Source organism: Spinacia oleracea, chromosome 1 (genome assembly GCF_020520425.1).
Source record: "Spinacia oleracea cultivar Varoflay chromosome 1, BTI_SOV_V1, whole genome shotgun sequence".
NCBI lineage: Eukaryota > Viridiplantae > Streptophyta > Magnoliopsida > Caryophyllales > Amaranthaceae > Spinacia > Spinacia oleracea.
In genome coordinates this window covers 15,886,279-15,958,367 of record NC_079487.1, presented here as the reverse complement: position 1 = coordinate 15,958,367, position 72,089 = coordinate 15,886,279, and the positions used below count along the sequence as shown (strand labels likewise).

The window sequence follows — 72,089 nt, the reverse complement described above, 5'->3', positions numbered from 1 at the left end:
CCTTCTGTTGACAAGGTTGCAATCCGTTATGAAGATGGAACATCTGTTCTTCAAACGAAGAGTATAGGACGGAAAGTAATGAAAAAGCACCATGAAACTTATAGTTCTGAGATGGGTGATAAGGAATATGCATATGATGGTGAGAACTGAGAAGGCATTGTTTACTGTTGGACCCCTCCCAAATCAGGATCTGTTGGATTACGCTGTTGTGCTCGATAAGATCTCGTCTGATGGTAAGAGCCTCAAATTCAATAGTGGCGATGGAAGTCCTAATGAATTAGATACAAAGAGAAGAAAGCGTGTATATCAAAGCAAGATGTTTAAGGTGGATATCACCTATGCTGCTAAAATTCCAATCAAGGCAATTACTGATGCAATTCGCGGTAAAGAGTCTCAGGAAATCCTTGATGCTATTCGGGTGCTAGACATAGTACTCAGGCAACACGCTGCAAATCAGTAAGTTTTTTTAGATTTATTCTTGTGTTATTTCTTCTCTTGAATAATACTCCCTCTGTTTCTTTTTGTTCTTGTTCTTTACGTTTGGACTTTTGCACGTTTATTAACGACTAATTAATGTGCATTGAGATTCCTCTATTTTTTTTTAGGAAATTTTGTGCAACACTACCTTTAAGTTTGGACGTTTTGTGAATTACTACCTTATAAAAAAGTTTTTTAATTTTGCTACCTTATAAGTTTGTTTAGTTTGAGTAACACTACCTTGTAACAGTTTCTGTCAAATTCCTCCGTTTGTGGGCCCCACCTCCAACGGCTATATTCAACTGCTTAACTCCCTTTCCCCCTTATTTAAACTTCCTGTAAAGTTTTATCAACCACATTCAACCAATTTTTCGGAAAAAAATCAAGAAATCTGGGTAATTTTTTTCTCAAAGCAAGATTCGCAATTTGGTTGAGGAATCGAGTAACCTAAAGGTGAGTGCATTAAATTCGTTCTTGTTCTTCAATTTCTGGGTTTATTTTTTCAATTTAGGGTTTTTGTTCTTGTTCAATTTTATTAAATTCGAATCCTTTTGATAAATTTAGCGTTTGAAACCTTTGAATTGTCATGTGAAAACAACTACATTGCAAAATTGGGTTCTTGAATTGACTAAAAATGTGGGTATTCGTGGTTTAAAATATCAATTTTGATCGTTATTTGCAATTTGGGGGTTTTTGATTGAGAAATCAAATACTAATAATTAGTTGTTTTAACTGTTGCAGGATGTCGAGTGGGTCTCCTTGTGCTTCAAAAAAATGTTATTGTGGCATTCCATCCAAGATGTTGACATCGTGGACAACTGATAACCCGGGGAGAAAATTCCTGACTTGTAAGTTCTCTGATGTACACACTGGTAGGAAAGGATGTGGTTGGTTTTATTGGGTTGATCCTGATGTTGTGGAGTGGCAAAGAGTCGTGACGAATGAACTGGTGGTGGAGAAGAGATTGCTGAAAACAGAGTTGAGGGTCATGATGACAGAATTGCAGAAGTTGGAGGATGACAAAGCCCTTCTTGTTGCTGCCAATGAGAGGCTTGAAAGGATATGCAATGGTGGAGTGGCTCGAATGAAGGGGACAAAGGATAAGGGCCAAGAAATTGCCCATTCTGTATTTTGGTTTGTTGTAGGATTAGTTGTTTGTTGTGTGTTGAAGTTTGTAATGAAGTTTCTCTAGTGTAAACGCGACAATGGAACGGGAAATTGGATTTCATGTAATGTAATGTAATGTTGTTGACATTAGTTGACTCTAATCATTTAATAATGGTAATTCTAGCTTATGACAATATCTTTTTGCATTAACTTGTGTTCGATTATTAGCTCCGTTTAATTGTGTACCGATTAAAACTTGGTTAGTATACGTGCTCGTTTCACCTGTCATTCACCACAGAGGATAAATCTATAAATTAGGTAAAGTCCTTGAAGTCAACGGGAGTCAACTTTGGTCCATTGACTTAGTTTAAATGGAGGACAAATTTTTCTCAAATGAACCACACCTGAACATCATATATTCATAACAACAATTCAACAAGTGAACAACAAGAACAACAACTTGTTAAACCTGCACTTAACTGAAACGAGCCACGCGTGAGCCGAGCTCGAACGTCAAATATAATTAAGGGGCAAATGAATCTTTACACAGTGTTCCAATGTAAACCTTGCACCTAATTAGAATTGTCATTGCCAAAATGTAACCTTGTTGCTAATTAGAAACCTTAACTACTTGTTCAAAGGAATTACAACCAACAATACTTAAATATGCCACACTGGTTTCTTTGTTGTCTGCAATTTGGGTCTGAGTTTTGGAGGGAGTGATGTTTGAGGCTGATGAGTTGATGTTTGGCTGGATGGACCTGGATGCTGACTTGCTGTCTGACCTGGTTGCTGACTTGAGGTCTGACTGAGTGGAGGAGGTTGATAACTCCCTGTCTGACTGGATTGAGGTGGAGCATTAAATGTCTGTTGCATGGTAGCTGCACTTGAGTTTTGTTGCTGTGGTTGAGTGACTGATTCAGCATTATACCTCTGCATACACAACAGAAACACATATTGTTAATGACAATAGAAACACAGAAACATATTCAGCTCTAAACAACAGAAACAATGTAAATACATGACAAAAACTCACCCTTAAAACTCTTGCAGCCCTCTTGTTTCTGTCAGCAACAACCCATGGGTTCTTGGAGGGATCCCTCCCTGGTTCCTTGGGCTGAATAACACCAGGTGGATTATTGCACTTTCTCTTGTTGTGGCCTGGTTGTTTACAGTTTGAGCAGTTATTCGGCTTTTTCCCTCGCTTCACAAACCTCTCCTCAGCATCCTCACCTGCTTCTTTCTTTCTCTTATGTGACTTAGGCCTTCCTGGCATTTTCCTTAACAGTGGAGGCAAAGGTCGAGGCAAATCTGTTTTCTTCCACTGCTTCATCCCGGGCATTGGCTTGATATGAGGCGAGTAAGTTGCTAAGTATTTGGCCTTTGAGTAACACTCATGAACAAAATCTTCAGGCCTCCACCTCTTCTTCACAATACATGCATAAGCATGTGGACATGGTATTCCCGTTAACTCCCACCTAAAGCATGTGCATGTCAACTCCTTCAAATCTACCACATGCCTATCAAAAGCAGTTTCCACCTCCCACTCATCTAATCTAGAAGGACAGACTATACAATTCAAAGATGCTTCATAAACCCAAGCTAAAACCTTCTCAACAAATGGCATAAACCTCCCCTCATACTTTTGAATACCCTCCCACTTCTCAGCATTCCTTCTCATTACGTACCTCCTAATCCAATCTAGGCAGGTTATTATTGGTTTATCCCTAGCTTCCCTTATCACAGCATTAAATGTCTCACAAAGGTTGTTGAGCAACATGTTAGACCTAGAATTCGATCCAAATGCATGTCTACACCAATGAACAGGAGGTATGTCACTCAAGTAGTTATATGCATCCTCGTTTAGCTCTTTGATTTCAGCCATGTAAGAATCATGCCAATGCTATACATGTAACAAACAAAAACAAGGATGACATCAACAAACAATAACAAATGCTATACATTTATACATTTAGTGCGATTAAGTCCCGACTCGGGTACGTGTCCAAGTCACGATTCGGGAACGTGTCCAAGAAGCATGCTTTACTTTTCTACCCTAAACACACATGCTTTTAAAATAAAATCACAAGTGCAACCAAATTTAAGAATACGAGTCGATTTCTAAAATAAAATCACAAGTGCCGCCAAATCTAAGAATACGAGTAGATTTCTAACATGAAAGCCTAAATGCAAATAAATCTAAGAATACGAGTCGATTTCTAACATGAAAGCCTAAATGCAACTAAATCTAAGAATACGAGTCCATTTCTAACATGAAAGCCTAAATGCAACCAAGTTGAAGAATAGCAAACCTTAGTTGTTGATCTTGCTGCTGCCCAAAACAGGTCCTTATAGGCTGTGCCACTGAATTTATTCTTGAAGTTAGCCCATATGTGTCTAGCACAAAATCTGACCTCGGCTTTTGAACTCACAACAGATATAGCATCCAATAGTCCCTGAATTGAAACAATAAACAGAAACACAAGGTTAGTAAACCATCCAGAAACTGTACCTCATTGAACAAAAGAATAAAACTATATTACCTTTTGCCTATCAGACATAAGAGTCAATCCTTCTCCGTCATGGTGTCCTATGTCCTTCATCAGCAAATCAAGAAACCATGTCCAACTGTCAGCATTCTCAACTTCCACCACTGCCCAAGCTACGGGAAAAATATTGTTATTTCCATCTTTGCTCACAGCCACTAAGATCATTCCTGGATGAGCCCCTTTAAGGTGACAACCATCTACTCCAATCAGGGGCCTACATCCATTCTTAAAACCCACTTTGAGAGCCTCAAAACAGACGTACAATCTTTGAAAGAACGGAGTGGGGTTGTCTCTAATCTGGCATTGTACATAGGCTGAAGAACCAGGATTGTATTGAAGAATTGCATACCCATAGTCATACACAGCAGCATACTCATCTGCAGCATCCCCATACAGAATCAATTTGGCTCTAGCCCTAGCAAACCATGACTTGTAGTATCCAATATGTAGCCCCGTTTCCTTGTAAACCCTTTCCCTAAACTTAACAAGCCTCCAATATGGTTCTGACCTCCACTCCTCCAAATACTTCTCAGCTAACCACTCCGATGTGATTTTAGAACTTGAATGAACCACACCACAAGTATGCTTTAACCTTAAAGACTTGATCTGAAACGTTTCTTCCATCCTTAGTTTCTTCACATGAATCTTAAACCTACACTTATGTGGATCATCACACACACACTTTACAAGCTTTGCATGCTTTTTATCCCATGGACAACTACATCTATACCTACAATACACACTCACCCTCTTCCTTCCATTATGAAGAAGGTAGTAATCGTAGTGGTTCTCGATCGAATGATACCTTATCGCTTTCCTAACAGCATGAACACTCGGGAACTTTAAACCCAAACTGAGCACAATCTTTTTCTTGAAGTCTGACTCTGGATTAAAGGTAGGGTATGGATCTACTTCATCATCTGAACCACAAAGAATTCTAAGCTCCTCTGAATCATAATCCACCTCATGTTCTAGATCCACTTGTTCTTCCACCTCAGGTGCTAGATCCACTTGTTCTTCCACCTCAGGTGCTGCAACCTTATCTACCCTCTTATTTCCCCTCAACACAGTAGACAATGGCTCACAGAACAACTCATCCTCCTCTAGTTGTTTTATGTCCTCTTCCCCTGGTTCAAACTCCACATCTAAATCTGAAAAGTCTGAATCACTTTCAGACCAATCACCAAACTCATCATTTTCAAATAAACAGTCCCCAGGATCCTTTTTCTTTCCTTTCCCCTTTTTCTTCCCTACTTTTCCTGCTTTTCCTTTGACCTTTTTCCCCTTCTGTGCTACACTCTTTCTCCTAGGGGTAGAGGTCTTCAAATCTGGACTAAGAAGAGGTGGGTTTGCAGGCAGAGGTGTTTTTGAAGGTTTTGTGGGAGTGGTGGTGGTATGAGGAGGGATTTCTGTTGGTTCTGTACTTGGAGTGTGAGGATCAACTGAAGATATATTTGAGGGAATAGGTTTAGGAACACTTGCTTTGACAGTGGCTGAAGCAATTGGCTTTTTTAATTGGGTTTTGTTGGGTTCTTTTACAGTGGATGGATTCTCACTTGGCCCTGTACCCTTTCCCATGTAAATCACATCAGGATCAAAACCAAGCCTTGGGCTTCTCCTAACTAGGGAAAACTTTGACTGAAGTGGTTCCATTTTCACTTGTTTTAGGGTCACTGTTGATGGGCCAGCAGGTTTGGTTGTAATGGGCTGGGTCAGTGTTCTTTGTGGCCCAGAAGGATTGCTTTGTGTAGCTTGTTTCAGTGGTCTTGGTGGTTTAAAGTTGGCAGTTTGGTAGGTAACAGATGGGCCAATAAAAGCTGGTTTGGATTCCTCAATAATGTACAAAATCACCCTGTTAGACCCATCTTTTGTCTCCAATAACCTCCCTATATCATCATGAGTGTGTATAATCTTCCTACCCTTAGTCAAATTCATCCCATGTAGCCTAAACCATACACTGAAATTCTCAATAATCCTCCCTATAGTTCCACTCATCCCTTTCATTACAAGCTCCCTCAAACTAAAAACAGTTAACTCATGCAACCACACTGTCAATCTAGTATACAACTTCCCACCAACATAATCAGTTTCCCCCTTATTGAAAACAAACTTTCCCCCCATCCATATTGCAAGATCAATGTAACCCAACTGCTCATTCCTACAATTTTAATTACCAAAAAAAATTAACTGCAAATCAACAGTGATTACAAAAAATTTAAAAAATCCCAAATCGAGTACATGTCCAAGTCCCGACTCGGGTACGTGTCCAAGTGTTCGACTTGGTTACACAACACGAACAAAAAAGTAACCACATGTAATCACTGTAAACTAATAAACTAATCAGTTATACTAATCTAATTTTTCCAATAATAAACAATTATTTCACAACACTAATCCAGAAACCCAATCCAGAAACCCTAGACATTAAAAAATTAGGGGTTTTTCAATTAAACAATCAATTAATCATTATTCACATTAAACAATCATTTAAACAATCATATTAAGGTTTCCAACAACATTAAACAATGAATTCGTGGATTTCAATGACAATAAAAAATTAGGGTTCTTGATTCAAAATTTCACAGTGCAATTAAAAAATTAGGGATTCCTAATTAAACAACTAATTAACCAATAATATCACATTAAACTACTAAAATCGCATTGTTTTAACTGTTTAATACCTGATTTGGGATCCACCTTGTCGGTTCGTTGGCATTATCCCCTTTCCCTTATCCTTTGGACCACTTCCTGTCGTTTTCATCTTTCCAAGATCTCCTTTTGGACCACTGCGCGTAATAAAGAGAAGAATCTCTTGACTTGAAGAAGATTCAGAAGTGTAGCATCATCAATTATGGCTTTAGGGTTTGTGGTTGAGATTGAAGGAGAGAAGAATAAATGTGAAGCAGAGGAAAAGAAAAATGACAGAGGAAAGAGAAAGGAGAAGATAGAAGTTGGTGGGAAAGCAAATGGGGGGACATAGGAGTAATTTCAATTATGAAAATGGAGGGAAACGTTGGAGGTGGGGCCCACAAACGGAGGAATTTGACAGAAACTGTTACAAGGTAGTGTTACTCAAACTAAACAAACTTATAAGGTAGCAAAATTAAAAAACTTTTTTATAAGGTAATAATTCACAAAACGTCCAAACTTAAAGGTAGTGTTGCACAAAATTTCCTTTTTTTTATTTCAACAACGATAATTACTTTTATTTATAATGTTTTCACTTTTATCAAAATTCTAATATTCTGAAAATGAGAAAAATTAACACCTCAATAGAAAAATGTGAGATATTAAATGACCTAATGAATTTAATTGGTTAAAATAATATTTTGATACAATATTAAAATATTTATGTGATAATATAAAAGGAAATGTAAAGAACGTTTTGAGACACTCAAAAAGGAAAACGTAAAGAACAAAAATAAACGGAGGGAGTACTAAATAAGAAGTGTCAAACGGATCGGTCGGGTCGGGTTGTAAAAATTATTTTCGGGTTCGGGTTAATTTGGGTTTACAAATGCTTGATCAAGACCCAGAACTTTCCGGTTAAAATCATATTACACCCAACAATAGTAACAACTACCTGTTTACTATGCTTAAAATTCCTCATAATCTCATTTATTACTATAAATACAATGAATTCCAATCAGTCTGGTCAAAATGGGTTCGATTCGGATAAAATTGAGTTACGGGTCACAAAATCTTGTTTAAGACCCAATATTTCCGGGTTGATTTTTGTCAGGTCTAATACTATTCTCTTATGTTGGTATAGGGAGTGCCTTTTGGTGAGGCAATCTTTTTTCGTTGATGATCGTAGGAACTTCACAGAGCTTCCAGAAGGTGTCCTTGGTTGCAGGGGTTTCCATTCAAGTTTTCGAGCCACTCAAAATGGATTGTCTTTAAACACGGGGAACTAACTTCTCCAACTCTTGTTTTGTTGAGAATGGTAGTGTGTCAGCATGCTTAATTAAGATCTTAGCCCATTTCATTACTTAGTGTCCAGCCCATTTAGTTGTAAAGTCACATGTTCAACTTATGGGATCATGTGACTTGTTTTGTCTCTTTGTATGAGTCATGTTTAGGGTATTATCCTAGGACAATGATTGGCCAGCCCTTACTTCTAGGTTGATGCTGCGCCGTCCTATTTAAGGACTTGTAATGAGCAATCAGCTCACAACTTCGAATGAATGAAAACAGAAATGAAATGAGGGCTAAATGAGAATGTTGATTGCTTGCTGTTTGTATGAACTCAAGGCTGAAATGTCTTCATGGTATCAGAGCAAAGGTTAGTAAAGCTCGATCTTTTCTCATCTTTCCTGGTTAGCAAACCTGTGTAGAAGCAATCAATCAATGTTTCATGAAGTAGCCTAAAAATAGAAGCTTTTTCTTTTAAAACAGTTAGCTTTACTTGCACTGTGACTGTCTTGTGCATATGGTCTGAAAACTTTGATAAAAATGACTACTATAGAAACTACTAGCCCCTTATACCTGCACCCCTCTGATGGAAGTAACTCCATAAATATTGAAAAGCTCCAGGGATCCTCAAACTATAGATCCTGGAGAAGATCCATGGAAATATCTCTGGGAGCCAAGAGAAAACTTGGGTTTGTGACAGGTGCTGTAACTAGAGATGCTAGTGATAAAGTAAAACAGGAATGCTGGGATACCTGTAATGATATGGTGATATCTTGGATCCTAGGGTCTGTGTGTGAATCTGTTAAGAAATCTATAATGTTTGTAGCCAACTGTGCTCAAATGTGGAAACAACTTGAGAGCAGATACTCTGTGTCAAATGGATCTAGAAAGTACAGACTTTGCAAAGAGATTTGTGAAACAAAGCAACAAGGGAGGATTGTGTCTGAATACTTCACTGAAATGAGAGCTCTGTGGGAAGAGCTTGAATCCCTAAGTGTGTATCCTGCCATTACCACCATGACAACAGAGATAAATGCATTTGTGCAAGCCCATGAACAACAACAAGAAGAAATGAAACTGTTTCAGTTTCTGAATGGATTAGATGAAGCATATGGTGCTCAAAGAAGCCACTTGTTAATGATGTCCCCTCTTCCTAGTGTTGATACAGCATGCAGCTGTGTGCAGCAAGAAGAGTCTCAAAGGGAGATACTCAAACCAGTAAAAGAAGAAAATGAGGCAGCTGCTATGTACAGCAAAGTGCAGGAGCTGAACTGCACTGCTTGTGGCAAGAATGGTCACACACAAGACAAGTGTTGGACTGTAGTTGGCTATCCTGAGTGGCATGCCAGGAGTCAACAACAGAACAAATTCAAACCCAGAGATTACAGTGGAAAGAAACCACAAGTGAGAGGAACTGGATTGAAAGGGAATCAGAAATGGAATAAGGGCAAGAATGGCAACAAATGAAGAATGGCTGCTAATGCTCATAGTCACAGTGAAAGTGGCTCATCAAGCTCAACAACCTTCACTGCTCAACAACTTGAACAATTGTTGAGAAATCTGCCTGCACTCTCAAAGAATGGAGGATCTGACACTGAAGAAGAAATGGATGTGAGCTACTCCAATATGGTGAGCTGTTATTTTGCTGACAAAAGCAACAATGAGTGGATCATTGACACAGGAGCATCTCACCACATGACTGGAGATGTAAACCTGCTGTCAAAGATAGGAACTTGCAACAACAAACCAAGAATCAACTTGCCTACAGGAGAAACTTCTCTCATTAGTCATTGTGGTGAAGCTCTCCTTGAAAACAAGATAGAACTTAAAAATGTATTGTGTGTTCCAGCCTTCAAATACAACCTTCTGTCAGTCAAAAAACTCACTCAAGATGGGAAGTGTAAGGTGACCTTTCACCCAAAATTCTGTATCATTGAAGATGGGAGAACTTCAGAGGTGAAGGGAGTTGGGAGAGTATCAAATGGTCTGTATTATCTTGTGAACAAAGCTCTGGGTTATATTATTGAAGAATTCAAAGATCAGAATATCCAGTGCATGAATGCATCCACCACTCTGAGTGTGCCTGCAGTGATACAAGGAGTAAAACCTCTCAACAAGACCACCCTGTGGCATCACAGATAGGTAGGGATGGCAATGGGTCAGATCTGGACCGGGTCCGACAGGATCCAGACCCAGACCCGCTTTTTAAGAGGTGGATCCAGATCCGACCCAGATCCGCTGGGTCCAAAAAAATCAGATCCAGACCCAGATCCACTGGGTCTAATGGGTCTAGGGTCGGATCTGGATCCTAAATGGGTCTAAGCGTATTTCTTTTCCAAAAAAATTTGTCCCTCATTTTTCTCATATTACGTAATTTTTTCTCCCATTTTTTGTATGTAAACGTAACGTTGCTTTAATAAAACCACTAAATATGGAATATTCGTTAATTTTGTTTAGGAAAAAAATCATATTAGCCCTGTAATACAATAAGTATTTAAAGTTTCTAATATTATTATGTATATGTCACGTCAAACAATTTTTAAATAGTTTAGTATCATAAGAATTGAATAAAGTTTAGCACGTAAAGATTGAATTATATTTAAATTTTAATATTTTTTTTAAAAAAATTTATATAGGGTATGTGGGTCGGATCTGGACCGGATCTGGATCTTTAATTCTTGGATCCAGACCCAGACCCGCCCCATTGAACAAAGACCCAGATCCGCCCCAAATCCACAGGGTCTAATTTTTTTGGACCCAGACCCTTAAAAATGGACCGGGTCGGATCTGGACAGATTGGGTCATGCTCCTCTCAACAAAATCAGCAAGATACATGAGCTTAAAGGGTTCAAAAACACCACAGAAGACATCTGTTTGACCTGTCCCCTATCAAAATTCACAAAGCTGCCATTCAAGCCAAACAACTCAAGAGCAAGCAAGCCATTTGAACTGGTTCATATTGATACCTGGGGTCCATACAAAGTTGAAACAAGGGGTCACTACAAATACTTTCGAATTGTTGTAGATGACCACTCCAGAATGACTTGGGTTCACCTGTTGAGACAGAAGTCTGATGCATTTGAAGCAATCAGAATCTTTGTTCACATGGCAAAGAATCAGTTTGGGTATAGTGTGAAGATCATAAGGTCAGATAATGCTCTTGAGTTTGATGACAAGAAATGCACCTCTTTCTTCACTGAATTGGGAATATCTCACCAAACCTCTTGCAATGACAGACCTCAACAAAATGGGAGAGTAGAAAGGAAGCACATGAATGTTCTAGAAATGGGAAGAGCATTGAGATTCCAGGCTGGCCTTCCACTCCAATTTTGGGGAGACTGTGTTCTTACTGCAGTTCATCTGACAAACAGACTGCCAAGCACAATTCTTGATCACAAAACACCATATGAGGTACTTTACAAAACTGTACCTAATTATAATCATCTGAAAGTCTTTGGTTTCTTAGCTATGTGTCACAATCCCAGTAGAACTGCAGATAAATTTGGCCCTAGAGGTGTGCCTTGTGTATTCATTGGTTATCCCATGACCCAGAAAGGATACAAACTGCTTAACCTGACCACAAACACCACCTTTGTATCTAGAGATGTGAGATTTTATGAGGAAATATACCCATACCAGCTATTTCATAAACACACAAATGAGTCCAACCCTCTCAACCTGAACCAAAACACTGCATGGATTGAAACTCACAATGAGACCAGTGATGACCAAAACACTCAACCAGTGACAGAACCAACTCCTAATCATGATGAACCAGATAGCCCTGAACCTACCATAGACCCTCCACCAAGAAAATCAACCAGAACTCATAAACCACCCACCTGGCTGAGTCAGTATCACACAAACATGGCAAACACCACCACAGACCAAAAGAAAGTGAAAAATGTGACTGAATTCTCAAACACTCTTAGATTCTCCTGTTTCATGTCTCACATCACCAAAAAAACCCAATACAGTTCACTTCAAAGAAGCCATCTCAAACCCAAATTGGGTGGAAGCTATGAATGAGGAACTTGAGGCCCTAGAACTGAATCATACTTGGGAGATTACAACCCTACCACCAGGGAAGACAGCTATAGGATGTAAGTGGTTGTACAAACACAAACATGACAGAGATGGATTCCTTGAAAGACACAAATCAACGCTTGTTGTCTTGGGGAACAGACAAAGATATGGGATAGATTATGAGGAGACATTTGCTCCTGTTGCAAAATTGACCACTGTTACATCCCTATTAGATGTTGCATCCATAGAAGAATGGTTTGTACATCAAATGGATGTTAAGAATGCTTTTCTTCATGGTAACTTGCAGGAAACTGTGTACATGAAAATGCCACCTGGATACACTGAGATGGGAAGCAGGATAACAGTTCAAGCCAAGGGGGAGTCTGTTCCTAAGTCTGATCCCACAAAAGTGTGCAAACTCAACAAATCTTTGTATGGACTCAAACAAGCCCCTAGACAGTGGTTTGCTACATTGAGCTCAGCCCTGAAAAGCAACAACTTCACTCAGTCCAAGTCTGACTACTCTCTCTTCACCAAAAGAACTGGAAAATCTTTCACAAGCATCCTAGTCTATGTGGATGACCTAATCATTGCAGGAAATGACATGTCATCTATCTGTGAAGCTAAGGAGTTCCTCTCATCTCAATTCCTAATGAAAGACATGGGAGAATTAAGCTACTTCTTAGGAATTGAAGTTGACAGAAACAATCAAGGAATATTCCTTTCACAGAGGAAATATGTACTAGATCTCCTTGCTGAGTATGGTCTTACTAACTGTAAACCACTCAAGCTCCCCATGGATGCTCATTTGAAACTATCTGCTGATATTGGTGATGTGTTGGGAGATCCTGAACCCTACCAAAAACTTGTGGGAAAGCTCATTTACCTCACTATCACAAGACCTGACATTGCCTTCACTGTCCATGTACTGAGTAAATTCATGCACAAGCCAACAAATGTTCATATGCAAGCTACTATGAGGGTGCTAAGGTACCTATCTGGTTCACCCAATCAAGGAATTCTTCTTGCCTCACACTCTTCTACTCAACTCCAAGCCTACTGTGACAGTGATTGGGCAGGCTGCCCTACCACCAGAAGGTCAACATCTGGTTTTTGCATCCTTCTAGGTGCCTCTCCCATCTCTTGGAAAGCAAAAAGACAATCTGTGGTAGCCAGGTCCACTGCTGAAGCTGAATACAGATCAATGGCACTGACTGTGTGTGAAATACTGTGGCTGAAACAACTCTTGAAGGATTTGGGGTTACCAAACTTGGGCACCACTCTTGTTCACTGTGACAATGAAGCAGCATTGGCAATTGCAGCCAACCCTGTGCACCATGAGAAAACAAAACATGTTGAGATAGACTATCACTTCATCAGAGAAAAAGCAGCAACTGGTGTGATCAAACCAACCAAGATTGCTAGTGTGGATCAACTGGCAGATGTCTTCACCAAGCTTCTCTCCACTCAACAACAACACTACCTTCTCTCCAAGCTGGGAGTTTGTTCTAAACCTGCACTCTCAGCTTGAGGGGGAGTGTTGAGAATGGTAGTGTGTCAGCATGCTTAATTAAGATCTTAGCCCATTTCATTACTTATTGTCCAGCCCATTTAGTTGTAAAGTCACATGTTCAACTTATGGGATCATGTGACTTGTTTTGTCTCTTTGTATGAGTCATGTTTAGGGTATTATCCTAGGACAATGATTGGCCAGCCCTTACTTCTAGGTTGATGCTGCGCCGTCCTATTTAAGGACTTGTAATGAGCAATCAGCTCACAACTTCGAATGAATGAAAACAGAAATGAAATGAGGGCTAAATGAGAATGTTGATTGCTTGCTGTTTGTATGAACTCAAGGCTGAAATGTCTTCATGTTTCTTACATTTGTTTGTATAAGTTGGATTTAGTACCTTTCATCACATATATACTTGGTGCCTTCTTTTCTCTAACAAGCAGATATGTCTTTTACAACAATTATTCAACCTGGACCCTTACTTAAGTTCCTCTGTGACAACCAGAGGGCAAAGGATGGATACAGTATTGATTGGGTTAAGGTAATTATGAAAACATATTCTAGCTAGGACTAGTTGGTAACTTGGTATATGCACAGACCATAGTGCTGATGTTGTACTACTATCTATCTTGTTTAGGCAAAGCGCACTCTGAAAAATCTGAGGATAAAAGTAGTCCCGGCTAATACAGAATGGAAAATCTGTGGGTTGAGTGAAGAAATATGTGGAAGACAGAAGTGAGAATCTTATTTACCTGTTCTAGTCGTTGTTGTATATGATGATCTTCAATTGTTTTTCATCACTATTATGTATTATGTATGTGCAACTTTGAACTGTGTCGTTTAAGGTTCTTGCTAAAGAGGAGGGCAGATGGAGGCGAATATGAAGAGATTGAAATGACAGTGTATGAATATTTTGTCAAAATTCGAAACATACAGCTTCGGAACTCAGGAGACTTTCCTTGTATTAATGTGGGTAAACCAAAGAGGCCGACTTACATACCCATTGAGGTGATTGATAAACTTATAAAAGATTTGGCATTGTGTTCTTATCCATTTTCAACTCTTGAGTATTATCTCAGTTGAATGAACCCCCTTTTTTTTGTACAGCTGTGTTCATTACTTTCTCTGCAAAGGTACACAAAAGCATTAACTGTTAATCAACGATCTGCATTGGTAAACATTGCAAGGAAGAAACCACAAGAAAATATGAGGATTCTCTCAGATGTATGCGCTTGCAAATCTTCTCTTTGAACTACAATATTTGTTTCATTCTGCCACATTTTGCTTAAGTTCAGAATCTTGGGTTGTTTTCAGGCTATGCAGAGATCCAACTACGCTGCTGATCCAATCCTACGTACGTGTGGCATTTCAATAAACAGTGATTTTATGCAGGTTCAAGGTCGTGTTTTGGCAGCTCCTAAGGTATTAATTAAACTCACTTCTAAGGTTAGTTTGGTTGACATTCTAATGCATGGGAAGTTCTATTTCCTAAGAAGTAAAGAGCAAAGAGGTTGTTTGGTTGACATGATCATAGGAGGTGAAACTTCCTAGGAGTTCTACTTCCCCCAAAACAGGGGAAGTTGCTTACTTAGTCCCCCTAGGTAAGTAGAACTTCCTATGGGAATTCAAAGTTTCTATGCTCAACCAAACAAGAGTACTAAATTCCTAGGAAGTTGAAACACATGGGAATTGCAAATACAAGGGAAATATAACTTCCCAAGTGCAACCAAACATCACCTAAGAACAGTAAAAGGAGATCGATTGTGTCTTATTCTATGAACCTCTCTGCAACAAATCCTTGTGTTAATTCTTACAGTTAAAATTTGGAAATGGAGAAGAAGTTCCTAGAAAAGGTCGCTGGAATGTTAACCATAAGGTAAATTCCACATTCTCTTTGTCAATCCCTTAGTTCAGGCTTTATGTTTTCTTTATGGATCCTTTTTAAGTTTTGTTGTTGCTTGTTATCAGAAATTTGCAGAGCCCTTACCTTTTCCAACCTGGGTGGTTGTAAACTTCTCCCCACGTCGTGACATACACAACCTTTGCAGAGATCTGGCTAATGTTGGTGAACGAAAGGGATCTGTATGTGTCAAAAACCAAACAATAAGTCTTGTCTTGTGATTTTTGTATACAAAAATAATAGACTAGTAGTATTTCAGCTAATTCAAGTATGGATCTTGCTTTCTTCTTGTCCTTCAATTTTGAAGAAAATAGGACCCCCGAAGTATATATTTGATGAGAATCCAGAGTATAGACGAGCTCCACCTGTTGTTCGTGTGGACTTAATGATTGAGCAAATAAAGAGAAAGCTACCACAACAACCACCAACCTTTATACTTTGCATTCTTGCTGAAAGGAACTCTGAAATATATGGTTAGACTCATCACCATTACACTAATTACATCTTCACTGTACATCAGACCATCAGTCGAATGCTTTAGTTTTGACCTATTCTGATTTCTGTACAGGTCCTTGGAAAATGAAGGCACTAACTGAACATGGATTTATTACTCAATGCATGGCACCTGTACGAGTTAACGAGCAATATCTCACCAATCTTCTGCTTAAGATCAACGCCAAAGTAATACCATATGATGTTTTCTTTGCAAATTTACTACTTGATTAGATTTCTTTCTGCAATTACTCTGTATTATTCTAAATTATCTCTGGCTTCTTTACAGCTAGGTGGATTGAATCATCTTCTTGCAGTCGAACGCAACATTCCTGTGTTCACTAACAAGCCTACCATAATCTTTGGAATGGATGTCTCTCATGGCTCCCCTGGCCAGTCAGGAGTTCCATCAATTGCTGCTGTAACATTCCCCTCGCTCTTTGCCGCTCTCCCTTTACTGTTCTATTGTGTTTTTCTCTACTGTTGTTATGTGATTTAGTTCTAAAAATATAATAGGTTGTGAGTTCTAGAACATGGCCATCAATATACCGTTACAGGGCATCTGTACGGTCTCAGTCCCCTAAAGTTGAAATGATAGGCTCTCTCTACAAGCCCTTGCCTGGACAACAAGATAAGGGGATTATCAGGTATCTTTCCAGGATTTTTGTTCATTAATTAAACATCCCTTTTTTAACTAAATTTGAGGAATTTTTATATCTTACTCTTCTAATAGGGAGCTTCTGGAAGACTTCAAAAAAAACTCCGGCCATAAACCTCTGCAAGTCATAATATTCAGGTATGATATAAAGTTATAAACCTCTTTGTGTGCTTTGCTAATCTATGGTTAACTCAAATAGTTATGTCAGGGTCTAACGCTAATGTTTTTACTTGGTACATGAATCACATGATCAGGGATGGAGTGAGTGAATCACAGTTCAAGCAAGTCCTCAACATAGAATTTGAGCAGATTCTTCAGGTTTAATTTGCTGCCTGAACAAACAAAGAATTATATGTTTTGAATGTTTTCAGAGATTTAATGTGCATTATAACGAATATTCAGGCGTGCAAGGAATATGATGAGAATTGGTGTCCTAAATTCACCATTGTTGTTGCTCAAAAGAATCATCATACCAAGTTTTTCCAACAAGGAAGTCCTGACAATGTACCACCTGGTTAGCAATCAATCAATCTATCACACTTGAAAAGAGTTGAAGAAAGTCGTATTTTTCTGTAAAACTCTTTTGCTGCTGTTATTTCTTGCAGGAACTGTGATTGATAGCAAAGTGTGTCATCCATTATACTATGACTTTTACATGTGTGCACACGCAGGGATGATTGTGAGTACAAATTTCTTCGAATCTTCTTCATATGAAGTACTTTGTTTTATGGCTCATTTTATAGGGTTAATAAAATTTGCAGGGCACAAGCAAACCAACTCACTACCATGTGTTACTAGACGAGATAGGCTTTTCACCAGATGATCTGCAAGAGTTGGTTCACTCTTTATCCTATGTGTAAGAAGCCCTTAACTCAAACCGTGTCTTAAATGTCGAACATGCTTAAAAACAGACCTAAAATTCATACAATTTCAGGTACCAGAGAAGCACAACTGCTGTATCAATAGGTAAATCTAATTCGTACTCTTAAAATACTTCAGTCAGTAAGTAAGCTCACTTCCACCACGCTAATTAAGTGTTTTAATTCTCACTTGTTTTTTCTTTTTCTCCCGTACGTGCAGTCGCACCAATTCGATATGCTCACCTAGCAGCCAGCCAAGTGTCACAGTTCCTCAAGTATGAGGACCAATCAGAAACATCATCCGGTCATGAAAGCGTGACATCTGCTGGAAGTCTTCCTGTGCCCGAGCTCCCCAAGCTGCATTACAGAGTATGCACCTCAATGTTCTTCTGTTAACCATATGAGTAAAAGACCATTCTAGCCCCTCAATAAAACCATCAAGTATGTAGGATATTTTAAGTTATCACTGCATTATGCATACGGTTTTTGGAGAGGTCTACTGATCATTGTTGATCATTCATACACTACATTAATTACTTCTGAATTTTTGGACCAAATTATGTGTTTATGCAGCTTTTAAATCTTTTGAGCTACACTTTTTACTATGTTTTTACACACTTAACGTATTTAAAACTCCCTTGAACATGAATATAGGGATTATATTACTCGTTCATATAAGTTTATGAACCATTCATATTAATTTTGAACGAATTTTAAAATAAGTTCGCGAATAGCCTCAGTATTATCAAGCAAGCTACATAAGAATACTTCTGTTTTCGCTTATTTGTAATTTTATACTCCGTATATCAGAAAAAGTCTTACTCAATCCAGATCAAACACCTAGATTTCTAACCGAACTGAGCTTGAATATACATGTCTAAATTTAAGCTTGGTTTTAAGTTTGAGTTTGAATTTGAGTTTAATTAAAACAAAATTTTAAATAAAATAGCTTACTATTATGTGCCGTAAGTCGTAACCCGTTGAAGAAGTTGCGCATAGCTGACTACATAAATTCTTATTTATAATGGGTGTACAATAAATATGGTACATCAAAGTAAAAGTTAACTCAAAATGCTTAAAAGTTAAGCTTATATATGTAAAAGTTATGTATTTTTTAGTGTTAAATTTTTTCATTTTAGTAAAACTTATTTCTTTAAAATGACAAATAATGTATAAAATTAATCATTTAACCCTTTAAAATGTTTATCTATCAAATTTTTTATTACTAATATAAAAGTTAATCAAAATTAGGTTAAAGTTACAAAAAATTGGGTAAAAGTTATCTTGGTGTACAATAAATTTATTGTACACCTAGTGCGCGCAAGACCTTTTGTAGCTTACTATTGGAAAAAAGATAGATAATGTCATGTCCTATCAATCGGTTTTGAGACAAAACTACCACTTAGTCCTTTATTTACCCTTTCTTGCTTTCTCATTGTCTTTTTGTCTTCATTTTCCTCTTACAAATGTTCGAAATTTATATAACTTCTTTCAATTAAAAATTTCTTGCATAAATCATCAACAAATCAATCGAGTTCAAACATATTAGTTCCTAATCGAATTTAAATTAGGGTGAATACGTTTTGAGCTTGATTTAAAGCCGAATCCCAGAAGAAGAAAATAAAACATGCGTTCAACCAACTTAAATACGTCGTACTAATTCTCATTTCAACTCTGCTTATTTGTATCTTAGTCCTACTAAAAAAAAGACTAAATAGGGAGGATGGTCCTCATCCATATCATCTTCCAAAAAAATTTCTTTACTTATCTGCCTAGGGTGAGCTAGGTAGTCCGCCTAACTTTCTTTCCTTATTAAAAAAGAAAAGAAAAAAAAGCTCCCAATTTTGTGTGTGTGTTGGTGCGATTGTGTGTGACATATGCTAAACAAATTGAAATTAAAAGCTAAGGAAAGCATTGAAAGGAAATAAATGTCGAAGTTGCTTCATTTGCAAGATCATGCGTCCTTTGAACCTGTTGTCGACTTACCTTGTGAATACTACACCAACTTATGGTACTGTCAGGCATCGTATCTCCTTCAAAGTCCAGAGAATTTGTTCGTTGTTATTGTTGGAAATTCTCATTGGGAAACACAAAGGAAAAAAAAGTGAAAAATAAGAGAGTCCCACATGGAAAAAACTCTTCATATTCTCATTATTTATTAATTGGGGAATAGGTGTAACTCTTGTTTAAGAAAGTGTGAGATTGGTATGGGTGGACACATATCACACGTGCGCGCGCCGGGCCGGGCCGTGGTACTTGGTACTTGGTACAATCCCTCATTAATTCAGTCGTTTCTGTCTGTTGGGTTGCTTTAATTCTGATTACGCGACCGCATTCTGTTCTACTGCACCGGGAGGTAGCGCGAAATTGTCTTTTAGGACAGTGGGTGTCCACGACGCAACAATTGTTCTTCATTCAGTTCATCGAATCAGATAAGTTTATTCTAATTTTTGGTTTAATTGCAACAGTTATATCTATCTTAATATTAAAACATAAAGATTTGCATGTCACTTGTCACCACCTTAAAATCTCTTTTATTTTAAATATTTTAACTTATTTTGTACAACTCTCCCTAAATATTTAATTTGAAACCTTTTAACATTCTTAAAACACTTAATTAATCAATGCTTGATTACTTAGTTCATTGCCCTTTCAACGTTTATATCAATGTCATTATTTCATTTGATTTAAAAATATATACTGTGCGTGCAGGCCAAAAATCTAGTTATTACTAAGTAGTATATTTGTACACGGACCGGAGTAATACATTGATACATATAAAGACTAGGGTTGTCAAATCGAGTTATCGGGTTATGTGGAAATTCTTATATGATGTCCCAAAATGATTTATTTTGTTAATTCTTTCCTTCTTGAATTCTTGTTTTTTTCCTAAAATATCCTTATTATTTTATTTAATGATATAATTGTCCTAAGTTTTTCCAAAAAATAGTGCCCACTTTGAATAAAATATGCATGTAAAAGCTTTTTGGATATAACAAACTCATTTATTGATTTTTACTCCCTCCGTATTTATTTAAGGGATATACTTAGCCGAGCACGAGTATTAAGAAAAGAATTGAATGAAATAAAGTAAGAAAACAAGTGGGGTTGAGTAGATATTTTAATAGGTAAAACAAGTGGGATTGGATAGATATTTCAATAGGTAAAATAAGTGGGAGACCATGTCATTTTAAGGGGTGGGGGGTGAGGTGTATATCCTCAACATTAAACTGTATACTTTCCAATAAAAGTACAAGTATAAATGTACAATAATAGTTGTACATAATGTATTGTTCTAAATTTCTTAATTAAAATGAAAAACTTGACTTAAGATAAATGTTGGGATCACCTTATAGAACATAGGCTTTTTTTCACCTTTTGGGACTTTAAACACAAATTCCGGTAACTTAATCATAGTGTAAGGTCCTGTTCTTTAGAGTTGAACTGAACTGAACTGAACTGAACTGAATTGAATTGAACTGAACTGAACTGAACTTAACAGAATATATTACCGAAATAAATAATAAGTAATAAATAATAAATAATAAATAATAAATAATAAATAATAAATAATAAATAATAAATAATAAATAATAAATAATAAATAATAAATAATAAATAATAAATAATAATAATAAATAATAAATAATAAATAATAAATAATAAATAATAAATAATAAATAATAAATAATAAATAATAAATAATAAATAATAAATAATAATAATAAATAATAAATAATAAATAATAAATAATAAATAATAAATAATAAATAATAAATAATAAATAATAAATAATAAATAATAAATAATAATAATAATAATAAATAATAAATAATAAATAATAAATAATAAATAATAAATAATAAATAATAAATAATAAATAATAAATAATAAATAATAAATAATAAATAATAAATAATAAATAATAAATAATAAATAATAAATAATAAATAATAATAATAATAATAAATAATAAATAATAAATAATAAATAATAAATAATAATAATAAATAATAAATAATAATAATAAATAATAAATAATAAATAATAAATAATAAATAATAAATAATAAATAATAAATAATAAATAATAAATAATAAATACTACGTAATAAATAATAAATAATAAATAATAAATAATAAATAATAAATAATAAATAATAAATAATAAATAATAAATAATAAATAATAAATAATAAATAATAAATAATAAATAATAAATAATAAATAATAAATAATAAATAATAAATAATAAATAATAAATAATAAATAATAAATAATAAATAAAATAATAAATAATAAATAATAAATAATAAATAATAAATAATAAATAATAAATAATAAATAATAAATAATAAATAATAAATAATAAATAATAAATAATAAATAATAATAAATAATAAATAATTAACTAATTAACAATTAATAATTAATAATTAATAATTAATAATAATAATAATAATAATAATAATAATTAATAATTAATAATTAATAATTAATAATTAATAATTAATAATTAATAATTAATAATTAATAATTAATAATTAATAATTAATAATTAATAATTAATAATTAATAATTAATAATTAATAATTAATAAATAATAAATAATAAATAATAATTAATAATTAATAATTAATAATTAATAATAAAAATGTTAACTAATAACTAAAGAATAATTATTAATTAATAACTAAATAACTATATAATAAATAATAATAATAATAATAATCTGTAATTGATTACTGAATAATTATAATAAATGATAAATATTAATAATAATAATAACTAATAACTAAATAATTAATAACTAATAATCTGTAACTAATTAATAAAAATAATAATAAATTATATTAATTATTAATAAATAATTAGTTATAAATAATAATAATAATAATAATAATAATAAGTAATATAATAATATAAATATAAATATAAATAATAAGTAATATGATAATACTCCGTATAATAATATAAATATAAATAATAAGTAATACAACAATATAAATAATAATATAAGTAATATTAATAATAATAATAATAATAATAATAATAATAATAATAATATTATTATTATTATTATTATTTATTATTATTATTATTACTATTATTATTATTATTATTATTAAGTTAAATTGAATTGAATTAAACTGAATTAAACTGAACTGAACTTAATGCTCCTGAACTGAACTGAACTGAACTGAATGCTCCTGAACTGAACTGAACTGAACTAAATGCTCCTGAACTGAACTGAACTGGACTGAACTGCCAAATAAGTCCTGTAATTCAAATTAAGCCAAAAAGAACAGGGCTTAACTCACCGTTAACCAAAGGAGAATATTAAATAAACAATTAAATTCAAACAATGATTTTATAAAGGAAAAAAATCTCTTGCATTTTCTTCATATATACAACCTCGAACCTAACTTTTAGAGTTTTTGGGTCAGATGAGAGTGAAAATTAAGCAGCATGGGGGGAGAAGATGAAGAGAAAAACAGTACTCGCGTCATTTGATCTCCTTGTTTGCTTCTTGCTTGAATTCAAGGTACTGATTAAGTAGTTTCATGATACTAGAGTCATTATGGAATAGGCCATGACCAAAAACACATGAACGCACGTAATAAACAAAGCTGAGTACTTACAAGCTAAAGCAAAGCCCAGAAACTAATCATGCTTCACTCCGAAGTAAATAAATAACTTTCACATGCATAAGCCACATCCATAAACCAATTCAACGTTAACATGACATGACAAGAATTGACTCTTGACACGACTCTTGACTTTACAATTTAATTTAAGATTAGAATAAGCATCGAACGAGTTTCCTTCCTCTTGTGCCCCTTAATAGACTGGTGTGGGAAGCCAAGCAAACACCAATAAAATAATAACATTGGTCACAAAGTGCATGTGACGGAATTTCGGCGCTTAAAATAATAATACAACGTCTTGTATCACCATTAGAATTGAGCCACGACACTGACACCGAAAACTCCCCCCATATATATGTTCATACTCGAGGTGCATGCGTTCCAAAAGTTTTGAAGTTTATCCTCTTTCACTTTACGTTATTACTCCCTCCGTCCCTTAATACTCGCACCGATTTGTCCGGTGCGGAGTTTAAGACACTTGAATTGACTTATTAATTTAATGGGTGTTAGTTGATAGTGGGGTATTTTTTTTAATATAGTTAGTGGGAAATGGGTAAGGAGTGGGGAGTAGTGAGTGGGGGGTGTGAATTTTTAAATGATTTTTTGTAGGTAGTAGGGGTGTAGGTGGGTTAGTAGGTAAGTGTGAGAAATAATATAATATTGATAGAAATTTTCAATTATAGAAGCGGTGCAAGTATTAAGGACGACCCGAAAAGGAAAGCGGTTTGAGTATTAAGGGATGGAGGGAGTAATATTTTATTTAAAAGGCCGACTCATTACTCAATTAAATAAAACAAACAACAATTACTTAAACAAACAATTCTCTTTTAATATCCTTTAGGACTTGTGATTAAATAACACTTGACTTCATTTATTAATTCCTTTCTACTCTTCTCAATGACATGATTAACATGATAGCTCCTGTCATGACTGAATCAACATGAGGGTTGTGTCATAAAAGATACGAATAAATCATAATCCTTTCCTCCTTCTCAATAAGATTATATGAACATGTGAGCTCCCGCCATGACTGAATTAACATGAGGGTTGTGCCCCTAGGCACGAATAAACTTAAACTCTCCTCGAATGCTTGACATTAAAGTACTAAGTGTAAACAAATCCTCCTTAACATGCTTGACATGAAAGTACAATTCATAATTCAATCATAGCTCCTTAACATGCTTGATATAGAAGTACAAACATAAATAACCTCTTAACATGCTTGACATAGAAATACAAGACATAAACAACCTTTGCATGCATATAAAATAATACATACATAAGTGTACTTGGATAACATGCTTGCTTAATAAATTCAACAAACATAAATACCTTACTAAACATGTTTGTTATACATCAAACATGAACAACATCCAAGTACACGAATTACAATTCAAATCCATAAACAACATGTACACACATGCATAATTGGTTAGCCCTGAACTTGTACGTACATTGTTTACATATTCTGTTTTGGGTATTCCAATTTAATTTTTACGTTTGGAATATTTTCTTTTGTATTAAAGTAAATGCCCCTAATATTCTATCAAAAATCGTGCAAAATGATGACTATTTTAATCAATTAATTTATTGAGACATTTAATATCTCGCACTTTCCCATGCATTTGGACATTAAAGTTCTCACCCTTTCTCAATGTCATATTTTGAATAAAAATGAAACCATTATAAATTAATGTAAATTGCATTGTTTAAGTATTACAGTAAAATGAAAAAATCTCAATCCACATTAATTAGTCGTCAAGTCGTGTGCATGATACCAAATGCAAATATTAAAAGGGGCGAAGGGAGTAAAATTTTGTGATTCTTTGTATTTACACAAAGACATCGTTGTTACGATGTATTAGAAATTGTGAAAAAAACAAACAGGACGGATGAACCATTTAGGGGAATTCTCTTCGACATAAAAATAATAATTTTCATGTCCACTAAGTTCATATAAGTTTAGATAAGTTACAATCGGTCTAATAAACTTTATTATTATTATTTATAATAATAATAACTATTATTATTATTGTTATTATTTTATTATTATTATTATTACTATTATTATAATAATTTATTATAATAATTATTTATAATTTATTATTATAATAATTATTACTAATTTAATAATAATAATAATAATAATAATAACAATAATAATAATAGTTATTATTATTTGTCTAATCAAGTCCTATAAGGTTCTATCGGTTCCTATCAATCCAACCAGATTTAATCTGATCCAATCAGTTTCAATATGTTCAGATAAGTCATTTCATTTGATGAATAGAAAATGAAAGTGGAGTGTTAAGTGTTATGTTAGAAAATGATTGATGTGATAGACCTAGAGAGAAATTTGAGGTAGCATTCATCACACATTCACATGGGATAAGAGCATATTTTTCTTCTTATGGTATTTACTATTTAGATAATTTCAGCAAAATGAAATTTTGTACTCCTTATTTGGGTAAGGAATTCCATTTTAAAATCATACTCACTCTATTCACATGGGATTTTTTCATGGGGCTTGTAAATTGAAAAGTTTTTTTTACGAACAAACGGACTCAGGAACTCCGGAGTAACTTATAACATATTACGTACGCACATCCTTGAAAATTCACCTTTCATCATAACTTAGGAGAATCGAAAGCCTCCAAAAAATCTATATATCTACTTATCTAGCTCATTTAATGAACACTTTAAAGCTAGTTAATCCTCTAGTTCAAGTTAATAACTCTCCCTATTATCCGACTAATTAAGATCAAACATAACCAAAGTTACACTACGTACGACGGTACGAGATATGTCTTAATACTATTGTATTACTTCTTCCGTCCCTTTTTGTTCTTTACGTATTTCGTTTATTGTGTTTCATGTTGTTCTTTTCATTCACAAATTTTTCTTTTTGTTTAATTTATGAAGAAATCTCAATACACATTAATTAGTCTTTAAATCGCATGTATTTTTTCAACGATAAAGAACAAAAAGAGAAAAAAAATAAAAAGAATCTCAAACATATTAATTAGTCGTTAAATCACATAGATGATACCAAACCTAAATAACAAAAAGGGACGAAGAGTACCTAACAACAACCAAACATCTTTTCGCGATTTCAAAAAATTCAAAAGATCTTGCGCGCACAAGGTGTACAATAAATTTATTGTACACCAAGATAACTTTAACCCTTTTTTTTATAACTTTAACCTAATTTCGATTAACTTTTATATTAGTAAAAAAAATTGATAGATAAATGTTTTAAAATGTTAAATGATTAATTTTATACATAATTGAAGAAATAAGTTTTACTAAAATGAAAAAATTTATTACTTAAAAATAGATAACTTTTACACATATAAGCTTAACTTTTAAGCATTTTGAGTTAACTTTTACTTCGGTGTATAATATTTATTGTACACCTATTGTAAATAAGAATTTGTGCAAAAAATTTACCAGTTTAAGCAATGTAACATTCCTGACACGAAAATTAAACTTACTTACGGAGTGAGAAATAATTTGTTTTCATGAAATAAATTTTTTTAAAAAGCAGTCAAATCTCAAATAGAGACAAAGCTAATCAAGCTAATAGTACAACAAAGAACACCAGAGACTCTCCTCCTCCCTCCCTCGTTCCAGTTTTGGCAACATACCACTCAACTCTGAATACCAAAGGTTTCTCTCACTTTCTCTCTCCTCATCCCTCTCTTTCATTGCTTTCATCTTCATTTCCACTGCTTGTCTTATAATTGCTTGGAGAAATATTGTTGTTCTTCATCATACATTGGTGGGTTTAATTTTCAGAAGAATTTCGCTTTGGAAAGGTAAAATTCTGACATTTATGCTTGAAGTTTCTACCTTTTTCTCTGTTTTTTTGTTCCTTCTTCATTTTTTCTGCTTCTTTTACTTATAATTGTTTGAAATTTTCAAACTTTTTTGCAGAAATCTTGTTGTTCTTCATCATACATTGTGGGTTTAAGCAATTTTCAGGAGAATTTCGCTTTGAAAAGGTATAATTCTGTTCTTTTTATCAGTTTATGCTTAAAGTTTCTACCTTTTTTTTCTCTGTTTATATTTTCTGTTTTTGTGTTCTTGTTTTCTCATGCAAATTTATGCATGGGTTTTTCTGTTTCTTTTTTTCATTATTATTTTGTGTCCTTTGCGTAATGGAAATATTCCTTTTTGTTTGTGGGGAAATTTGTTGTTTTTTTTGTTTATTATTTGCTGATCTCACAGAAATGTGGGTAAAGAGTGAACACAAATTCTTATTTACAAGAGTTGTACAATAATTATTGCACACCGGAATAAAAGTTAACTCAAAATGCTTAAAAGTTATGCTTATATAGGTAAAAGTTATTTATTTTTTAGTGATAAATTTTTTCATTTTAGTAAAACTTATTTTTTCAAAATCACTAATAATGTATAAAATTAATTATTTAATTATTTAAAATGTTTATCTATCAACTTTTTGTTACTAATATAAAAGTTAATCAAAACTAAGTTAAAGTTATAAAAAAATGGGTTAAAGTTATCTTGGTGTACAATAAATTTATTGTACACCTTGTGCGCGCAAGACCTTTTGAAGAATGAACCTTATTTATTTATTTTTGAGATGGAAGAGAAAACGTACCAAGTATTAAGGGTAATTTTCCTTTTCTAAAATGGGGTTTTTAATGGGAAAAGGGTCATTTTTATTTTTTTTTTATGTAAAGAAAGATGTAATTTCTTCACACTACATGTCTACATGAGTGATTATGTCTTACTTTACGTTTAAATATTTTTGCGTTATTGTTTTCACACACAAAAAATATATACTTCGTATTTTCTTTGTATTGCCTCTGTTACTTTCCTCTGTTTATTCGTAATCATTTGTTTTTGATAAATTACCTCTTTTTTTTCTGCTGTATAAATCACTTTTATTCTGTCATAAATCCTCCTAGGCTTTTTCCTCTGCTGTTTACAAGATCAAAAGAAGATGGGAGATTTTTTTTACATATTTAAACCTATTTGAGCAATACTTATCTGTGTGTGTTAACAAAATAAAAACATTATAAGGAAAATCTTAGTGACAGATTAATTGAGTGAGTGATTGTTTATGTGCACACTTCTTTTGCAACTATAGTTTTTCACTAGGAGATGGTACACACTTTTTTTGCAACTATGTTGCCACTAGGAGATGGTACATGTTTATTTTGTGATGGAACATTGGAACTACTGTTATGTTTATTTGTGACATATCTATACTTGTTCGTGTAATTGGTGTGGATTGTGTAAGATTGTTTTCTCATATTTGTGTAAATTGTCTGTAGTAGATAAAAAATGGATGCATCTGAAAAAAAGCAGATACGAGTTCCTATGTCAAGGCCTGGCCACGGAACAAAAGGACAGAAGATTCGACTATGTACTAATCACTTTGATGTCAAGATTGCCAATACTGATGGTTACTTCTTCCATTATTCTGTATGTCTCATCTTCCATATCTCTTATCTAGTAATCTGTTTGTAGAATATGCTGTTGCAAAGAATACAATGTCTGAAATATTATGTTGAACATCAGGTTGCCCTTTATTATGAAGATGGAAAACCTGTTGAAATGAAAGGTGTAGGAAGGAAAGTAATGGACAAGGTCAAAGAAACTTACAGCGCTGAGATTGGTGGCAAGGAATTCGCCTATGATGGTGAGAAGACCTTGTTTACTGTCGGTTCCCTTCCTAGAAACAAGTTGGAATTTAGTATTGTGCTCGACAAGGTCTCATCTCAAAGGTAATTAATGATGCCTTGATAAAGTAATTTGTTACTTCTCAGTGCTCATAATTTGTTAGAGTGCTGATAGTAGTACTACAAAACGCTGTTTAATTGTAGGACTGATGGTAAGAGCAGCCCTGCAGGCGAGGGAAGTCCAAATGAGAATGAAAAAAAGAGAAGAAAGCGTGTGTCGACTTTTAAAGTGGAGATTAGCTATGCAACAAAAATCCCAATCAAGGCAATAAGTGATGCTCTCCGTGGTAAACACTCTGAGGAATTCCTTAATGCTGTCCGGGTTTTGGACATAGTACTCAGGCAACATGCTGCATATCAGTAAGTTCAAATTTCTTCTTGTATTTTTTCCAACTCTTGAATATACTAATACTATTGTTCTTTGTTGTTACATAGAGGGTGCCTTCTGGTGAGGCAATCATTCTTTCATAACGATAACAAGAACTTCACAGACCTTGGAGGGGGTATCCTGTTAGGTTATGATACATATGACAATACATAAATCATGCGGAAACAACCATTAAGCCAGGAATACATATTATTTACACATAATCATATAGCATAATTTAGATGCATACTCTTTGTTGCGTGCCTTCCCTAGCTGCGCCCGAACCGAACAAGAACAAGTCTTTAGGACTCCAAGTGTCGTCCCTCCGTAGACAGTCCACAGCACGTCCGGATCCGCCTTAAGATTGACCAACTAGAATCGCCCTTAAGGTACTAGAATTTTCGGCACTCTTAGGTAAGAAATATGACTGAAATTTTCTCTCAAAACTCACTTTGAATACTTGAATTAATCTCTGAAAATATGTGACCCTAGGCACGTATTTATAGAGTTATGGAAAGGGAATTGGAATCCTAGTAGGATACGAATTGATTAAACTTAGAATCCTATAAGAACTCTAATTAATTAATTTATCCTTTTAGGAATAGGAATTTAATCATATACTAATTCTAATAGTTTTAGGAATCGTGCATGAACACAAACTCACACACACACACGGCAGCCACGAGGGCCGCCCATGCGTGCGTGCGAGCAGCAGCCCACGCAGCGAGGCCCATGGCCTTAGGCGCGCGCTGGGCCTGCCTTGCGGTGGGCCTGGGCGCTGCCTTGGTTGGGCGCGCGTTTGGCTTGCTGGGCGATGGCCCGACTTCGTGCTGGGCCTTCGTCCGGCAGGCCTCGTCCGATGCTAATTCGTACGATACGCTTCCGATTAAATTCCCGGTTCCGGAATTCATTTCCGATACGAACAATATTTAATATTTCCGATTCCGGAATCAATTTCCGTTTCGAACAAATATTTAATATTTCCGTTTCCGGAATTATTTCCGATTCCGATAATATTTCCGATTCTGACAATATTTCCGTTTCCGGCAATATTTCCGATTCTGGTAATATTTCCATTTCCGATAATATTTTCCGATACGTACCATGTTTCCGTTTCCGGCAACATCTACGACTTGGATAATATTTATATTCCCGATACGATCCATATTTCCGTTTCCGGCAATATCATCGTTTCCGGAGTATTCATTTCTTGCCTGTGACGATCTCAGCTCCCACTGAAACCAAGATCCGTCGATTCCGAATATCCATAGATGGAGTATCTAATGCCATTAAATACTTGATCCGTTTACGTACTATTTGTGTGACCCTACGGGTTCAGTCAAGAGTAAGCTGTGGATTAATATTATTAATTCCACTTGAACTGAAGCGGCCTCTAGCTAGGCATTCAGCTCACTTGATCTCACTGAATTATTAACTTGTTAATTAATACTGAACCGCATTTATTAGACTTAACATAGAATGCATACTTGGACCAAGGGCATTATTTCCTTCAGTCTCCCACTTGTCCTTAGGGACAAGTGTGCATTTCCTAATTCCTTTGTCGCTCGATGCTTGCTCTTGAACATAAGGTAAGAGTTGTCATCCTTATTATGTCCAGAGGTGTTCCTCGGTTTCAGAGTTCAACTGATCAAATAAACAGATAATCATAGACTATGATTCATCCGAGCACGGCCATGCATTTCACAGTTTCTAGCTCTCCGAGTGGCCTTGTACAACTTTTAAGCATCTCATCCCGATTTATGGGAGGACAATCCCAATCTTGCGATCTTGAGATTAGACTTCGTTTGATAGGTGATTACCTGAGCGTTGCCTTTATAGCCTCCTTTTACGGTGCGACGGTTGGTCAACGTCAAAGTAAGCAGTTCTCAAACAAGTAATCTCAAATCACTCAGGTATTGAGGATTTAGTGTCTAATAATTTAATGAAATTTACTTATGACAGACTTTCATCTCTTACAGTAAAGTTTCATAGGTCTTGTCCGATACTAGTCTTCCCAAAGTAAGTATCTATGCAAATGATTATGACATTGACATGTCCACATAGTTCAAGAAACAGAACTACTAGTCATCTTGCATTCTAATCGTCTAACGTTTTCTATGCGTCCAATTTTATAGAAAACTCCGACTAGGGACCATTTTCAACCTTTGACATTCAAGTTCACTTGATAGACATTTCTTAGTCACAGGACTGGTCCTGACAGTCTATCTTGAATATATCGTCAAATTTGAAGGGACTCATCATTTAATACTAAACCAAGATTAAATGGAATATGAAAATACATTTCATATATGATAAATGTTCAACCCCAATGTTTTATAACCATGGGCCTCAAACCCATCTTCTAAAACAATTCATGGAATTCAAAGCTATGCTTGATTTCCAGTGCTACAACGTGAGTGTTGCTTCTCACTTGTTGCATAGGTTTAGTTATCATGCTTTGCCAATCTTAATATCCTTTTCATCGAATGTTCTTCGAGATATGATGATAAGATCTTTTCGAGTTTGTTTATTATGTGATCTAGTCTTTCTTACTTCGATGGTGGTTTTACTCATTTTGCAATGAAGAACCATCAAGTTAGCAGACGTTTTTCTTGCTTCAAGAGTGGTTCTACGCATTTTTCAATGAAGAACCATCAAGCCAGCAGATAGGTGATCTACCCAAGTTCAGTGAAGAACTTTAAACAACCCTGTTTTATTGCTTCTTAGGCAATAATTACTTTTACTTCAACTGTATAGGTTGCTAGTGATGCTTTATTTGGATTTACCTATCCAGGCAGTTCATAGATATGTGGAAGATTCTCCAACTATATCTTAGAACATAGAATTTATTATTTTAATTTCCCACGCAACAACTCATGGTCTCCAACCCATGTTGTCATTTTCAAAACACGATGCTCTATAGCTCGTCCTTATCAATGGTTAACTCCAAAGGGTCTTGCTTGATCCTTTGCCAGTGTTTATGCGTGTAGCATCAATATTTAGCATATCTTTATTTCCTTGAATCAAGAACTATTCCTATGTACCTTTTCAAGTACCGTAAGTATTCTTGATCTCAATCTAGTTGATCTTCACTTAGATCAATAGAGATTGGTATATGTTCGTCATGCCTAAAGTCATACGATAGGTTTTTGGCGATCCTCATATTATATCATACATGATAAATTCTTTTGCAGAATATTTCCAATTGAATTCTATTCATGTAACTTTAGCTTATCTAGTTTCAGTAGATACTAAATTCAGCTAAATTCTTTGACATATAATATAGGTTAAGAATCTCATTTAGACTCTTTGATGTTTAACTTAGTAAATGCTTATACATAGTTCAAACATCCTTTACTTAGATTTATTCATATGGGCCGAATATCTCCAATGGAGTCTTTCGTGTTTGATTTAGTAAATGCCATTACTTAATCCAAAACAATATCATAAGATCTTTGTAAATAGATCTTAATACCCAGTATGTACTAAGTTTCGCCATGGTCCATCATTGATGAATAATTTCAAATCTAAGTAATTAGCATTTGAATGTTATTTCACAATAGAGAGATATGTGTGTGATACACATAGGACCAATTAAGTATAACCATTTAAAACATTTGAGTCTATATATGGCCTCTAACCATTTTAGGGAATCTGGGTTTCGTCATAGCTTTCTTACAGGTCACAAACTCATTAATCTACATGATAATAGTTTGACTGTAAGTTGTAGGTTTCTTCACTATCTAATAGAAGAATCGCATAGCTTTAGTGACCTGAACTCCATGTTTCTTCACTATCCAATAGAAGAATATCATAGTTCCAGTGACTTGAACTCTATGCCTACTTTGGGTATAGAACATCAAACAAATAGAATATCAATACCCACTTGAAAGTCCTTTGAATATTCTGTTCTCCTTGAAGCACTTGTAAAGTCTTCTAAGAGATGTCTATTCTTTAAAAGCCACTTCTAAAGTCCTTAAAGAATACGTTCGGGTTTTCTGAAGCACTTCGAAAAGCCTCCGGAATGTCCGTTTATGTTTGTTGTTCGCCTCGAAGACTTTCGAGGTCTATTTTCTCCCACTTGTCATTTTGGAAACGAATCTCCAAAAGGACATTATTTCGAGCAAACAAACATTATGTTCTCAAAAATTCGTGGTAGAAACAATACCCTTGTGTCTCATTTGAATAAATCACAATGAAACATATATCTATACTTGGGCCTTAGTTTGTTGAATAACAAACACTAAGCTCCCACTGAGTTTAGCAACTCTCTAGATATATATTATCGAAAAGATATTCTGAAATTACTTTTCAATAGCTTTGACGAATTTGGTTTAGTTTGGTGGTAGTTGAGCATTTTGTTTTAGAAATTATAGGAAAATTCTTTATGATTCATCATTGATCGAATCAAGTACTAATTGACTTCGATTATTCCAACTAAGATATGCCATATCTTATGGACCTAGATTGTGAAATTACAACACACAATCATTGATGATCATATTTGGTCTCAAGTAATCATCAACATGATCTAACCTAGATCTTTATGATTTCTTGCCAAGTGGATTTTATACTTCTGAATCTTTGAACTAGCCAAACAGATTCAACTTATATCACATTTGAGTAAATAAACCTATATTCACTCAAATCCATGTGAAATAATAAAGTCATAAAATCTTTCTTTAGCTTTGAACTCTATTGTCTAGGCGTTCTAACAATAGTTCATATCTTTTGTTACTTTCAACAAGTAAGACTAGTTGTCTTAAATTGATCTAGAAATCAATCAACTTTCAAAAAGTCCATAAAAATAGAGCTTTTGAATGTTAACTTGTTGATATGGTCTAAGCAACAATGCCAAAGATTAGTGGAACTCAAATCAAGGGGTTGATTTGAACCTAGTAAAGTTCTTTAAAGAGTTGTTTGTTTTAATCAAGCATATTGACTCAACCTGTAAATGACCATTTCATTCAAATAAACAAACAAACATTGTTTTTGTTTTTCTGAATGTGAGTCTTTCTGTGTTTGAAACAGAAATTTAGGTATGCTGATTATGGAACAAAATATCCATTAAGTTCCAACCTTTGAAAGGACTTAAAACAAACTAGATGACCCTACAATTAATGTAACAATGCCATGCTTCATTTCCCACTTGTAGGTCATTAGTGTATCCTAGCTTCCATTGTTTGAGTTATTACCGAAGTAAGAACCTCAAGCGGTATATGATACCAAGGAAGTTTGATTGCTAGGTCACTTCTCTTTAAACATAAACTTATAGGTAGAAACGGAATCGTAAATTCCTTTCATTTGTTCCTCGTTTTCCTATTTCTTGTACCCTTTCTTATAGTCTTAAGAATTGAATTCTTTAGTGTTGACTTTTATACTTTGTTAGACATGTCCAATGTCACCCCAACAAGGTTCTTACCATTTAATTTATGTTGAATATTTTGTTTCAACTAGATGATCTTACCAGAAGCTTCTAAAGTTCTCTAAGCATCGATCTATTCAAATGTCTAGGGACTAGACTCATTCGAGAATTAAATGGACAAAGATATTAGGTTGTTAACCATTGGTAAAGCTGAGCGTTTAAACTCAATGCTTTATGATCTCAAAACTACATTGTATTTTGAATTCACAAGCCCCAATCGGTTTGCCATTCGATTTTGATACTCGAAAACAACCATAAAAGTCGCTATAAGAAACGTACATTTTAAATTGCTCACTTTCTCTCATTTCCGTGAATCGTTCTTGGATTCACTACCAATCGAGGAAATTTACTGTTACCTTTCTAAAAGGATTTATTGCAGTGCAAGATATTTAATTATAAACAATAATTAAAACATACATTGAAGCATGCAAAGTCTAAACATTTATCATGAATAATAACTTGAAAATGAAAGCAATCATGCAATTTAAACAAGTCATTAGCATTTTATTCGAATTATGTGTTCCGGCAGGTGAGAATAAAATGATTCCAAGATCCTAAAATCATTGAAGAACTAAGCACAGTTTGTCGACTTAATCCTAAAACATCTTAGGTAAGCAAAAACCTTTTGCTAATAGTCTAGAAACTATTCTTGGTTGATAGGTACGTCTAAGAACTTATTAGGTAAACCTATCGATTTCGCCACGACATAAAAGGACACCTTACTTATATCGTTGAGTTTCACCAAAACTAACATGTACTCACAATTATTTGTGTACCTTGCCCCTTTAGGACCAATAAGTAACACCTCGCTGAGCGAAAACTATTACTAGATTGATGTAAAGGATATCCAAGCAAGTGTATATTTTGGCATGGCACCTTATAACTCAATTTTTAAGTTTGGAACTTAAGGCTCTTACTATGTTGGTTAGATTTTAAGTGAACTAAAATCCTTAATCATGCAACATAATCAAGCCACAATCTTATGCATAATTAAGACATATTTAAAGCAATAAATAACTTAAAACATGCATAAGATAAATGTGATCTAGTATGGCCCGACTTAATCTTGAAGCTTTAACTTCAAAGTCCGTCTCGAAAATCTCCGTGGGAGGCACCATTTTCTTCAAATAGGATAAGCTATAATTAAAACTAATTACAACTATTTGATGGTACGCAGACCATATTTGAATTGAAAAACGACTTTGGTACTTTAGACCAATTACATTCAAATTAATGGTACGCAGACCATATTTTCTATCCTATTTGGGCCATACTAGTCACTTCATAACCTGCAAAATAATACATATACAATATATATCATTCACCCATTCATTATCATGAATGGCCCACATAGCTGGTTAGTAAAACACATTATGCATCACGTAAACATTTGCAGCAATTAATCAAGGGCACCAATAATCTACCAATTATTCAGTCCTTATTAATTCTAATCAAGTTGTTTTAACCTTAAGGATTCGTAGACCTAATCAAGAGTTTTATGACTAAAAGGGCTCCCACTTAAACCAATAAATTCATATGCTTTACTAATTTTAAACATAAAAATGTATTTCAAGTCTAACCGGAAACATACAAATTTAATTAAAATTTAAAGCTCATATAAATTTATAATTGAATCCAAAAAGTTTAATTTAATTTCAGTTGTATTTAAATTAATTCATGATTTTAATTTTAGTAAAATAATTAGAATAAATAAAATTTATTATAATTACAATATTCAAAATTAAAATCCAAGAAAATAATTTAAATTATTAATTTTAAAATTAATTAAAATTACGTAAACTGAAAATTTCAAATTAAACATTCAAAACGATCTAATCGCAACGCAAACACCCTATGCATCGCACGCCCATGGGCCGCACGCACACAGCCATCGCTGGCCATGTGCGCGCAGCCCATGCGCTCGTCGCATAGCTGCTGCATCTTCCATCGCAAGCCATCGCACGCTATGGTGCTCGCTGCGCGCGCGCCAGCGCTCGACGCACGCGAGCCATCGCTCGCTGTGCGCGCTCGCTGCGCGCGAGCCATCGCTCGCTGTGCGCGCGAGCCATTGCTCGCTGTGCGCGCGAGCCATCGCTCGCTTTGCGCGCGAGCCATTGCTCGCTGTGCGCGCGAGCAATTGCGCGCGATCAATCGCTGGGCGCAGCGCTCGTGGCACGCGAGCTTGCGCTCGCTGCGCGCGAGGCTGCGCGCGCTTGCGCGAGGCAGTGCGCGTCGTGGCGCAGCTCGCTTGCTGCCCACACGCGACTGCCTTGGCTTGCCTTTCGCCCATGCCCAATTGTTCATAGCTCGTGGCCTACGACACAAGGCAGGGTTGCTGCCTTGTGCTCGTGCACCATGCCCTTGCTCATTGCATTCGTGCCGCACGGGCGACGAGCTCCCTTGCTCGTCGTCGCATGCCCGCACTATACAACACCCCTTAAGGGTAACACGAAGCGTCCATTGCTTTGTGCGTGCAAGTTATATGAACGAATCGCATAAAAAAATTAAAATTTATATTTAAAATTAATGACAAATTAATAAATAATATTAATTTCATAATTTTAGGGCGAAAAATCGAAAATTTATTATCCAATTGATTTCCGATTATTATGGATTCAAGTCTAGGTCATAAAAATTTAAAATTTATCATAAATTTACAATTTTTATGGTGGTTTTTAATCATAGGTTTCTAATTAAATTATAATTAATTATGAAAATCAAATTAATTCTAAATTATTCTAATTTTCAACAAATTAATCATAATTACAAATTAGATTGCATAATTAACAAGGCTAGGCATTCAAACTTGTTAAACATATACTGTAGGTCAATCAAAAATTCAAGATTTATCAACAAGAATCGCAAATATTTAATTTAACATCTTAAATTTACGAAATTTTGCATTCGAAAAACTAAAACCTTCGAAAAGTCATAGTTAGGCTTCGAATTTGAGAATTCTGGGTTCAGCAGAAAAATACTATTTTTGTCAAAATTTTAGAATCTTTCGTGTTAAGGTTCTTAAAAATTTGCATTATTTTGTGAATTCACTTTGATTTTCAGGCGTGCAAGATGCTTGATGAAAGTTGGTCTCCTAAGTTCACCATTGTGATTGCTCAGAAACAGCATCATACCAAGTTTTTCCAACAAGGAAGCCCTGACAATGTACCACCTGGTTAGCAAATCTATCACCCTTCCAAAAATAGTGTGAATTAAATTTCCCAGAAAATTCATCAAGTCTTAAAATGTTTTGTTGTCTTTATTTACTTACGCAGGAACGGTGGTTGACACCAAAGTCTGCCATCCATTATACTACGATTTCCACATGTGTGCACAAGCAGGGATGATTGTGTTTAAATCTTTTGAATCTTGTTTTACTTTATCTACAAGTTTTAGGTTTGCCATTAGCAGTCTCAGCTAGTCAAGGCTCTTTCATTTTCCATAAACTACTCCCATATTGGACTTGTTTTATGACTGAATGAATATACGCTTCGACATGATCATCTTAGAGTTATGTTACTCCAACTCAGGCATTGATGTCAGAAATTCGCAGGGTACAAGCAGGCCAACTCACTACCATGTTCTGCTGGATGAGATAGGCTTTTCAGCAGACGATCTGCAAGAGTTGATTCACTCTCTATCCTACGTGTAAGAAATCTCTCATCATCTAAAAAGTTCCTAAACTAATTTTATGCACAAAGGTCTAATTCAGAGAACATATTGACACACATGCAGGTACCAGAGGAGCACTACTGCTATATCAATAGGTAAATCTTGCTCACTTAGAAAGAAGCTCACTTTCACATACTAATGCTTCCATCTTTTTACCTCTGCAGCTGCACCAATTCGATATGCTCACCTAGCAGCCAGCCAAGTATCACAGTTCCTCAAGTATGAGGACCTGTCAGAAACGTCTTCAGGTCATGGAAGCGTGACATCTGCTGGAAGTATTCCCGTACCTGAGCTCCCTAAGTTGCATGACAGAGTATGCACCTCAATGTTCTTCTGTTAGCCATACGAAAAGGTACGACGTATGTAGGATATTTAGTTTAACACAGTGGCTCATTATGCTCATGGTTTTGGCTGGCAACAGAGTTGTGTAGGTCATTGTTTAGAGTTTTTGGACCAAAATGTTGTGTTAATACTATGTTTATGCAGTTTGTAATCTTGACTATCAAAAGACTTTATCAGTTGTTTAATACCAAGTAAGACAGATTGAAGAGATGAAAGTCTTACCCTATTCGAGTGTTAAACAGCAGAGAATAATGGCAACCTGGCAATGGTGACCACATTCTTGAAAAACTCCGACTCAATGCCTTTGTATTGTAATCTTTAGTGTTTCTCTAGCTTACCCTCTAATGTTTTCAAAGATTGCTCAAGTTTTACCCTTTTGAGTTTTGACAATTAACCTACATCAACAAGTTTGCTCTACTAATTTCTGGAAATATATGCTCAAATATGCCGACCTTATCATAATCAACATTATGACTTCTGAGTAGCAATTTTCGAGCCAGTACCAAAGTACTGCAGTTCAATTTTTGAGCACAGTTCAGGTTTAGATTGGTTAATCAAACAAAACGCAGCTTTGTTTTTTTGGGTACAATCCAGACGCTCACTTTGTGAAAGCAACACCAAATTAGCAAATCAACGTTGATTTATCGGAAAACACAAGAGACTTGGGACAGCTTTTGGACAATGAGATATAGTAAATCCTTCCCAAAAATCATTACAAAAAAAAATTTATACTTGTATACTACGGAGTACATTACTGCATGTTTAACAGGATTGCACTCAATCACACAACAAACATGGAGATATATACGAGTAGCAACATAAGCTAAATTTTAATCTTTTTACCTTTTTGCAACTCTCTTGAGATACGTTCCGCACATAAAAATGTACATACACAGGCTACTCACAGAGGAATATAAGAAACTAGGAAAAAAAAAACTAAAAGATTTAGAAATGGAAAAAAAAGACCTACGAAAATCAGCAGCAGTTGCAGACTAGAAAAAACTGACAGATTTATGAAAAAGGAGGAAGAGGAAGAAGGGTTACAAAGACGAAGCATCAGACATCAGAGATGAAGATGGTCCAGAAACAACAGTTAGCTTATCTCGTAAAACACGGCTTTGCATCGGACAGCTGCTCATGAATACATCTCTAGAAAGGTGATGAGCTTGTTCGTCGGAGCTGGTACTTTGGTTGAGGAGGGGGAACACTTGGCAGGGCCTTCTCCACCTCCTGTCAACAATTCATCGTAAAAAGGGAAACGATCAGACTAGAAATAGCAATTTACCACAACTTCTTGGAACTCATAGTACTTCAAAGAATTAAATACATTTTGATCCCAAGTTTCCAACTATCATACAGATAGAAAGTGAAACCACAAATCCTAGGTTGCTATATGAAACGCAAAGATGTGACTCGTATATGAAATTTCCATCTAGCAACTAACAAGACTCTTGATAGAGGTGGCCAGTGGGTCCGAGGCGAATTGCAGGGATGGGACCCAGGAGACTGGTTTAATAGTAACTGGGGTGATGAGGTTCAAAACCTGGTTGCAGGCCTTGTCCGGGGTGGTCCAAGTGGGTCTGGTGTTTTCAACTTTCTTATAAAAGCTGGGTTAGTCAAGTTTGGTGCATTGTGGGGCCGTGTTTTTGTTTTTGGAGACATGACCCAAAACCCGCACACTCTCTCTGGTCCAAGCTGGGCATTGGCCTGGTCTGGACTGATCGCACTGGGGCTAACACAGCCCAATGACCACCTCTATCTGATACCTTACAAAAAATTTGTCATCAACAACAAACAATCACAATACGCAAGATGGATATGAAATTATGACTTGGTATCACATCAGATGGTTTTGAGAATTGTTAAAGATAAATGTTAAGCGGTTTTCAAACACAGAAATGACTGAGTTACAGAGAATTCTTATAATAGGATGCCTTAAACCCAAGAATTACAGTAGTCCAACCAATATTCAGGACAAAAGCTACTCCGAAACCTAAAATCAGCCTAGAGATTCTGAAAGGGAATAGGTAGCTCAATTATTGGCAACACAATTTTGTCAAAGCAGAACATGACGGGCAAAGAGTATTTTCACGGAAAAAGAGCAATTTTTCATGTTTTCAGAGTTACCTTCTCCTGCATATTGATCATGCCCGGCTAAGGGCAGAGTGAAGTCACTCTTACTAGCATTCTTGCAAACTTACTACACTGTGCTCAGTTACACCATAATATTGATTGTATGGTGAACTCCCAGAAAATAAAAGGATAACGAGAGTTAGGGAGAAAGTAGGGCTAAGGTGAGGCCAAAAAAAGGTATCTGTATCTCTCTTATGGAAATCTAATACACTACTTCAGAAATAAATAAATAAAAGTACTGAGCCAGTAAGCCACTGTTTTCAAACCATCAACGCCAAAGACTGACAAGTGACAAATAAAAAGCTGGTTATAATCCAAAACATTGAGTTGGGAAATGTAAATTCAAAGAGTTGCTTCCTAATCTTAAAATCTGTTTAAACAATATTTGAATCCTGAGAATTGTTTTCCTCCATCCATTGCCTAAGGAATGCAACTAGCTTGTGGTTTGCCAAGCAAACTGCTCAAAAGACCATAAAGTGAGATTTCAAGATCCAGCCACAACAAATGAAACGTTTATTCTTTTCTGATTACACACCATCAACTGGGAATGCGAGTTGTCAAGTACTACATCTAAAAACACAAATGCAACAACTAATTTCAAAAATGTGACACTCTACCATGGACTATGTATACTGAATAGGCACATAAGATTATCCCGCAAAGGGAGGACCGGATTTCAAACTAAGGAGCAGGGATTGAGATCATTTTAAATGCAATTCACAACCATGATTATATTTATGGTAGAAGTGAAAAATTAAACTAACATACCCTCATTCTTCGTAGCCTTTCATTCTCTTCTTCTAGCCGTGAAACTTTGTTTTCCAACTCATGCGTATAAGCCTGTCCACCACAATCACAAACTTATCATGCAAACTGAGGAGCAAACCAGAAACAGAACCACCAAACAAAATTAACAAATTCAAACACGTGCAGACCAAAATGAAAAACATGACTTCAAATTTAACCTGTTTCCTGGCTCGTGAACGAGCAGCAGATTCCCTGTTCTTAATCATTCGCTTCTGCCGCCTCTCAACAGTCTTCTCAACCACCTCTCCCGTAGCAAGCCTTTTCCGGCCAATGGCCTGTGTATCGGGCAATGTTCCCATCAAAGGGGCAGTTGTCACTGCCAATTGAGCCTCATTATAAGCTGTATCTGAGAGAGCTCCACCACTGACAGCAATAGGCTGAGGCACATGATGTCCTGGCATAAACATTGTCATCATACTATGCTGTTGCTGCTGTGGAAGTAACTGGTAAGGCATCCATTGAGCTTGTTGTGGAACATTCGGGTGCCGTCCAGAATTTGGATCAACACCCACCAAGTTATTCTGACCACCACTGCTACTATCATTCCCATTACCATTCCCATTCCCATTACCATTACCATTACCAACTGCATCAAGTACAACCCCAGCTTGAACCAAGAAATCTTCCAATGTCATCTCACCAAGTGTATTTTGCCTCTCAGGATTTCTCTCCTTCACCTGTTGAATCTCTCTCCAAACTTCATCAACTGTCTTCTTACTTAGATCACGAGACAAATTAAAACTCGATTGTCGATTAAGAGATGCCTCCACATTAGCTCCCTGATTATGATTTTGAGCACCATTATCAACAACATTATTATTATTATTACCACTTCCTCCAACAGTCTGGTTAGCTTCCACTGTCCACACATTCCTAAGAAGCTCGTCAAGATTCATACTACTCAAGGGTTTCCCCAAGTTTCCCAACTGGTTTTGTACCTCATCAAGTGTAAGACTATACAAAGAACCCTGCCTTGATAAACTTGGAGGCTTTGGTACAGAACTATCACCTACACCACCTTGAGATCCCATTGTCTGAGTACCCATTCAAACCATAAACCTCATAGATATATGCTACAACAACCCGGAATCGCAATCGTAACCTCAACCTCAACCTCAATCTCAATCTCAATGTCAATCCCAAACATAAACCTATATATATTTGAGCAATGCAAGATAAACCCTTTTCTAACAGAAATGGCAAGTATTACACCATACAATTGAAGAATCAACTAAATAGGTCTTCTGAACAACACATGCAACCCAAATTAGCTGCAACCCTGTATAAAAATCATACATTAAGCACTTAATCATTGCTAAAAAAGAAATTAGATTAGGGTTTTAGGAGGGTAGAAGAACACAATAAAAAAGAGAGAGTTTTGGGGGAAAAGAAGAGGAACCCAATAACCCAAATCAAATAATTAACATAATTATAGAATCATAGTACTAAATAATTACACTAATTTAATTCACCAAACATAAACAACAATTAAAACCCAGTCAACAACAAGAACAATAAAAATTCAGAGAGAGAGAAAGATAGAAAAATACCCACCTGATAATTAAATAATTAGTAGTTAGAAAATCCCACCAGAATCACATTCTTCCATTTCAAGCTAAATTTAATAGTGTGTAGAGGATCATTTAAAAAAAAAAAAAAAACTACCCAGACAAATTTAGAAAAATTACCCAGGTAAATTTGGAAAATAAAAAACCATTAATTTGTGAAAAAGACACTATCTTTCTTCATCCAGAAGGAGGAGGAGAGAGAAAATAGATGCTTTAATTTAAAAAAACGGAAAATCAAACAAGAATTATGACCTTCAAAATTAATAAATAGCCAAAAATAACCAGAAAAGAAGAAAGAAAACAAAAGGAGCTTAGTGTGTCAAGTGAAAGTGTTGTTGTGATGGTAGGGAGGAGAGAGAGACTTCGACAGAGCAAAACGCCGCAGGATCAGATCTGATGAAAGAAATTGGAAAAAGAAAAAACAGAAACAACCAGAAATTTTATTATAAATCATAAAATACACAAATTATTCGATGAAAATAAGAAACTGAAGAATAAAAATATATATAAAAAAAAAACTTTAGTGAGTAAGTAAGGACTAAGGACTAGGAAAACCCATTTATTTTTTTAGACAAGAGGGTCCCATTATATTAATGTACAAACATACGAAAATTTCTATTTTACAACTAAGTGTACAATGAAGGCTATTTTATTTTTCGTAATCTTGGATTTTGGTTGCTCAATTTCTTACGGGAGTATTTTACCAGGACATATTAAGTACATTCGGGAATAAGGTGTACCTTCTTATATTTCTCTTTTACATGTGAGAAAAAAAATATGAGAGGAATAATTAATAATCTTATACTTTATACTCTATAATTAATAATTAATAAAATAATAATTTGTAATTTATAATTAATACTCCCTCTGTTCCATAATGTTCCTCATGTTACTATTCATATGGTCAAAGTTTGAAAACTTTGATCGTAATTAATAGTATAATTATGAGTAAAAATATTAACTTGTGGGATATCATTGGATTCGTTTTAAAATAAATTTTCTTAATATTATTTTTTTATAATTTTTACCAATGCGAAATTAAAGCTATTAATGGTCAAAGTAGTGCATTGGAGACCGCGCATAATGGAAAAGTGAGAAACATTATGGAACAGAATGAGTAACTAATAAATAATAATTGATAAATAATAATTAATAGTACTCCGTTTTAAATACTTTGTAATTTATATTTTTAATTGGTATAAATTGATTTATAAATGGTAACAATAATACTCAATTAATAATTTAATTTTAATTAATAATTTATGTACTCTATATTAGTTATTTCCGTACATACATTTATTAAAAACTAGATTAGATCCCGTGCACATACGGAATTTGATCATTTTTTCACAAAATATTTAACTGAATATCTCCCAAACTACTGCATAGTTATAACATTTTTAACATACTCGTTTAAATTTATTCATCTAACGTGCATATTTAAAATGCTAAAATGGTAATTCGACCAAAATATTAATTGATATATTTTCCATTATTAATATAGCGATTTGACTAAAATATTACCAATTTAGAATAATTACTATTACGTCCTATCTATTATTTCCATAATTTATAAACTAAATTTTGTTTCCATACATAAATAGTTCATTAAAAAAAGGTGGAGAATAACAATAAAATAAAACGAATACATTTTTATGGAAAGTGATTTTTGGCGGGAAAAAATCTCACCATGAATTGACACGTGTCATTCCTGGTGTCTCTTTTAGTATATAGTAATAGATAGATGAATAAAAGCCATAAAATGTCCTTAAACGTCATTTTACAAAGTTACAGCCAACAGCCAACAATTGATTTTACCAAACATGTTTTTACACAATCAATAGTCAAACATCCAATAAAAGCAGCCAGCTTAAACAACTTGTCAAACCAGCCAAGTGAAACAGCCGACATCCAACATCCAACAGTCAATTGCCAAACAGGTTCTATATCTTTCTCACTCTATTTCTGGTTGCAAGTGAAAATCTAATATTTTTATTAAAAGTCATTTAACAATTAACATGCTACCTCGTTCCCGAAATATCTTTATAAATTTGCACGATAATTAATGAACTTTGTTGTATGTGAGGGTGAAGATAACAAGTGAAAATGAGTGGTTATAAATTATCCAACAACCAAAAATAAAATAAAAAAAAAAAAATAAAGGAGCAAACAAAAGAAAGAAAAGAAAGAGGAAGTATTATCTCAAAATATCAAAAAATTGGTATCAAGAATTGGAAAAAGAAAAAGGAAGTTTCAGGTGCTCATAAATATCTGATGGGGGTTAAATAAGAGATAATTGAGACACACACTGAGTCGGAATAATAAAGTCACATCAATTAAGTTGTTTCTCACTCCACTATGATTCACGATCCCCAACATGCTTGAAACTCTCAGGTGCTGACAAATGTTGTACATGTACCATGCCTACCTTTTTTTATCCAACTGTTCAAAACTAAAGGTTGGACCCCACTAAAGTTCCCTATATACTTGCCAAACAAAAAAGGTTCCCTACATGAATACTTCCCTCTATATAAATGTTTTTAAATTGGGCTGCACTTTAGGTATTACGATGACTTATATGGGCTTAGAATATGGACCGGCCCATTGTTTAGCAAAATCAAGCCCATTAGATTTGCGTATCCTTTTTTATTTTTTGAAGGAATGTTCATAACTTTGATTGACTATTTCTTATTAATACAGAAAATGTTAAGTGTTACTACCTTCGTTTTCAAGTGATAGGTTACAATTATTGTAATTACAAAGACTTAGGAGAACATGAGATAGAGTATATAGGGGTGGGGGGTATGTATAAAACGGTAAAAAGAAGTAGAAATGGCAATAATCCGGAAAGAAAAAATTGATTTTAACTCGAGAAGAGATGACCTGAAATTGACCCGAATCAAAAAATACATGACCAATACTGAAAAGAGAAACTTTTGTGTGAGACCGCCTCACAGGAAAGACCGCCTTGTTGGCAGCCATGTGGAGCGCGCTGACGTCATACTGACGTCATCGTTTTCAACATTATTTTTTCAAAAAACAAAATTCAAATTTTTTTTTTCCGACCTTAACTAATTGGCCTTTTAGCTTAACTAATTGGAATTCTGGTTTAACTAATTCGACTTTAAGCTTAACTAATTCAATATGAGGCTTAAGATTTATTTTCGACATCTTTTTTCTTCGAAAATTATATCTTTTAATTTTTTTTAGTACTAACTAATTAACTAGTGTAAAACATAACTAAAAATCATAAAATCATAACTACTTGAATAACAAAATAGTTAATATATAACGACAAATAGTTAAACTTATGAGTTGAATAGTTATTATTTTTAAACAAACTTATTATTAACTAAAACTCATAAAATCTTAACTAATTAGTTCCTATGCTTAAGTAATTGGTTCAGCGCTTAAACAATTGGTTTCGTTGCATAACTAATTGATTTTTAGACTTAACTAATTGATTTCAGTGGTTAACTAATTAGTTCCAGTGCATAACTAACGGGTTCCGGTGCTTCACTAATTGATTACCATGCTTCACTAATTGGTTCTCGTGCTTAACTAATTGGTTATATTGCTTAACTAATGATTATATTGCTTAACTAATTTGTTACATTGCTTAACTTATTAGTTAAAAATCTATACTAAAACCCATAAAATCGTAACTAAACCCCATAAAATTATAACTAAAGCCCTGAATTGAAACTAAAAAGTACGTAACTAAAACTCAAATAACCTTAACTAAAACCAAGAAAATCGTAAATAAAACTTAAAAAATCTTAACTAAAACGTCAAAATTCCGAACTAATTATTTCAAACTAGTACGAATTTAATTATAACTAAAACGAAATTATTTTAAACTAAAACGAAAATACTCTTAACTAGATATACCAAAAATGTAACTAAAATGAAATTATTCTTAACTAAAACCAATCTAATCCTAACTAATATAAATGAATAAAATTATTTACATTTACATTACAAATTTGGAAATTAAATTATATTTCTTTGCTATTTTTGCACCCAGCAACAGGCAGCGCTTCCTCTCCTCGCGGCTGTGAAACACAACGGGCCACCACCACCGACAACGGCCATCACCACCGACAACGGCACCAGTAGAGTAGAGGAGCGACAATGGCCACCACCACCGACAACGGCCGCCACCACCGCCGTCAATCCTAACTTTTTGCGGCAGCGAAAATCAGTCTCCTCTCGCCTCCAACAAGCACTCAACAGATCGGCGGCTCTCAATCTCCACCGCCGATCTTGCTTTTTCCTCGCCACCTCTGCTCCTTCCTTCGCAGCTCTTCTCCTTCTGTCGCTGCTCGCCGGCCATCGAAATTCGTCTTCGGAAACCTAACCTCTCGCCTGAACCCTAACTTCCCGCGGCATCCATAAAAATATACTTCAACAATGCTTCCACCGCCGATATCCTCCTCCGCCTCGTCTATAACTCTGATTCTCCCTCCTCCATTACTGAAACCTCCGACTCTTCATAAGAATTGAAAAATCAAAAACCTAAAACAATTGAAAATTCAAAAACCTAAAACAATTGAAAATTCAAAAACCTAAACGAATTGAAGAAGGGAGGAGAGAGATGGAATAATTACCTAATTTGAGATTAGGTAACACCGTCGGTTGTTCTCAAACCTACGCCGGCGGAGGAGAAGAGATCGGAGAGGAGAGAGAGGCAGAGGGTTAGGAGAGAGAGAGAGGGGGATATAGTTTAGGAGAGAGATAAAAATGAATTAGGGTTTGAAATCTGAAAATAAAATGGGTATATAATTGTTGACGTCAGCACGACTACGTGGCATTTCATGTGCCATCAATGCGGTCTTTCCTGTAAGACCGCCTTACACAAAAGTTTGTATACTGAAAAATGGATGATATGTAATTAACCTAACCCGAATAGACACGGATGTAGTTGAAATGAATTAGTTTCTCATATTAATATTTTTCAACAGATAAAAAAATGGTTTGACCCGAATAGACCTAACCCTACCCATACTCGAACCAAGAATCCACTGCTCGAAATTTTCCAACACCAGAAGGGGTCGACCCAAAGTTTCCTCATCTGAATCTAATTAGATGTGAAAGAATCCAACCCGTACACGACCCAAACGACCCATTACCAGGTCTAAAAGGAAATAGGAGAAAGAGTATGGGGTAGTGGAATTTTTTAATGTTTTTTTAGGGGGTATGGATGTAGGTGGGTCATTGGGTAAGTGAGAAATTGATATAATATTAATAAATATTTCTATTTATAGAAACGTTACAAGTATTCGGAACGATCTTATAAGGAAAGCGTTTCGAGTATTTCGAGACGGGGAGTAATAAGGGACGAGTCCTTTGATTTGACATCGAGAAACAAAAGGTATATCTTGAAGAAATATTTTTATTAAATTGTTAAACATTCAAATCTCACATATAAATCTTAATTCAAATACCAATTGACCTTAAATTATGGATACTTTAAATAATTTTCTTGACCAATGAAAATCGAAAAATCATTTCGTGTCCAAAACACGGTTAACATAAGATTGACAATTGTACCAACAAAAGCCAAAAACTTTCCTTATTTAGCCATTAAACAAGGGAACAAATTACTCCAAACACTATATTTATTGTCCAAACACATGTGGCCTTTTTTAATCATACTCCGTACAAGCAAAGTGAAATTGCACGTGCCTATGTTGGTGCCAGTGTGCCACCCTAACTCATGGGAACTTACTTAATTTTTAGGAACCACTAACAACATGACTTAGATAAAGGTGAAATAAATGGCGGGGGTATTGATAAAATTATGGTTTAAATCCCAAATAGTGGTAACCTAGTAATAACTCGATACAAACTTTCTTCGTTTGTAAATAATTGTCAATAAATTGATTTTCTTTGTTTTTAAATAATCGTCGTTTTTAGAATAGGAAATTTTGTAAAACATTACCTTTAAGTTTGGTGGCTTTGTGAATTGCTATCTTATAAAAACTTTTTTTAATTTAACTACCTTATAAGTTTGGTTTGTTTGACTAACACTACCATTTGACGTTTTTCGTTAATGTTTTCCGTCGTGTATTTCTTCAATTCTTTTAAATATCTCTGTTCATTTGTCATTTTGTGCATTTGTCATATTAAATAACCGTTATAGTGGAGTCCAAAGACGTAAAATATTAACAAAAAACGGCAAATGGTAGTGTTTTTTCAAACAAACCAAACTTATAAGGTAGTAAAATATAATTTCATTTTTAAAAGGTAGCAATTCACAAAACCACCAAACTTAAAGGTAGTGTTTCACTAAATTTCCTTTAGAATAATACAACTTATAATATGTTTGTGGATGATCAATTAGTTTAGTTGGTTAAAATTTTAAACGAGTACTTGAGATACTAGATCGAATTATGTGTACGTTCGTTTGTATTTTGAGGTCCGCTCTATACCAAAAAACTATCAGCGTATATCACTACAAGAAATAACCTAATTTTCGACCGCCAAAAGTGGTCGGTAAAACACGAAAAACGGTCGCTAAAAAGTTTGGCGACCGCCAACGGTCGCCAAAGTTCGGTCATTTTATCATTGAACAAATAAACATAACTTATCATTTTAAACCGTTTACATGTTTTATACGACGCACTAAAGGTTTCTAAGTCTCATTACAATCTATTTATGCACATTTTAGGCTTATTTGGTCAATATAGGTCATATTTTGTCTAAAACGGCATTTTCGCTCCCAAATTGGAACTAAAGAACTCTAAGGGCTGAATTTTAACTCATTACATGTTTTATGAGCTTAGTATTAGCTTTTTAGACATATTTTAATCTATTTATTCACATTTAAAGCATAGGTAGTCGTTAGAGGTCATATTTTGCCTAAATTGGCATTTTCTCGCCCAACTTTGAACAAATAAACCTAACTTATCATTTTAAACCATTTAAATGTTTTATATGGCGCACTAAAGGTTTCTAAGTCTCATTACAATCTATTTATGCAAATTTTAGGTTTATTTGGTCAATATAGGTCATATTTTGTCTAAAATGACATTTTCGCTCCCAATTTGGAATTAAAGAACTCTAAGGGCAGAATTTAAACTCTTTACATGTTTTATGAGCTTAGTAATAACTTTCTAAGACATATTCCAATCTATTTATTCACATTTAAAGCATAGTTAGTCGTTATAGGTCATATTTTGCCTAAAATAGCATTTTCTCGCACAACTTTGAGCTAAGGAACCAAACTTATCATTTCAAACGGTTTACATATTTTATGTGGCACATTCAAGGTGTCTAAGACTTATTATAATCTATTTAAGCACATTTTGTTAGGTTATGATACATATGACAAAACATAAACCATGCGGAAAACCTTAATGCCAGGAAACATATTATTTACACATAATCATATAGCATAATTTAGATGCATACACTTCGTAGCGTGCCTTCCCTAGCTGCGCCCGAACCGAACAAGAACAAGTCTTTAGGACTCCAAGTGTCGTCCCTCCGTAGATAGTCCACAGCACGTTTGGATCCGCCTTAAGCTTGACCAACTAGAATCGCCCTTAAGGTTCCTAGGAATTTTCGGCTAAAATCACTAGAGGAAAAAACATCATAAGTTGCCCTTAAAATAGGCTTATAAGTTCCCAATTGTAAGGGCAACATATGGGGGGGTCACTTTTGTGAAATTATCAAAGGTTGCCCTTAACAAGGGCAACTTATAATCTTATAAGTTGCCCTTGTTTGCAACAAGGGCAACTTATGTGAAACTTATAAGTTGCCCTTGTTGCATACAAGGGCAACTTATAAGCTTCACATAAGTTGCTCTAGTTTGAAATAAGGGCAACTTATAAGCTGCACATAAGTTGCTCTTGTTGGAAACAAGGGCAACTTTTGAGTTTTTTTTTTTTTAAAGAAAAAAAACTGCAATTTAATTCCTGATATTCTGCAATATAATTTCTGATTTTGCAATATAAAATTCTGCATTTTAATTTATAGAATACTGTTTCACCAAATATCAGCTTGACATTCCTCAAAAATGATATAAATTTTAAATTTTCAATAATATTACCGAATTAATACAAATGTAATTAATAAAATCGATAAATAACAAATAATGTAAGAGTCACGGATAACTACAAGCCTGCTCTATTTATTACACTGAGGGTAGTTCACAATCGTTGAAAAATGTAGCCCACTTGTCTCGAACTTCATCCAACTCCTCTTTGGTAAAGGGCCCCTCCCTTAGAGTTTTGAAAACCTTTAAAAGAACAACGTACATGCAAACCAATAAATTAACGGTTTTTTCATGAAATGCCCCTGAGGTTTGCAATAATGCACCAAATACCCCTGCGCGTTTCAAAATTCATAGAATACCCCTATTTTTTCCGTACTGTTCACCAAATACCCCTATTATGGTTTTCCGTTAGTCCTCCGTTAAGTCATGTTTATAATTCACCAAATACACCTATATATAAATTTTTTGCATATTATACATCTATTTATAAAAAAAATTGCACCAAATACCCAAACTCCTATTAAACTGCAGAATTTGAATCTAACGGCTAGTTTTATTACAATATAGCCGTTATGTTCTTGCTGCTTATAAGTAAGGCTAGTGTTCACTCGAATTGCTGCATGTTTACCCTTTCATTTCCTAATTAGACATGAGTTCTAATTCAAAAAACGAATCATCTTCCATCCCAAATTGATCATATGTAAGAGTCATATCTATTGTCATCCCAAACCGAATCAAAAACTTGAATCCTTCAACAATGATTCCGACAACAAAATTCTAAACCAAAGGCCTTCGCATCGCCTTTCCTATGAGTCATATCTAGGTCTATTTCTTCTCACTCCTGCAACTAATAGTCTAACACTCATTCCCCATTTCCTAAGTGAATTTTTTTTGATAAGTTTGGCTGCATTTTTATTGAAGGCTCGTGGCCAATGTGATGAATAGGCCCAATTACAGACTTTTTCTTTTACAAAATGATCAGAATGAAAGAAACAGTGTTATTTTTTATTTACAGCCAATCAATATTGAAGGAAACTATTGTAGTTTATCGAGTACGGAGTGATAATTCAAAGCCAAACCATTGTCTTCTAAACACTTCGAGCTTAATTGTTTAAGTCAGAAAGTTTCCTCCAGAAAAACCAGTCAGACCAAAAGAACTAACGAAAAATAAATCAAATTCATTATACACATTGAAGATTATGTACAAAATCAATTTGAGCTAAATCAATTCGAAAAATTGAATAAGCTGGATATACTTCAATCGACAAAATTAAACAAATAAAGAATTTCACTCCTTTAACATACAAAATAAAACGCAAAAAATTCAAGCAAAATCAGGATTTTTTTTTAAAAAATAAACGCACAAAATCGCAAGTCCTAATGTTAGCAACCAAAATTGTTAAATTTTTAACACATAATCAAGAACGCGTTTTATCAGTCCCTTTTCGGGCTCAAACTCGTTCTCAGATTGGTTTAAGATCAAAATCACCCTCTCCATGGCACATTGGTCATTCAAGCTGACCTCAATCTTCGATTTCCGAGATTGTTTTACAAGTAATTCTAGCAGTTCCTCACTTCATAGTGAATTAAACTAATTATATCAAGGGATGTAGCAATTGATATATGAGCTCAATCAGTCCAATCACCTCCCCCTCCACCAACAACCACAACAAGATCAAACCGCTCTCAAAGCCCTAATTTCTCCCTCCGAAATCGCCGTCGAATTCGCCCACCATGACCTCTGCCCGCGTCAACAACGGAAGTTTTGAAGGAAATAATGCCCTTGGTCCAAGTATGCATTCTATGTTAAGTCTAATAAATGCGGTTCAGTATTAATTAACAAGTTAATAATTCAGTGAGATCAAGTGAGCTGAATGCCTAGCTAGAGGCCGCTTCAGTTCAAGTGGAATTAATGATATTAATCCACAGCTTACTCTTGACTGAACCCGTAGGGTCACACAAATAGTACGTAAACGGATCAAGTATTTAATGGCATTAAATACTCCATCTATGAATATTCGGAACCGACGGATCTTGGTTTCAGTGGGAGCTAAGATCGTCACAGGCAAGAAATGAATACTCCGGAAACGATGATATTGCCGGAAACGGAAATATGGATCGTATCGGAAATATGAATATTATCCAAGTCGTAGATGTTGCCGGAAACGGAAACATGGTACGTATCGGAAAATATTATTGGAAATGGAAATATTACCAGAATCGGAAATATTGCCGGAAACGGAAATATTGTCAGAATCGGAAATATTGCCGGAATCGGAAAATAATTCCGGAAACGGAAATATTAAATATTTGTTCGAAACGGAAATTAATTCCGGAATCGGAAATATTAAATATTGTTCGTATCGGAAATAGATTCCGGAAATGGAAATTTAATCGGAAGCGTATCGTACGAATTAGCATCGGACGAGGCTTGCCGGACGAAGGCCCAGCACGAAGCCGGGGCCATCGCCCAGCAAGCATGCGCGCCACAAAGCCCAGCCAAGGCAGCGGCCAGGCCTACCGCAAGGCAGGCCCAGCGCGCGCCAAGAGGCCACGGCTGCGTGGGCCGTGCTGCGCGGGCTGCTGCTCGCACGCATGGGCAGCCCTTGTGGCTGCCGTGTGTGTGTGAGTTTGTGCTCATGCATGATTCCTGAATCTGCAAGAGTCAGTGTATGATTAAATGTCTATTCCTAATTGGATAAATTAATTAAATAGAATTCATGTAGGATTCTAATTCTAATTAATTCGCATCCTACTAGGATTACGATTCCTTTTCCATAACTCTATAAATAAAGGCCTAGGGGTCATAATTTATACACAAAGTTTCAAAGTATTCAAAAGTGAGTTTTTTGAGAGAAAATTAAAACACATCTTGCTCATAAAAGTGCCGAATTTTCTAGTACCTTAAGGGCGGTTCTAGTTGGTCAATCTTAAGGCGGATCCGGACGTGCTGTGGACTATCTACGGAGGGACGACACTTGGAGTCCTAAAAGACTTGTTCTTGTTCGGTTCGGGCGCAGCTAGGGAAGGCACGCAACAAAGAGTATGCATCTAATTATGCTATATGATTATGTGTAAATAATATGTTTCCTGGGTTAATGGTTGTTTCCGCATGATCTATGTAAATGTCATATGTATCATAACCTTACAGTGGTATCACGAGCCCCTTATTATTTTCATAATCTAAATTGCATGAACATGGTTAAATATTACAAATTTGCAAGAATTAAAAGGGGTGATTAATTTTCGTAATTGTTAATTAATTGCAAATTGCGTTTATTTAATTATATGTACGCAGTTTTTCGGCAGTTTCTTCATTACTCATCCGAACCGAGTGATTTTTGTATCAATTCCGCATGTAAAAGGCATTCTAAAATTTTGACAAAAATAGTATTTTTCTGCCGAACCCAGAATTCTCAAATTCGAAGCCTAACTATGACTTTTCGAAGGTTTTAGTTTTTCGAATGCAAAATTTCGTAAATTTAAGATGTTAAATTAAATATTTGCGATTCCTGTTGATAAATCTTGAATTTTTTGATTGACCTACTGCATATGTTTAACAAGTTTGAATGCCTAGTCTTGTTAATTATGCAATCTAATTTGTAATTATGATTAATTTGTTGAAAATTAGAATAATTTAGAATTAATTTGATTTTCATAATTAATTATAATTTAATTAGAAACCTATGATTAAAAACCACCATAAAAATTGTAAATTTACGATAAATTTTAAATTTTTATGACCTAGACCTGAATCCATAACAATCGGAAATCAATTGGATAATAAATTTCCGATTTTTCGCCCTAAAATTATGAAATTAATAATATTTATTAATTTGTCATTAATTTTAAATATAAATTTTAAATTTTATGCGATTCGTTCAAATAACTTGCACGCACGAAGCAATGGACGCTTCATGTTACCCTTAAGGGGTGTTGTATAATGCGGGCATGCGACGACGAGCAAGGGAGCTCGTCGCCCGTGCGGCACGAATGCAATGAGCAAGGGCGTAGTGCACGAGCACAAGGCAGCAGCCCTGCCTTGTGTCGTGTGCCACGAGCAATGAACGAATGGGCATGGGCGAAGGGCGAGCCAAGGCAGTCGCGTGTGGGCAGCAAGCGAGCTGCGCCACAACGCGCGCTGCCTCGCACAAGTGCGCGCAGCCTCGCGCGCAGCGAGCGCAAGCTCGCGTGCCACGAGCGCTGCGCCTAGCACTGCTCGCGCGCGCAGCGCGCGATGTCGCGCACCAGCGAGCGATGGCTCGCGCCAGCGAGCGATGGCTCGCGCGCGCAGCGCGCGATGTCGCTCGCCCAGCGAGCGATGTCGCGCCCCAGCGAGCGATGGCTCGCGCGCACAGCGAGCGAGCCAGCGCGCCCAGCGAGCGATGTCGCGCGCCCAGCGAGCGATCTCGCGCGCGCGCACTGCGAGCGATAGCTCGCGTGCGATGGGGCGCTGTGCGGAGGCTTGCGATAGGACAGCAGCAGCTATGCGACGAGCGCATGGGCTGCGCGCACATGGCCAGCAATGGCTGTGTGCGTACGGCCCATGGGCGTGCAACGCGTAGGGTGTTTGCGTTACGATTAGATCGTTTTGAATGTTTAATTTGAAAATTTCAGTTCACGTAATTTTAATTAATTTTAAAATTAATAATTTGAATTAATTTCTTGGATTTTAATTTTGAATATTATAATTATAATAAATGGAATTTATTCTAATTATTTTACTAAAATTAAAATCATGAATTAATTTAAATGCGACTGAAATTAAATTAAATTTTTGGATTCAATTATAAATTTATATGAGCTTTAAATTTTAATTAAATTTGTATGTTTCCGGTTAGACTAGAAATACAATTTTATGTTTAAAATTAGTAAAGCATATGAATTTATTGGTTTGAGTGGGAGCGCTTTTTAGTCATAAACTCTTGATTAGGTCTACAAATCCTTAAGGTTAAAACAACTCGATTAGAATTAATAAGGACTGAATAATTGGTAGATTATTGGTGCCCTTGATTAATTGCTGCAAATGTTTACGTGATGCATAATGTGTTTTACTAACCAGCTATGTGGGCCATTCATGATAATGAATGGGTGAATGGTATATATTGTATATGTACTGTTTTGCAGGTTATGAAGTGACTAGTATGGCCCAAATAGGATAGAAAATATGGTCTGCGTACCATTAATTTGAATGTAATTGGTCTAAAGCACCAAAGTTGTTTTTCAATTCAAATATGGTCTGCGTACCATCAAATAGTTGTAATTAGTTATAGCTTATCCTATTTGAAGAAAATGGTCCCTCCCACGGAGATTTTTTAAGACGGACTTTGAAGTCAAAGCTTCAAGATGAAGTCGGGCCATACTAGATCACAAATATCTTATGCATGTTTTAAGTTATTTATTGTTTTAAATATGTCTTAAAATGCATGAGATCAAAAGCTTGATTATGTTGCATGATTAAGGATTTTAGTTCACTTAAAATCTAACCAACATAGTAAGAGCCTTAAGTTCCAAACTTAAAAATTGAGTTAAAAGGTGCCATGCCAAAATATACACTTGCTTGGATATCCTTTACATCAATCTAGTAATAGTTTTCGCTCAGCGAGGTGTTACTTATTGGTCCTAAAGGGGCAAGGTACACAAATAATTGTGAGTACATGTTAGTTTTGGTGAAACTCAACGATATAAGTAAGGAGTCCTTTTATGTCGTGGCAAATTCGATAGGTTTACCTAATAAGTTCTTAGACGTACCTATCAACCAAGAATAGTTTCTAGACTATTAGCAAAAGGCTTTTGCTTACCTAAGATGTTCTAGGATTAAGTCGACAAACTGTGCTTAGTTCTTCAATGATTTTAGGATCTTGGAATCATTTTATTCACACCTGCCGGAACACATAACTTGAATAAAATGCTTAATAAACATTGAATGATGCATGTATGCTAGAATTTAAGTTTATTAAGAGAAACTGTGAATGGTTATTTATTTGTTTATTCTTTTCAATTGTAGTTTTAATATGGCAAACAACAATCAAAACATCATCATGGGTTCTGAGCTTATGGTCAAGCTGAACCTGACAAATTTTCTTGAATGGGAAGCTAAGCTAGTTGAAATAGTCAAACTCAATGGACTTGAGTATGTACTGTCACATCCCATGCCAAGCTACTATGCCAGAGACATGACCCCTGAGAGATTTTACGCCTGGGATGCGGATCTCAAAAAGGTTATGAGTCTCATGCTGAACAATATCCCTGATGATTGGGCTAGAAGGTTTGTAGCCTATGAACCTTTTACGCTCATCAAGAATCTGAGGGATATCTGTCGTGGAAGTACGGAGGACAGGGACCTGAACGTCCATGAGTTGATTGAATCAATGTCTGGTCTAAAGGTTAGTTCTCCCAACAGGTGTTATAGGATGGAGGTCCAAGAAACACATGTTCAGCTCCTTCGCACTAAACAGAGGGTAGGCGTCCCACTGAGGTTCCATGTGGATCTTATGTGTTCATATTTTGATCGCCTAAGTCTACTAGGAACACCAATAAGCGAAAGGATGGCAGTCTCTGTCTTGCTCAATTCACTACACAGTGGGTTTGGTCGCTTCAAGCAACAATACCTAAGTGAACCAAGAGAAGACACAGTTGCAGAATTTATTCACCTTGTCAGAAAGGCTGAAATAGTACTGGACTGTGAAGCCAAAGATTTACTCAAGGCTAGAAAGAGACCATTCAAGAAAGGTGGAAAGTCCAAGGGCAATGCTAAATCAAAGCAGGACAAGTCCACATCAAGCTGTCTTTATTGTGATGGAATAGGCCATTACAAAAGAGAATGTCCAAAGCTAAAGGAAGATCAGAAGAACGGAACAGTCGTTCCATCTTCAGGTATTTTCGTTATAGACTGTATACTTGCTAATTCAACTTCTTGGGTATTAGATACAGGTTGTGGCTCACACTTATGTTCCAATCCACAGGGACTAAGAAGAAGTAGAAAGTTAAGCAAGGGTGAAGTCGACCTACGAGTGGGAAATGGAGCACGGATTGCTGCATTAGCTGTAGGAACTTACTATTTGTCGTTGCCCTCCGGGCTAGTTTTGGAACTGGAAGAATGTTTCCATGTTCCAAGTCTTACTAAAAACATCATTTCAGTTTCTTGCTTAGATGCTAAGGGATTTTCCTTTATAATAAAAGACAATAGTTGTTCGTTTTATTTTAAAGAGATGTTTTATGGATCTGCTAGATTAGTCAATGGACTTTATTTATTAGATCACGACAAACAAGTATATAACATAAATACCAAAAAGGCCAAAAAGGATGATTCAGATCTCACCTATCTGTGGCATTGTCGATTAGGCCATATAAACTTGAAACGCTTAGAAAGACTTCAAAGGGAAGGAATTCTAGAACCATTTGACTTAGAGGATTATGGTAAATGCGAATCATGTTTACTTGGCAAAATGACAAAGCAACCTTTCTCTAAAGTTGGAGAAAGAGCAAATGAACTATTGGGTTTAATCCATACAGATGTATGTGGACCAATGAGTACAAATGCTAGAGGTGGTTTCAGCTACTTTATCACTTTCACTGATGACTTCAGTAGGTATGGTTATGTCTACCTAATGAAGCATAAGTCTGAATCCTTTGACAAATTCAAGGAATTTCAGAGTGAAGTAGAGAATCAATTAGGCAAGAAGATTAAGGCACTGCGGTCTGATAGAGGCGGTGAATATCTGAGCTATGAATTTGATGACCATCTGAAAGAATGTGGAATTCTATCAGAATTGACTCCTCCTGGAACACCACAATGGAACGGTGTGTCAGAACGGAGGAACAGAACCTTGCTAGACATGGTCAGGTCAATGATGGGTCAGGCCGAACTTCCATTAGAATTTTGGGGACATGCACTAAATACAGCTGCACTCACTATAAATAGAGCTCCGTCTAAAGCTGTCGAAAAGACTCCATACGAATTATGGTTTGGAAAACCTCCAAATGTGTCTTTTCTTAAGATTTGGGGATGTAAAGTATACGTCAAACGATTAATTTCAGACAAACTTCATCCAAAATCTGACAAATGTATCCTTGTGGGCTATCCAAAGGAAACAAAGGGGTATTACTTCTACAATACATCTGAGAACAAAGTGTTTGTTGCTCGAGATGGTGTCTTTTTGGAGAAGGATCATATTTCCAAAATGACAAGTGGGAGAAAAGTAGACCTCGAAGAAATTCGAGTCGAACAACAAACTCTAGAGAATGCTCAAGATGACATTCAGGATGAAACTCAGAGATCTTTAGAAGAATCTGGTGAGAATCATGGTCAATCTAGAAATGTTACCCCGCGTAGATCGCAAAGATATAGATCTCAACCGGAAAGGTACTTGGGTATTTTGACGAACGAGAGCTATGACGTTCTATTACTTGAAAGTGATGAACCTGCGACTTACAAGCAAGCTATGACGAGCCCTAGCTCCAAGCAATGGCAAGAAGCCATGCAATCTGAATTAGACTCCATGTCTGAAAACCAAGTATGGGATTTGGTCGATTTGCCAGATGGCTACCAAGCCATTGGAAGCAAATGGGTTTTCAAACTGAAAAAGGACAAGGATGGGAAACTTGAAGTTTTCAAAGCTAGATTGGTTGCAAAAGGTTACAGGCAAGTCCACGGTGTGGATTACGATGAAACCTTTTCACCAGTTGCAATGCTAAAGTCTATTCGAATAATGTTAGCAATCGCTGCATATTACGATTACGAAATATGGCAGATGGATGTCAAAACTGCTTTCTTAAACGGCATTTTAACAGAAACTGTGTTTATGACACAGCCTGAAGGTTTTGAGGATCCAAAGAATGCTAAAAAGGTATGCAAGCTAAAGAAGTCAATCTACGGATTGAAGCAGGCATCCAGGAGCTGGAATATACGTTTTGATGAAGCAGTCAGTGACTTTGGTTTCATCAAGAACGCGGACGAATCTTGTGTATACAAGAAGGTCAGTGGGAGCAAAATTGCTTTCCTAGTATTATATGTCGACGACATATTGCTTATCGGAAATGACATTCCTATGTTGAACTCTGTCAAGATTTGGCTTGGGAAATGTTTTTCGATGAAGGATCTAGGAGAAGCACAGTACATATTGGGCATCAAGATTTACAGAGATAGATCTAAAAAGATGATTGGACTTAGTCAAAGCACTTATATCAATAAGGTGCTTGATAGGTTCAAAATGGCGGACTCCAAGCGAGGCTACCTACCCATGTCTCATGGAATGACTCTAAGCAAGACTCAGTGCCCAAAAACACTTGATAAAGCGTAGACGAATGAGTGGGATTCCATATGCATCATTGATTGGTTCAATAATGTATGCTGTGATATGTACACGCCCGGATGTTGCGTACGCACTCAGTGCTACGAGCAGATACCAGTCAGACCCAGGAGAGGCGCATTGGACTGCTGCCAAGAATATTCTGAAGTACCTGAAAAGGCACAAAGATGACTTCCTGGTCTATGGTGGAGATGATGAATTAATTGTTAAAGGCTATACGGACGCAAGTTTCCAAACCGACAAAGATGATTTCAGATCACAGTCTGGGTTTGTCTTCTGCCTCAACGGAGGAGCAGTAAGCTGGAAAAGTGCTAAGCAAAGCACCATTGCGGATTCTACAACTGAAGCGGAGTACATTGCTGCACATGAAGCAGCAAAGGAAGCTATATGGCTAAGGAAGTTCATAGGAGAACTTGGTGTAGTCCCCTCCATTAAAGGACCAATAGCCCTGTATTGTGATAATAACGGAGCTATTGCACAGGCAAAAGAGCCTAGACACCACCAGAGAGTCAAGCATGTACTTCGTAGATTTCACCTTCTACGAGAGTTCGTTGAAAGAAAAGAAGTCGAGATAAGCAAAATTGGAACTGATGACAACATATCAGATCCATTAACTAAACCTCTGCCGCAAGCGAAGCACAACTCGCACACTGCAGCTATGGGAATCAAGCATATTGGAGAATGGCTTTGATGTCTCTGTTTAATGTTTTAAAGTTTTAGAGTTTAAATCTTTGTAAAACATTATTGGTTAATCATTCACAATAAATGAAAGAAATTCATTTTTCCATTTAATTTGTGGTTTATTAAATGATGAGTCCCTTCAATTTGACAATATATTCAAGATAGACTGTCAGGACCAGTCCTGTGACTAAGAAATGTCTATCAAGTGAACTTGAATGTCAAAGGTTGAAAATGGTCCCTAATCGGAGTTTTCTATAAAATTGGACGCATAGAAAACGTTAGACGATTAGAATGCAAGATGACTAGTAGTTCTGTTTCTTGAACTATGTGGACATGGCAATGTCATAATCATTTGCATAGATACTTACTTTGGGAAGACTAGTATCGGACAAGACCTATGAAACTTTACTGTAAGAGATGAAAAGTCTGTCATAAGTAAATTTCATTAAATTATTAGACACTAAATCCTCAATACCTGAGTGATTTGAGATTACTTGTTTGAGAACTGGTTGCTTTGACGTTGACCAACCGTCGCACCGTAAAAGGAGGCTATAAAGGCAACGCTCAGGTAATCACCTATCAAACGAAGTCTAATCTCAAGATCGCAAGATTGGGATTGTCCTCCCATAAATCGGGATGAGATGCTTAAAATTTGTACAAGGCCACTCGGAGAGCTAGAAACTGTGAAATGCATGGCCGTGCTCGGATGAATCATAGGCTATGATTATCTGTTTATTTGATCAGTTGAACTCTGAAACCGAGAAACACCTCTGGACATAATAAGGATGACAACTCTTACCTTATGTTCAAGAGCAAGCATCGAGCGACAAAGGAATTAGGAAATGCACACTTGTCCCTAAGGACAAGTGGGAGACTGAAGGAAATAATGCCCTTGGTCCAAGTATGCATTCTATGTTAAGTCTAATAAATGCGGTTCAGTATTAATTAACAAGTTAATAATTCAGTGAGATCAAGTGAGCTGAATGCCTAGCTAGAGGCCGCTTCAGTTCAAGTGGAATTAATGATATTAATCCACAGCTTACTCTTGACTGAACCCGTAGGGTCACACAAATAGTACGTAAACGGATCAAGTATTTAATGGCATTAAATACTCCATCTATGAATATTCGGAACCGACGGATCTTGGTTTCAGTGGGAGCTAAGATCGTCACAGGCAAGAAATGAATACTCCGGAAACGATGATATTGCCGGAAACGGAAATATGGATCGTATCGGAAATATGAATATTATCCAAGTCGTAGATGTTGCCGGAAACGGAAACATGGTACGTATCGGAAAATATTATTGGAAATGGAAATATTACCAGAATCGGAAATATTGCCGGAAACGGAAATATTGTCAGAATCGGAAATATTGCCGGAATCGGAAAATAATTCCGGAAACGGAAATATTAAATATTTGTTCGAAACGGAAATTAATTCCGGAATCGGAAATATTAAATATTGTTCGTATCGGAAATAGATTCCGGAAATGGAAATTTAATCGGAAGCGTATCGTACGAATTAGCATCGGACGAGGCTTGCCGGACGAAGGCCCAGCACGAAGCCGGGGCCATCGCCCAGCAAGCATGCGCGCCACAAAGCCCAGCCAAGGCAGCGGCCAGGCCTACCGCAAGGCAGGCCCAGCGCGCGCCAAGAGGCCACGGCTGCGTGGGCCGTGCTGCGCGGGCTGCTGCTCGCACGCATGGGCAGCCCTTGTGGCTGCCGTGTGTGTGTGAGTTTGTGCTCATGCATGATTCCTGAATCTGCAAGAGTCAGTGTATGATTAAATGTCTATTCCTAATTGGATAAATTAATTAAATAGAATTCATGTAGGATTCTAATTCTAATTAATTCGCATCCTACTAGGATTACGATTCCTTTTCCATAACTCTATAAATAAAGGCCTAGGGGTCATAATTTATACACAAAGTTTCAAAGTATTCAAAAGTGAGTTTTTTGAGAGAAAATTAAAACACATCTTGCTCATAAAAGTGCCGAATTTTCTAGTACCTTAAGGGCGGTTCTAGTTGGTCAATCTTAAGGCGGATCCGGACGTGCTGTGGACTATCTACGGAGGGACGACACTTGGAGTCCTAAAAGACTTGTTCTTGTTCGGTTCGGGCGCAGCTAGGGAAGGCACGCAACAAAGAGTATGCATCTAATTATGCTATATGATTATGTGTAAATAATATGTTTCCTGGGTTAATGGTTGTTTCCGCATGATCTATGTAAATGTCATATGTATCATAACCTTACAAGTTTCGGGTGTTGTCCCTCCTCCGTCATCTCCGCCCAACGACGGTCACTCCTCTTTCTACGTTACCCGATTTGTTCTACTTCTCTCTCATTAGCTCCGGCGAGGTAGGCAAAGGCCGTGAGGAGTGGTAGGCGACAGAAGCGGGGTTGAAGATGGTGACGGCGGTGAGGTGAGGAGTGGTGTTGGTTCAGTGGGAGGAGAGAGAGAGCTTTGGTAGGTGGGTTGAGTGGGAGGTGTTAGGTTATGATACATATGACATTTACATAGATCATGCGGAAACAACCATTAACCCAGGAAACATATTATTTACACATAATCATATAGCATAATTAGATGCATACTCTTTGTTGCGTGCCTTCCCTAGCTGCGCCCGAACCGAACAAGAACAAGTCTTTTAGGACTCCAAGTGTCGTCCCTCCGTAGATAGTCCACAGCACGTCCGGATCCGCCTTAAGATTGACCAACTAGAACCGCCCTTAAGGTACTAGAAAATTCGGCACTTTTATGAGCAAGATGTGTTTTAATTTTCTCTCAAAAACTCACTTTTGAATACTTTGAAACTTGTGTATAAATTATGACCCCTAGGCCTTTATTTATAGAGTTATGGAAAAGGAATCGTAATCCTAGTAGGATGCGAATTAATTAGAATTAGAATCCTACATGAATTCTATTTAATTAATTTATCCAATTAGGAATAGACATTTAATCATACACTGACTCTTGCAGATTCAGGAATCATGCATGAGCACAAACTCACACACACACGGCAGCCACAAGGGCTGCCCATGCGTGCGAGCAGCAGCCCGCGCAGCACGGCCCACGCAGCCGTGGCCTCTTGGCGCGCGCTGGGCCTGCCTTGCGGTAGGCCTGGCCGCTGCCTTGGCTGGGCTTTGTGGCGCGCATGCTTGCTGGGCGATGGCCCCGGCTTCGTGCTGGGCCTTCGTCCGGCAAGCCTCGTCCGATGCTAATTCGTACGATACGCTTCCGATTAAATTTCCATTTCCGGAATCTATTTCCGATACGAACAATATTTAATATTTCCGATTCCGGAATTAATTTCCGTTTCGAACAAATATTTAATATTTCCGTTTCCGGAATTATTTTCCGATTCCGGCAATATTTCCGATTCTGACAATATTTCCGTTTCCGGCAATATTTCCGATTCTGGTAATATTTCCATTTCCAATAATATTTTCCGATACGTACCATGTTTCCGTTTCCGGCAACATCTACGACTTGGATAATATTCATATTTCCGATACGATCCATATTTCCGTTTCCGGCAATATCATCGTTTCCGGAGTATTCATTTCTTGCCTGTGACGATCTTAGCTCCCACTGAAACCAAGATCCGTCGGTTCCGAATATTCATAGATGGAGTATTTAATGCCATTAAATACTTGATCCGTTTACGTACTATTTGTGTGACCCTACGGGTTCAGTCAAGAGTAAGCTGTGGATTAATATCATTAATTCCACTTGAACTGAAGCGGCCTCTAGCTAGGCATTCAGCTCACTTGATCTCACTGAATTATTAACTTGTTAATTAATACTGAACCGCATTTATTAGACTTAACATAGAATGCATACTTGGACCAAGGGCATTATTTCCTTCAGTCTCCCACTTGTCCTTAGGGACAAGTGTGCATTTCCTAATTCCTTTGTCGCTCGATGCTTGCTCTTGAACATAAGGTAAGAGTTGTCATCCTTATTATGTCCAGAGGTGTTTCTCGGTTTCAGAGTTCAACTGATCAAATAAACAGATAATCATAGCCTATGATTCATCCGAGCACGGCCATGCATTTCACAGTTTCTAGCTCTCCGAGTGGCCTTGTACAACTTTTAAGCATCTCATCCCGATTTATGGGAGGACAATCCCAATCTTGCGATCTTGAGATTAGACTTCGTTTGATAGGTGATTACCTGAGCGTTGCCTTTATAGCCTCCTTTTACGGTGCGACGGTTGGTCAACGTCAAAGCAACCAGTTCTCAAACAAGTAATCTCAAATCACTCAGGTATTGAGGATTTAGTGTCTAATAATTTAATGAAATTTACTTATGACAGACTTTTCATCTCTTACAGTAAAGTTTCATAGGTCTTGTCCGATACTAGTCTTCCCAAAGTAAGTATCTATGCAAATGATTATGACATTGCCATGTCCACATAGTTCAAGAAACAGAACTACTAGTCATCTTGCATTCTAATCGTCTAACGTTTTCTATGCGTCCAATTTTATAGAAAACTCCGATTAGGGACCATTTTCAACCTTTGACATTCAAGTTCACTTGATAGACATTTCTTAGTCACAGGACTGGTCCTGACAGTCTATCTTGAATATATTGTCAAATTGAAGGGACTCATCATTTAATAAACCACAAATTAAATGGAAAAATGAATTTCTTTCATTTATTGTGAATGATTAACCAATAATGTTTTACAAAGATTTAAACTCTAAAACTTTAAAACATTAAACAGAGACATCAAAGCCATTCTCCAATATGCTTGATTCCCATAGCTGCAGTGTGCGAGTTGTGCTTCGCTTGCGGCAGAGGTTTAGTTAATGGATCTGATATGTTGTCATCAGTTCCAATTTTGCTTATCTCGACTTCTTTTCTTTCAACGAACTCTCGTAGAAGGTGAAATCTACGAAGTACATGCTTGACTCTCTGGTGGTGTCTAGGCTCTTTTGCCTGTGCAATAGCTCCGTTATTATCACAATACAGGGCTATTGGTCCTTTAATGGAGGGGACTACACCAAGTTCTCCTATGAACTTCCTTAGCCATATAGCTTCCTTTGCTGCTTCATGTGCAGCAATGTACTCCGCTTCAGTTGTAGAATCCGCAATGGTGCTTTGCTTAGCACTTTTCCAGCTTACTGCTCCTCCGTTGAGGCAGAAGACAAACCCAGACTGTGATCTGAAATCATCTTTGTCGGTTTGGAAACTTGCGTCCGTATAGCCTTTAACAATTAATTCATCATCTCCACCATAGACCAGGAAGTCATCTTTGAGCCTTTTCAGGTACTTCAGAATATTCTTGGCAGCAGTCCAATGCGCCTCTCCTGGGTCTGACTGGTATCTGCTCGTAGCACTGAGTGCGTACGCAACATCCGGGCGTGTACATATCATAGCATACATTATTGAACCAATCAATGATGCATATGGAATCCCACTCATTCGTCTACGCTCATCAAGTGTTTTTGGGCACTGAGTCTTGCTTAGAGTCATTCCATGAGACATGGGTAGGTAGCCTCGCTTGGAGTCCGCCATCTTGAACCTATCAAGCACCTTATTGATATAAGTGCTTTGACTAAGTCCAATCATCTTTTTAGATCTATCTCTGTAAATCTTGATGCCCAATATGTACTGTGCTTCTCCTAGATCCTTCATCGAAAAATATTTCCCAAGCCAAATCTTGACAGAGTTCAACATAGGAATGTCATTTCCGATAAGCAATATGTCGTCGACATATAATACTAGGAAAGCAATTTTGCTCCCACTGACCTTCTTGTATACACAAGATTCGTCCGCGTTCTTGATGAAACCAAAGTCACTGACTGCTTCATCAAAACGTATATTCCAGCTCCTGGATGCCTGCTTCAATCCGTAGATTGACTTCTTTAGCTTGCATACCTTTTTAGCATTCTTTGGATCCTCAAAACCTTCAGGCTGTGTCATAAACACAGTTTCTGTTAAAACGCCGTTTAAGAAAGCAGTTTTGACATCCATCTGCCATATTTCGTAATCGTAATATGCAGCGATTGCTAACATTATTCGAATAGACTTTAGCATTGCAACTGGTGAAAAGGTTTCATCGTAATCCACACCGTGGACTTGCCTGTAACCTTTTGCAACCAATCTAGCTTTGAAAACTTCAAGTTTCCCATCCTTGTCCTTTTTCAGTTTGAAAACCCATTTGCTTCCAATGGCTTGGTAGCCATCTGGCAAATCGACCAAATCCCATACTTGGTTTTCAGACATGGAGTCTAATTCAGATTGCATGGCTTCTTGCCATTGCTTGGAGCTAGGGCTCGTCATAGCTTGCTTGTAAGTCGCAGGTTCATCACTTTCAAGTAATAGAACGTCATAGCTCTCGTTCGTCAAAATACCCAAGTACCTTTCCGGTTGAGATCTATATCTTTGCGATCTACGCGGGGTAACATTTCTAGATTGACCATGATTCTCACCAGATTCTTCTAAAGATCTCTGAGTTTCATCCTGAATGTCATCTTGAGCATTCTCTAGAGTTTGTTGTTCGACTCGAATTTCTTCGAGGTCTACTTTTCTCCCACTTGTCATTTTGGAAATGTGATCCTTCTCCAAAAAGACACCATCTCGAGCAACAAACACTTTGTTCTCAGATGTATTGTAGAAGTAATACCCCTTTGTTTCCTTTGGATAGCCCACAAGGATACATTTGTCAGATTTTGGATGAAGTTTGTCTGAAATTAATCGTTTGACGTATACTTCACATCCCCAAATCTTAAGAAAAGACACATTTGGAGGTTTTCCAAACCATAATTCGTATGGAGTCTTTTCGACAGCTTTAGACGGAGCTCTATTTATAGTGAGTGCAGCTGTATTTAGTGCATGTCCCCAAAATTCTAATGGAAGTTCGGCCTGACCCATCATTGACCTGACCATGTCTAGCAAGGTTCTGTTCCTCCGTTCTGACACACCGTTCCATTGTGGTGTTCCAGGAGGAGTCAATTCTGATAGAATTCCACATTCTTTCAGATGGTCATCAAATTCATAGCTCAGATATTCACCGCCTCTATCAGACCGCAGTGCCTTAATCTTCTTGCCTAATTGATTCTCTACTTCACTCTGAAATTCCTTGAATTTGTCAAAGGATTCAGACTTATGCTTCATTAGGTAGACATAACCATACCTACTGAAGTCATCAGTGAAAGTGATAAAGTAGCTGAAACCACCTCTAGCATTTGTACTCATTGGTCCACATACATCTGTATGGATTAAACCCAATAGTTCATTTGCTCTTTCTCCAACTTTAGAGAAAGGTTGCTTTGTCATTTTGCCAAGTAAACATGATTCGCATTTACCATAATCCTCTAAGTCAAATGGTTCTAGAATTCCTTCCCTTTGAAGTCTTTCTAAGCGTTTCAAGTTTATATGGCCTAATCGACAATGCCACAGATAGGTGAGATCTGAATCATCCTTTTTGGCCTTTTTGGTATTTATGTTATATAATTGTTTGTCGTGATCTAATAAATAAAGTCCATTGACTAATCTAGCAGATCCATAAAACATCTCTTTAAAATAAAACGAACAACTATTGTCTTTTATTATAAAGGAAAATCCCTTAGCATCTAAGCAAGAAACTGAAATGATGTTTTTAGTAAGACTTGGAACATGGAAACATTCTTCCAGTTCCAAAACTAGCCCGGAGGGCAACGACAAATAGTAAGTTCCTACGGCTAATGCAGCAATCCGTGCTCCATTTCCCACTCGTAGGTCGACTTCTCCCTTGCTTAACTTTCTACTTCTTCTTAGTCCCTGTGGATTGGAACATAAGTGTGAGCCACAACCTGTATCTAATACCCAAGAAGTTGAATTAGCAAGTATACAGTCTATAACGAAAATACCTGAAGATGGAACGACTGTTCCGTTCTTCTGATCTTCCTTTAGCTTCAAGCAATCTCTCTTCCAATGCCCCTTCTTCTTGCAGTAGAAGCATTCGGATTCAGAAGTGGGTTGACTGACCTTCCTCTTTGCAGATTTGGCGCCAGTTTGCTTAGTTGGGCTGGCCTTGTTGCCACCTTTCTTAGCATTCCTCTTCTTTCCAGATTTCTTGAACTTGCCCCCACGCACCATAAGCACATCCTGCTTATCACTTTTGAGCGTCTTTTCAGCGGTCTTCAGCATACCGTGAAGCTCAGTGAGCGTTTTGTCCAGACTATTCATACTGTAGTTCAGTTTGAACTGATCATACCCGCTATGAAGAGAATGGAGGATGGTGTCTATAGCCATTTCCTGAGAAAATTGCTGATCCAGCCGACTCATATTCTCAATGAGTCCAATCATTTTGAGAACATGTGGACTTACGGGCTCGCCTTTCTTAAGCTTGGTCTCAAGAATTTGCCTATGAGTCTCGAACCTTTCGACTCGAGCCAGATCTTGGAACATGTTTTTCAACTCACTGATGATTGTGAAAGCATCTGAGTTGATGAACGTTTTCTGCAGATCCGCACTCATAGTGGCGAGCATTAGACATTTCACATCCTTGTTGGCATCAATCCAACGATTGAGGGCTGCCTGAGTGATCCCGTCGCCTGGAGCTTCGGGCATCGCCTCATCTAGGACATACTCCTTTTCTTCCTGCATAAGAACTATTTGCAAGTTCCTTTGCCAGTCAAGGAAGTTTTTCCCGTTCAACTTCTCCTTTTCGAGAATTGATCGAATGTTGAATGAATTGTTGTTTGCCATATTAAAAACTACAATTGAAAAGAATAAACAAATAAATAACCATTCACAGTTTCTCTTAATAAACTTAAATTCTAGCATACATGCATCATTCAATGTTTATTAAGCATTTTATTCAAGTTATGTGTTCCGGCAGGTGTGAATAAAATGATTCCAAGATCCTAAAATCATTTAAGAACTAAGCACAGTTTGTCGACTTAATCCTAGAACATCTTAGGTAAGCAAAAGCCTTTTGCTAATAGTCTAGAAACTATTCTTGGTTGATAGGTACGTCTAAGAACTTATTAGGTAAACCTATCGAATTTGCCACGACATAAAAGGACTCCTTACTTATATCGTTGAGTTTCACCAAAACTAACATGTACTCACAATTATTTGTGTACCTTGCCCCTTTAGGACCAATAAGTAACACCTCGCTGAGCGAAAACTATTACTAGATTGATGTAAAGGATATCCAAGCAAGTGTATATTTTGGCATGGCACCTTTTAACTCAATTTTTAAGTTTGGAACTTAAGGCTCTTACTATGTTGGTTAGATTTTAAGTGAACTAAAATCCTTAATCATGCAACATAATCAAGCTTTTGATCTCATGCATTTTAAGACATATTTAAAACAATAAATAACTTAAAACATGCATAAGATATTTGTGATCTAGTATGGCCCGACTTCATCTTGAAGCTTTGACTTCAAAGTCCGTCTTAAAAAATCTCCGTGGGAGGGACCATTTTCTTCAAATAGGATAAGCTATAACTAATTACAACTATTTGATGGTACGCAGACCATATTTGAATTGAAAAACAACTTTGGTGCTTTAGACCAATTACATTCAAATTAATGGTACGCAGACCATATTTTCTATCCTATTTGGGCCATACTAGTCACTTCATAACCTGCAAAACAGTACATATACAATATATACCATTCACCCATTCATTATCATGAATGGCCCACATAGCTGGTTAGTAAAACACATTATGCATCACGTAAACATTTGCAGCAATTAATCAAGGGCACCAATAATCTACCAATTATTCAGTCCTTATTAATTCTAATCGAGTTGTTTTAACCTTAAGGATTTGTAGACCTAATCAAGAGTTTATGACTAAAAAGCGCTCCCACTCAAACCAATAAATTCATATGCTTTACTAATTTTAAACATAAAATTGTATTTCTAGTCTAACCGGAAACATACAAATTTAATTAAAATTTAAAGCTCATATAAATTTATAATTGAATCCAAAAATTTAATTTAATTTCAGTCGCATTTAAATTAATTCATGATTTTAATTTTAGTAAAATAATTAGAATAAATTCCATTTATTATAATTATAATATTCAAAATTAAAATCCAAGAAATTAATTCAAATTATTAATTTTAAAATTAATTAAAATTACGTGAACTGAAATTTTCAAATTAAACATTCAAAACGATCTAATCGTAACGCAAACACCCTACGCGTTGCATGCCCATGGGCCGCACGCACACAGCCATTGCTGGCCATGTGCGCGCAGCCCATGCGCTCGTCGCATAGCTGCTGCTGTCTCATCGCAAGCCTCCGCACAGCGCCCCATCGCACGCGAGCTATCGCTCGCAGTGCGCGCGCGAGATCGCTCGCTGGGCGCGCTGGCTCGCTCGCTGTGCGCGCGAGCCATCGCTCGCTGGGGAGCGACATCGCTCGCTGGGCGAGCGACATCGCGCGCTGCGCGCGCGAGCCATCGCTCGCTGGCGCGAGCCATCGCTCGCTGGTGCGCGACATCGCTCGCTGGGCGAGCGACATCGCGCGCTGCGCGCGCGAGCAGTGCTAGGCGCAGCGCTCGTGGCACGCGAGCTTGCGCTCGCTGCGCGCGAGGCTGCGCGCACTTGTGCGAGGCAGCGCGCGTTGTGGCGCAGCTCGCTTGCTGCCCACACGCGACTGCCTTGGCTCGCCCTTCGCCCATGCCCATTCGTTCATTGCTCGTGGCACACGACACAAGGCAGGGCTGCTGCCTTGTGCTCGTGCACTACGCCCTTGCTCATTGCATTCGTGCCGCACGGGCGACGAGCTCCCTTGCTCGTCGTCGCATGCCCGCATTATACAACACCCCTTAAGGGTAACATGAAGCGTCCATTGCTTCGTGCGTGCAAGTTATTTGAACGAATCGCATAAAAATTTAAAATTTATATTTAAAATTAATGACAAATTAATAAATATTATTAATTTCATAATTTTAGGGCGAAAAATCGG

General features: G+C 36.3%; 3 protein-coding genes, 1 long non-coding RNA gene and 1 pseudogene across 5 annotated transcripts; 2 read left to right on the top strand and 3 right to left on the bottom strand.

Moving 5' to 3' along the window:
• Positions 1-18,105, top strand: part of LOC110793654 (protein argonaute 4A-like) — an 18,318-nt pseudogene extending 213 nt beyond the window's left edge.
• LOC110796401 (uncharacterized) lies at positions 1,993-7,242 on the bottom strand. Its single transcript, XM_022001459.2, has 5 exons — positions 6,815-7,242; positions 4,128-6,291; positions 3,897-4,040; positions 2,621-3,487; positions 1,993-2,517 (listed from the first exon to the last, which is right to left on the bottom strand). Exons 1-5 carry the CDS (start codon positions 6,892-6,894, stop codon positions 2,245-2,247), a joined length of 3,528 nt encoding a protein of 1,175 aa, XP_021857151.2. The 5' UTR covers positions 6,895-7,242; the 3' UTR covers positions 1,993-2,244.
• An 8,625-nt stretch (positions 18,106-26,730) lies between the features above and the next one.
• Positions 26,731-38,884, top strand: LOC110780947 (protein argonaute 4-like). 2 transcript variants are annotated; one of them, XM_056835083.1, is made up of 9 exons: positions 26,731-26,962; positions 27,081-27,148; positions 28,451-28,598; positions 28,695-28,900; positions 29,000-29,215; positions 37,708-37,819; positions 38,198-38,292; positions 38,380-38,411; positions 38,481-38,884. In XM_056835083.1, the coding sequence occupies exons 3-6, from the start codon at positions 28,458-28,460 to the stop codon at positions 37,754-37,756; spliced, it is 612 nt and encodes a 203-aa protein (XP_056691061.1). In that variant the 5' UTR covers positions 26,731-26,962; positions 27,081-27,148; positions 28,451-28,457; the 3' UTR covers positions 37,757-37,819; positions 38,198-38,292; positions 38,380-38,411; positions 38,481-38,884. The 2 variants fall into 2 exon arrangements, with proteins under 2 accessions (XP_056691061.1, XP_056691060.1); XM_056835082.1 differs by having other exon boundaries at positions 37,920-38,292.
• Positions 38,885-39,477: 593 nt separating this feature from the next.
• Positions 39,478-43,662, bottom strand: LOC110793657 (ABSCISIC ACID-INSENSITIVE 5-like protein 2). Its single transcript, XM_021998559.2, has 4 exons — positions 43,153-43,662; positions 41,757-42,877; positions 41,560-41,631; positions 39,478-39,888 (listed from the first exon to the last, which is right to left on the bottom strand). The coding sequence occupies exons 2-4, from the start codon at positions 42,642-42,644 to the stop codon at positions 39,808-39,810; spliced, it is 1,041 nt and encodes a 346-aa protein (XP_021854251.2). The 5' UTR covers positions 42,645-42,877; positions 43,153-43,662; the 3' UTR covers positions 39,478-39,807.
• A 3,365-nt stretch (positions 43,663-47,027) lies between these two features.
• LOC130465749 (uncharacterized) lies at positions 47,028-47,914 on the bottom strand. The gene is made up of 2 exons (XR_008925763.1): positions 47,777-47,914; positions 47,028-47,684 (listed from the first exon to the last, which is right to left on the bottom strand). It is a non-coding gene; the product is annotated as an uncharacterized lncRNA (long non-coding RNA).
• Positions 47,915-72,089: the final 24,175 nt, after the last annotated feature.

What these genes read in the sequence shown, in the direction of transcription:
- LOC110780947 (XM_056835083.1), top strand. Translation starts at nt 28,458, where the DNA reads ATGGATGCATCTGAAAAAAAGCAGATACGAGTTCCTATGTCAAGGCCT. An exon ending in GACAAGGTCTCATCTCAAAG is followed by an intron (nt 28,901 to 28,999) that starts GTAATTAATGAT and finishes GTTTAATTGTAG; the next exon opens with GACTGATGGTAAGAGCAGCC. An exon ending in AGGCAACATGCTGCATATCA is followed by an intron (nt 29,216 to 37,707) that starts GTAAGTTCAAAT and finishes TTTGATTTTCAG; the next exon opens with GCGTGCAAGATGCTTGATGA.
- LOC110796401 (XM_022001459.2), bottom strand. Translation starts at nt 6,894, where the DNA reads ATGAAAACGACAGGAAGTGGTCCAAAGGATAAGGGAAAGGGGATAATG. An exon ending in TTATGTCTGATAGGCAAAAG is followed by an intron (nt 4,041 to 4,127) that starts GTAATATAGTTT and finishes GTTTCAATTCAG; the next exon opens with GGACTATTGGATGCTATATC. An exon ending in GGGCTGCAAGAGTTTTAAGG is followed by an intron (nt 2,518 to 2,620) that starts GTGAGTTTTTGT and finishes TTGTGTATGCAG; the next exon opens with AGGTATAATGCTGAATCAGT.
- LOC110793657 (XM_021998559.2), bottom strand. Translation starts at nt 42,644, where the DNA reads ATGGGTACTCAGACAATGGGATCTCAAGGTGGTGTAGGTGATAGTTCT. An exon ending in GTTCACGAGCCAGGAAACAG is followed by an intron (nt 41,632 to 41,756) that starts GTTAAATTTGAA and finishes TGTGGTGGACAG; the next exon opens with GCTTATACGCATGAGTTGGA. An exon ending in AAAGGCTACGAAGAATGAGG is followed by an intron (nt 39,889 to 41,559) that starts GTATGTTAGTTT and finishes AATTGTTGACAG; the next exon opens with GAGGTGGAGAAGGCCCTGCC.